This window comes from Colius striatus, chromosome 22 (assembly GCF_028858725.1).
Source record: "Colius striatus isolate bColStr4 chromosome 22, bColStr4.1.hap1, whole genome shotgun sequence".
NCBI lineage: Eukaryota > Metazoa > Chordata > Aves > Coliiformes > Coliidae > Colius > Colius striatus.
The window spans coordinates 8,064,710-8,120,878 of NC_084780.1; the positions used below are offsets into that span (position 1 = coordinate 8,064,710).

At 55.2% G+C, this 56,169-nt stretch overlaps 6 protein-coding genes across 7 annotated transcripts in view; 4 read left to right on the forward strand and 2 right to left on the reverse strand.

Moving 5' to 3' along the window:
- The first annotated feature begins 2,064 nt into the window (after positions 1 to 2,064).
- On the forward strand, positions 2,065 to 12,731 carry TBC1D22B (TBC1 domain family member 22B). 2 transcript variants are annotated; one of them, XM_062013517.1, is made up of 13 exons: positions 2,065 to 2,202; positions 5,339 to 5,395; positions 6,188 to 6,501; positions 7,077 to 7,256; positions 7,721 to 7,791; positions 8,200 to 8,328; positions 8,607 to 8,672; positions 8,902 to 9,016; positions 9,416 to 9,522; positions 9,860 to 9,935; positions 10,225 to 10,352; positions 10,588 to 10,683; positions 11,164 to 12,731. In XM_062013517.1, the coding sequence occupies exons 1-13, from the start codon at positions 2,147 to 2,149 to the stop codon at positions 11,290 to 11,292; spliced, it is 1,524 nt and encodes a 507-aa protein (XP_061869501.1). In that variant the 5' UTR covers positions 2,065 to 2,146; the 3' UTR covers positions 11,293 to 12,731. The 2 variants fall into 2 exon arrangements, with proteins under 2 accessions (XP_061869501.1, XP_061869502.1); XM_062013518.1 differs by lacking the exon at positions 9,860 to 9,935 and having other exon boundaries at positions 10,230 to 10,352.
- Positions 12,732 to 12,819: 88 nt separating this feature from the next.
- On the forward strand, positions 12,820 to 17,446 carry ADORA3 (adenosine A3 receptor). Its single transcript, XM_010201908.2, has 2 exons — positions 12,820 to 15,276; positions 16,136 to 17,446. Exons 1-2 carry the CDS (start codon positions 14,927 to 14,929, stop codon positions 16,734 to 16,736), a joined length of 951 nt encoding a protein of 316 aa, XP_010200210.1. The 5' UTR covers positions 12,820 to 14,926; the 3' UTR covers positions 16,737 to 17,446.
- Positions 17,447 to 22,588: 5,142 nt separating this feature from the next.
- ATP5PB (ATP synthase peripheral stalk-membrane subunit b) lies at positions 22,589 to 25,573 on the reverse strand. The gene is made up of 7 exons (XM_062013515.1): positions 25,418 to 25,573; positions 25,287 to 25,329; positions 24,745 to 24,890; positions 24,129 to 24,292; positions 23,615 to 23,740; positions 23,274 to 23,453; positions 22,589 to 22,746 (listed from the first exon to the last, which is right to left on the reverse strand). The coding sequence occupies exons 1-7, from the start codon at positions 25,443 to 25,445 to the stop codon at positions 22,675 to 22,677; spliced, it is 759 nt and encodes a 252-aa protein (XP_061869499.1). The 5' UTR covers positions 25,446 to 25,573; the 3' UTR covers positions 22,589 to 22,674.
- A 94-nt stretch (positions 25,574 to 25,667) lies between these two features.
- Positions 25,668 to 30,388, forward strand: WDR77 (WD repeat domain 77). The gene is made up of 10 exons (XM_062013768.1): positions 25,668 to 25,812; positions 25,987 to 26,172; positions 26,255 to 26,396; positions 26,467 to 26,516; positions 27,167 to 27,237; positions 27,608 to 27,662; positions 27,928 to 27,999; positions 28,103 to 28,211; positions 28,514 to 28,582; positions 28,793 to 30,388. Exons 1-10 carry the CDS (start codon positions 25,695 to 25,697, stop codon positions 28,950 to 28,952), a joined length of 1,032 nt encoding a protein of 343 aa, XP_061869752.1. The 5' UTR covers positions 25,668 to 25,694; the 3' UTR covers positions 28,953 to 30,388.
- Positions 30,389 to 34,521: 4,133 nt separating this feature from the next.
- C22H6orf132 (chromosome 22 C6orf132 homolog) lies at positions 34,522 to 46,689 on the reverse strand. Its single transcript, XM_062013799.1, has 5 exons — positions 46,542 to 46,689; positions 42,647 to 42,762; positions 38,198 to 38,273; positions 34,962 to 37,863; positions 34,522 to 34,705 (listed from the first exon to the last, which is right to left on the reverse strand). Exons 1-5 carry the CDS (start codon positions 46,687 to 46,689, stop codon positions 34,600 to 34,602), a joined length of 3,348 nt encoding a protein of 1,115 aa, XP_061869783.1. The 3' UTR covers positions 34,522 to 34,599.
- A 7,545-nt stretch (positions 46,690 to 54,234) lies between these two features.
- Positions 54,235 to 56,169, forward strand: part of GUCA1A (guanylate cyclase activator 1A) — a 3,542-nt gene continuing 1,607 nt past the window's right edge. Inside the window, exon 1 of the mRNA XM_010206368.1 lies at positions 54,235 to 54,432. Coding sequence (XP_010204670.1) covers positions 54,235 to 54,432 — 198 coding nt within the window. The remainder of the gene's footprint in view (positions 54,433 to 56,169) is intronic.

Genomic DNA, 56,169 nt, shown 5'->3' on the forward strand with positions numbered 1-56,169 from the left:
AACAAAGATAAAGCCAAATAAATGAAGCATGAGAAGATGAGGTGTGAATTGACACAGAAAAGTGGGAGTGAAAACTCCTCCAGGGAGGATCTGTGCCTCAGGCTGAGAGGGAAGGACAAAGCCAACCCACTCTGCCTCGATGGAGGGATCAGCAGCACCCACAGGCTTTGCTGGATGCCAGAAGTGACTCGAGGACAGACGGACAGACTGTCTGGTGTGCTCAGCCTCCCACTGACTCCGAGGGGACCCCTCTGACCTGGGATGGTTTCCAGAGTTTGCCCTCGTGTTACATCACAAATTGATTTGCAATAACCCTCTGTCGTATCTCGCAGCCCGTGGGTTTAACTCTGGGTGGAAGGAGCAGCATTTCCACTCTGGATGGGTCAGCTCCTTTCCTGGAACTTTGCTAGTCCAGCTCAGCACTTCCTGAGCAGGATGGACTCAGTTCTCCCTGCAGCTGGGTACCCCAAAATGCTCTATTTTTGCTAACTATTGAGTTTCTTTTTCCCTGCATCACCTTCGAGATGGGAAAAGGAACTGACTCTTCTCTTTTCAGCTTTCGTTCTCGTTCAGAATCGAAAGCTGTCAGGGATCCTTGGCTCGCTGCCACGGTCTTGGGCTCGCTCTGCCCTTTGAAATGTGTCCCTGTACCTCGAGAGCAGCTGATGGCGAGGGAAGGAACAGGCTGGGCGAGGGCAAAGCCCGCGGGTGGCAGGGCAGGGCAGGCCTCGAGGCCCGGCGCCGAGCCTGTGCCGCCCTCTGCCGCCAGCCCTGGCCTCCCACAGCACGATGGGCTCTGTTGACATGCTCCTGCTTTTTAACGCTTCTTCCCTTTTGGGGTTTTTTTTGAGTGCCCCCGACCCTCCCATGTCCCGAAGGGTTCTCCACAGCCTCTGAGCGCTCAGTGCGATCCTGCCGAGCCGGGACCCGACCGTGAGGGCGTGGCAACAGCCCTGAGTGTTCACCCTGTCCAGGAGGCTGAGCTGGGGGTGACAATTATCCCTTTTCCGATGCCCCTAAAGCCTGAGACCCCCCGAGGGATGCCCAGCTCCCCTCCTGCCATTGCCCTGCCCATCGCAAACAGGCCGAACTGAGGCACGTCGTGAGGAGCTGACACATCGGTCACAGCCATGCCGGCGGCCTGACTGTCACAGGGGACTCATTCCCCGGGACCACTGCAGGTTTTCCCCAGGGGAGGGATGTCCCCGTGTCCCGGGGGCTGGTGACTTCGGAGCAGTGCCGGCCCCTCTGCCCACACGCAGCCCAGCCAGCCTGGGGGCAGCCGGGCAAAGGGCTCCTCCTGCGGGTACGGGGCGGCAGTGCCGCCGGCTGGCGGCGTCTCGCGTCTCCCGGACTTTGTGCTTTTTGTGCCACCTGTGGGATTTTCCGCAGTTTACGTTCGTTTATTCGGGACGTGTCCACTCGTGCCTCACAGCCCGGCCTGAAATGGCCGCTCCTGCCTCAGCCTGCTTGTCGTTATGAGGGGACGCCCTGGCACCGCGGCTCAGCTCAGGGCTGGAAACGGCCCCACAGTGCCTCGGGTACCTGAGGGGGCCACGGCAACCGCGGGGCGACGCGGGGCTGCCCCAGGAGACAGCGGCCCACGACCCCTCAGCGCGCCCCCGCCCCGCTCCGTGCGCGACTGACCCTTCTTCCCCCCCAGCCCGCCATGGTTCCTTCCCGGTGCTTCTGGGCGCGTCTCTCCCTCCGCAGGCTGACTGGCGTCTCCCCTCGCCCAGGGCTCTCTTTAGCCCTCTCCGCCCTCCTCGCTTCTGGCTCCGCTCTGTCCCGCGGCCCACGCAGGCGCCGCCGCCGCCGCCTCCCTCCGCCCCGTGTTCCCCCCGGGGCGGGATGGTTTATACCGTCCTCCCCCGTCCGATGGTGTGTCCCGCCGCGTCACGCCCTTCTCCCTCTCGCCATTGGCCTGTCCGCAAAGCCTTGCCCGGAGCGGCCAATGGCGGCGCTGTCCCGTTCCGGGCTCAAGATGGCGGCGCAGGGGGCGGCGGGCGGGCGGCCGTGAGGCGGCCTGTGGGGGGGCCGCCGCCTTCCTCCGCGCTCCGCCGCCGCGCCGCGGGGCCGGCCGGCCGGTGGGCTCACTGGCTCGCTGGCTGGCCGGCCGGGCCCGCCCCGCTCCCTCCCCTCCGCCATGGCGGCCGAGAGCAGCCGGCAGTTCTGGAAGCGGAGCGCCAAGCTGCCGGGCAGGTGAGCGCGGGCCCGGCCGGGACCGGCGCAGCGGGGAGCGGGGGCGAGGGCCGCGGTTCCCTCTCCCTGCTTGCGGACTGTCTCTAGAGCAGCCCCTCTGCCTCGAGGAGGGGCTGACAGGGGTCTGTGCCCGGGCTGTGGGGCTGGGGGTAACTCCCGGGGGTACCCGCCGTGGCTGGGGGCTCGGGGATACCCTCCTGCGACAGGCGGCGGGCCGAGGGCACCCCAGGCTGCGGGGCAGGGGAGCTCTGTGGGAGGAAGACGTGTCTGTGTAGGGGATGAGGGTAGTGGCAGGGTTGCTGCCTCATCTGTGGGGCAGGACAGGCCGTGTGGGGCTGTGGAGACCCCCGCGTGCACTCTCTGCCCCGTGGGAAGCAGAGTGGAGCAGCTCAGGGCCTTGAAGGTGCCCCTGGGTTAGTGTCAGAGCTAGGGCTGTATCTTCCTCCTTTCTTGAAGAAGCCTCATCCCATCCCGAAGCATTTAGAGGTGTAGCCTCGGGTGGCAGCAGCTCTGTCCCAAACAGGTGCCCCTGCCAATGCATGTGCCCCCCCTTTGTCATCTCCTGTGCAGGGTGTCGCTCCTGGTCCATCACTGCTCAACACGAGGGGCTGGGAGGGCTCTGTGTGAACCTCCCTTGCTTGAGCTCTGTGTGAACCTCCCCTGCTTTGGCTCTTATTTCCCAGTTCCTGTCAAGGCACCTGCACCTTGGGAGAGACAAGTGAGATGTCTGTTTTGAACAGTGTATAGGAAGGAGAGGCTGGTGGTGGTGAAGGAGAAGCTCCCTACAGGGCCTTGTGTGCAAGGCTTCTATGGGGAGAGGGCATCCACCTCTCTGGGACGGCTTTCACAGGTGCCGTTGCCATCTGGTGCTCCTCACTTTTGCTCTTGTTTGCCTTATCTGAACCCTGCCCTTCCCCTTCCTGGTGTGTGGATGCAGTTTGAAATGCTTAGCTGGCTTTAAATCCTGCTAGGCCAGTCAAATCTCTCTTTCCAATGTGCTTTCACTCGGGTCGCTGTGGCTGTGCCTCCTCCCTCAGGTTGGTGGGAAAATCCAGGTCTGTGGCAAACAAAGGGAAAGCAACGAGGTGTGTTCCTCTTCTGCTCATGGGGGATAAAACACTGTGCTCTCCCTGGCTGATTTTGTCTCCCAGCTCTTATCCTGGAGGTCACAGCTGTGCTCGCAGTGGTGGTCTTAGATAGCATCTTTGTTCTGCTGTGGTTGACTTCAAGCTTTGGCTTGGAAAGCCCAAACTAGGTGAACCGGTCTGGGAGGCTCCTGCCTACACAATGCACTCCAACAGCAGGTTCTTGGCAAAGGTCTCCCCTGCTGCTAACTGTCTGCTTGGCAAATATCCTGTTGTCCAGGAGCCTTGTTACCGCTGTGAACACCCTGAGTGCTGGTCCTTGCCAGGGATGGTTACTGGCAGGTCTTGGGCAGCACAGCCACTGAACACTGAGCTTTAAGAGATGTTCCTGTACAGATTCTTGTCACTCTCCTTTTTCTACCCCAAAAAGGTGGCAGAGGGAGACTTGGTAAAGATTTGGAGACAGCATTAGCTTCCTTTTCTGTGACACTGCATTTGGTCATTGAGTTGTGTTAGCTTTTAGTTGATGCTCATTCCCTGAGATTTAGGGAGACAGAACCAGTGAATGTTGTTCCCAACGTTTCCAGCCCTGTCCTGTGGGTTTTGCAGGTGAGTCAGAGCAGTTGCCTGTGGGCAGTGTGAGGGGATGGCTGTGGAAGCCCTGTGAGCTCAGTGGCAGCCCCTCTGCTGCAGCAGCTGCTGGGAGGCTCTGGGAAGCAGTGCTCATCTGGAGGCCTTGTTTTTCTTACTGCTCATACTCTGCTTGTTATGCCCACCCATGGGGGTGTCTCTTCTTAATAGCTGTCCTGACTCCTAGATGCTAATTAGTCAACAAACTGCTTCCTAGGCATAATGGCTGGTGTAAACACAGTGAGCCTTTTCAGCACTCCCAACCATGAGGGATGGCTGCTGCAGGGGTGAGCCCACTCCCTGCTGGGCTTCACCCCCAGAATCTGTCTGTGCTGGGCTTGTTCCAGGCTGTGTCCTGGGTCTCTGCTCTCTGCCCTGCCAGCTGGGCCTGTTGCTGCTGCCTCCCCAGCACCAACTGGTTGCCAGTGTGTTTCCCAGCTGCACCAGGCTGCTCTGCCCCTCCTGCACAGTTGGGCTCTGCTCCTTTTCCTGCCGGGCACCATCTGCAGCTCCTGCAGCCCAGGCCAGCTCTGCTGACCCAAAAGGGGCCTGTCCTTGTGTGCCAACTCTGAATGGGCCCTTGTCTCTGCTGTGGGATGTGGGACTGTGCTGTGTACCAGGGGATGGAGAGAACTTGTTTTTCAGAGATGTCTTATCAGGCTGGGTTGAACAGTTCCCCAAATGGAGATAATAACCCAGGGTTTCTTGTCTCCTGTCTAGAGCCTGTAACACCAGTGATGAGCACTCATGTAGTAGCTCCTCTTTAAGGAGATACTTCCCATGTGGTGCCTGCAGCCCTCACTGTTCCACTAGTGCCACCCCACAGGGAGGGGAGGTGAGGGACTGAGATGTTGTGACTCATTTCAGGCCAAGTTGGAAGTAGTTGATTAATGTGGGATTGTGGCCTGAGTCAAACCCTGTGCTGTCCCTGGGCTGGAGCGTTGGCTGCAGCCTGAGAGCTCGCTGCTGGTTCAGACCCTCAAGTGTGTTGCAGAGGAGCCTCAGTGTCACTGGGTACAGTCCTTTCCTGTCCCACTGGGCTTGGAAATGGCAATGCCCAAACCTGGAAATCCCCTCGATGGGGAGGACCAGTGTCAGTGTATAAGGCAGTGAAACATGTGGTCACTTGGAGGTAATTGGTGGTGCAGAAAAAAGCACATCTCAAATCCCAGCTCAGGCTGGAGAGAGCCTGAGAGTTTAAACAAGGCTTCTCTTTACTGCTGCAAAGAACAAATCTGCAGCTGAATGTGACACCTGGGATCTAAGATTTGAAGACAGAAGGTTACTGAAGATGCTTTTGGTCTGTATTCAGCTCCTGACAGTGGGCAAGAAGGGTGACCCCAGCCTAGGCTGAGGAGATTATTCATGGGTGCTCTGTGGCATTTTGCATTGTCATCTCTTTCTCTTTCTCCTCCCTGCAGCATTCAACCTGTCTATGGAGCACAGCATCCTCCCCTGGATCCCCGGCTCACCAAAAAGTGAGTGTTCATGCCCTGCAGACAGGCCACAGAGCCTGGCAGGTGTCTCCCTCAGTCCTGCAGTAGGTGGAGGTCTCCATCATCCTCTGGCACTGTGATGTTCCAGTGGAGAAGGGCAGCAACGGTGTGCAGGGCTGTCCTGAGCTCTCTGACAGTTTGCAGGGAAAGTTTATCTGCTGGCTCTCCTTATGGCCAGCGATCCATATTGTAGCAGCCCCATCAAAGCAGACAGGAAGGATCTGATCTGCCTCCTGTCTCTAGCTTGTTCTGTGTAGCGGTGAAGGTTCCCTCTTCTGTGATGCTGCAGGTGCTGGACTTTGATTCCTGTAGCTTAGAGCTGAGTGTGAGGGCTCCTCCTGTGCCTGAGGAAGGAGCCAGGCTGGTGTGTCTGCTGGGAGCCACTGCAGCCGTGTCAGGAGTGGCCAGGAGCACAGCCCAGCCTTGACTCCCCTCCAGCATGCCTCTGCCCAGGTCACAAGATAGATTCTGGGTGTTTCTGCCAGTTTTCTCTATGGCAGGGTGGGAGGCAGAGCTGGAGGAGTCGTACATCTCTCCTTTGCCCTCTGAGCTGGGAAGCCTGGCAGCACTCCAGCTGGCACTGTGGCCTCTGTGCCCTGCCACCCTGCCAGCTCAGGCTCTGCCTCCCAGCAGCGGGCAGCTCAGACTCAAGGTATTCCTTGGGTTTAGGAGGAGGAAAAAGCGACTGGCTGATTGAATTGAGGGCATAGGGAAGGAAAGAAACTGGAATCACCTGGCAGCTTTGCTCTGATACTGTTTCTCTCTGGCTCTCAGCTTCATCAAGGACCGCTCCAAGGCCAACGCGCTGCCTCTGAAGAGCAAGAAGGCCTCCAGCTTTCATGAGTTCGCCCGTAACACCAGTGACGCCTGGGACATCGGTGATGATGAAGATGAGGACTTCTCCTCCTCCTCTTCTTCTTTGCAAACCCTGAACTCTAAAGTGGCCAAGGCCACGGCAGCCCAGGTGCTGGAGAACCACAGCAAGCTGCGAGTGAAACCCGAGCGGGCCCCGGCTGCTCTCAGCAGCATGCCCACCAACTGCAAGGTCATCAAGTCCAGCAGCGAGGCCCAGCTCTCCAGAACATCTGGTAAGAGCCAGCATCAGGAGCAGCCTCCTGGTTGCCCACTGAACTCAACCACTTGCTGTTGCTCACGTGTTATGGGTTAGAGGCTGTGGTGCAGCTGTCAGCTCCGTGTAGTATCCTGCACCCCAAGGAGCCGTTTGTGGAGTCCTGGCCTCAATGCTTCAGTCTCCTCAGTGTCCTGCTTGCAGGCACGTCTGTCCCAGAGGTTCCTGTGTTCTGGGTGCTGAGGGATTCTGGACATGTTAAGTTCTTGCTCAGAATTCCTCACTGCCTGCTTCCTACATGGCCCTGTGTACTGCTCTTAGGAAAGGTCTGTCTGGATTAATTAATCCAACGTCTGGTCTTGGTCTTAGTAAAGTTCCTCTTAAACACAAGGAGAAACTCCTTTGGTGCTGAGGTGAGGGACCCCTGGCCCAGGCTGCCCAGGGAGGGTGGGGAGGCTCCTTCTCCATTTGCTGGGGCTGGGGAAGAGAAGGGTGAAGTCTGCAGTGGCAGGTGTCTGGCAGCCAGAGGAGCAAGGTAGGGCCAGAGAGATGCAGCTTCCTTCCCCAGCCGACCGCAGCGTGTGCTCCCTGCAGAGGAGGCCTGTGTGCGGACGCCCCTTCAGAAGCAGCAGTCCCTTCCCCTGCGGCCCGTCATTCCACTCGTCGCCCGGATCTCCGACCAAAACGCCTCGGGGGCTCCCCCCATGACAGTGAGGGAGAAAACGCGCCTGGAGAAGTTCCGGCAGCTCCTCTCCAGCCACAACACAGACCTGGGTGAGTGTGGCACAACGGGGCTGCCTGTGGGTGGGAAGGGGAGCCGGGTCTCCTCCAAGGTGGCAAAAAGGACCACGTGCAGTTGCACCAAGTGGGTGGCTGTATGGATCAGCTGCTGTGCTGGCACATGGGGATGTCCCCCACCAGGTCCCTGGCTGTTCCCAGTCTTCGTCCGTCTCACAGATGGTGGTTGTGATCACTAGGGGCTCTTGGGCTCTGAGAGCTGAGGTTCTGGCACACTGGAGCCTCTGCAGCTGCCAGTTCTGTGCCCAGGCTGAGCTGAGATGGTCTCTACTCCTGGTGCCCCAGACCTGCGTCCCTGGGCATTGCTGGTGTGGAACCTTCCTGGAGGCTCAGTGTCTCCAGAGCCTGCAGGAGCAGACTGGGCTTTCCTCTCCTTCTAGGTGTAGTGGTGCCTGGACGTGCCTAGGATCTAATCCATTGCCACCACTGTCCGTTTGCAGATGAGCTGAGGAAGTGCAGCTGGCCTGGTGTGCCCAGAGAGGTCCGGCCCGTGACGTGGCGTCTGCTCTCAGTGAGTACAGGGAGCTGTGGCTCAGGAGGAGTGGGGGGGGATGTGCTGGGCTCATGCTCCTACCTGCCTGTGTCCCCTCACCAGGTCTGCTCATGTGTGTGTGTGCACAGCCTTTGGGTGAGCTGTGGGGGGTTTTTGGTCAGGATGTGTAATTGCTACATCCTCTCTGAGCACAAAGCCCAGCCTGGTGCAGGGAATGTGTGATTCACTCTGTTTTGGGGAACTGACTCCTGTAAAGTCAGATTGCTCCAAGATCAGTGAAGGCATCAGGGGCTGGGAAAGCCAGATGCCAGGAGAGCACTTTCCCCAGCTCCTGAGCCTGTGCCTGCTGCTTCCTGACTGGCAGGGTTTCGGGGGAGGGTGTGTGGTGAGGAGGAGACTGTGCCCTGACCCCGCTTTGCCTCTCAGGGTTATCTCCCCGCCAACACGGAGCGGCGGCAGCTGACCCTGCAGCGCAAGCGCCAGGAGTACTTCGGCTTCATCCAGCAGTACTACGACTCCCGCAACGAGGAGCACCACCAGGACACCTACAGACAGGTACCAGCCCCTGCCCTGAGCCCGTGCTCACACACCCTTTCTCCCTCTTGCAGCTGGGGAGGTGCTGGGACTGTCTCCATACCTCAGCTATGGAGACTGGACATAAAACTGTAGACGATTTTCTGAGGGCAGCTGTCATCTGTAAGCCCTCCCTGAGCTTGTCAGCAAGTCTCTCACCTGGGGGGACACTGAGGGCTGAATTCCTCTCTCCTAGCCTGTAGTGAGTTGTTATGCCCCTGGGAAGCACAGCTGGTGTGTGTAACCCCCCTCTCTTCCAGATCCACATCGACATTCCAAGGACCAACCCGCTCATCCCCCTCTTCCAGCAGCCGCTGGTCCAGGAGGTAAGGGGGCTTTGGGAAGGATGGCCTGCCTCATTCTGGGACCTGTGCACTGGGCTGTGTGGGAGATCAGTGGATCACACAGGAGTGTCTCCCAGGACTCGGCTGCTTGTCTCACCCACACTGCTGCAGAAGCGCCTGTCAGCGCATGGTCTCTGCTCCCTGAGCCTAACAGTGATGCCTTTCTGCCTTTCCTTTGTGCATGGCTAACACAAGTACTTGCTTCCCCTAGATCTTTGAAAGAATCCTGTTTATCTGGGCCATTCGACACCCAGCCAGTGGCTACGTGCAGGGAATCAATGACCTGGTCACTCCCTTCTTTGTTGTGTTCCTCTCTGAGTATGTTGGTAAGTGACACTGGCTCTGTCAAGCGTGGAGCTGCGTCTCCACCACGGGGCTTCAGACAGTGGGAAGTGCTGGCGTCAGAAAAGCTTGCCACGCTGCAGGGGGTGATGTGTTCTTCCTCCAGTGGCTGTGCCAGGCTGGAGATGCATCTTGGCCTTTTGCTGTATCTTTGCTGCCCAGCTGAATTTACTTCAGAGTCAGGTCCTTCAGCCCTTTGCCTGGGCTGGAGCAGTAGGTCAGTGCATGGGCGCTGTGCTCTGTGCCAGGCAGGCCACTCGTGTCATGCTGTGAGCTTTGTAACACCTCTTGCCCTGCCTTGGCTTGATAAAGGCCCTGGATCTATCCTATGAGCTGCCCTGTGCCTGCCATCCTCCTGATGCTCTTCCCTCTCTGTTTGGCAGAGGAGGACGTGGAGAACTTTGACGTGACGAACCTGTCGCAGGATGTGTTGCAGAGCATCGAAGCCGATAGCTTCTGGTGCATGAGCAAGCTGCTGGATGGCATACAGGTGAGCCTCTGGGGCTGGGGAGCTTTCTCTCCTCTTGCTGGGGTACCAGTGCAGTATTCTCCCTGTGTTTGGTTGAGGGCTCTGTGTGTCCTAGTGTTAGGGAGATTCTGCTGCTTCACTCGTACATCTGTGGGTAAAGTCCCGGGGCGGTGATGCTGTGGCTCTCCAGTGCTGTCCTGAGCAGGGGCCTCACAGCAGGTGGATGATCCTGCTGCTCAAGAGCTGTGTCTCCTTGGCTCATGATGTCTTCAGCTCCCTTTGGAGCTGTGGATCTGGGTTTGGTTGTTTCTGGCTGATGTTAGAACTGCCACTCCTGACCCCCAGACCCTCCCCACAGGATAACTACACCTTTGCACAGCCAGGGATCCAGAAGAAAGTCAAAGCTCTGGAGGAGCTGGTCAGCAGGATCGATGGTAGGTCACAAGGGGATCTGGGCAGGTCACAACAGCCAGAGGCCTCCTTTCCAGGGGAGGGGTCGACACCTGCCTACAACACATATGGAAGGAGGGCAGGATGGGGTCAGCCAAAGCCTCCTGGACACTGGGTTTTCCTGGCCAGGTAGCACAGGGTGAGATGTGGAGGTGTTTGGGCAAGCAAAGCCTTAGCCTGGAAGTGCCTGAAGGCTGTGCTCTGGGGCAGTGCTGTGTGTGGGAGCTGGGGCACCGTGGCCCCTAGGTCTGTCAGTGAAATGTGCTGTTTCAGAGCAGGTACACAATCACTTTAGGAAGTACGAGGTCGAATACCTGCAGTTTGCCTTTCGCTGGATGAACAATCTGCTTATGAGGGAGCTGCCTCTGCGCTGCACCATCCGCCTCTGGGACACCTACCAGGTACCAGCCCCTGCCCCAGGCCTGCCTGCTCCCACGGGGCACACTCCCTCTGCATGGGGGGACTGAGGTGTTGGGGCACCACCATCCAGCTGGGGAGATGAGGGGAACAAAGCAGTGCGGCCCTGGGATGTGAATAGTCGCTTGGGTGATGGGTGGTGGCCCAGGACATCTGCAGCCAGGGAAGTTGTGCTGCAGCTGAGCTGCAGGAGCTGATGTGGAGTTCTGTTGCCCACAGTCAGAGCCAGAAGGATTCTCACACTTCCACCTGTATGTCTGTGCCGCCTTCTTGATCAAGTGGCGCAAGGAGATCCTGGATGAGGAAGACTTCCAAGTAAGTCCCTGAGGCTGGGGGTGATGCCCTGGGGAGGGAGGGGAGGGGTTGCTCTGGCTGGGAGCCCACTGTGGGCACAGCCTACCATCACCCCAAAGCTGGCTCCAAGCTCATCCAGTCTCAGGATCTTTGCCCAAAAGTAACGGCTGAGCCCCATCACTCAGGACAGAGCTGAGCTGTTGGAGGGGTCAGACATCAAATGCAAACTCTCCCTGGGCTGGAGCTCTGACGACAGAAAGTTCCTTCCTGTTTGCATTCTAGTGTCTAGCTGTACCACTGTGGTAACACCCTTTATCTCAAGGGGTTTGGGTGCATCTGAGGTGCTCTCATAATTTGGGTCTATGCACGAGCACATCTTACTGTCCCTGAGCCTTCCAAAGGCCGTGAGTGTGGAGCAATTACTGAGTGCTGCTGGGTCTGAGCCTGCTCTGGAGCTGTACTGTGCCTTTGCCCCAAACTAAGCACCTTCCCCTCTTTCAGGGCCTTCTCATGTTGTTACAAAACCTGCCCACGATACACTGGGGGAACGAGGAGATCGGCCTCCTGCTGGCAGAAGCCTACAGACTCAAGTACATGTTTGCAGATGCTCCCAACCATTACCGCCGATAGGGACCAGGCCCCTCCCCTGCCCCCGCCCACCCCCGCCCCGGGCCCGATCCGATCACTGTGGCATTCCCGTCGTCCCGAGGCCTCGGACACTCCGGCTGGGAGCTGCTCCTCACTCTACAAAGCTCACATCCAGCTCTTGTCTTAACTCTGAACGTGTGCCTGTGCCACTCCGTGCTCCTGGACGTGCCGCTCCAGCCACCGGCAGCTGGCTCGAGCCAGGGAGAGACTCGAAGGGGCTGGGGGAGGACGTGGGGGGCAGCTTTACAGAGACACTGAGCCGAGGGTGAAGCCCTCCTGTCCTCTCCACTCCCTGCCCTGGGCTTGTCTGCCTGACACCACCTTGGCTTTGCTGCCTCGTGTTAACCTGCCGCCACGTGCGCCGCCCCTTCGCTCCCTTCTCACACCGTTCACTCCAGCTCCTGGATGAAAATGCCTTATGGGAGACCCTCCTGGCTGGAAAATGCTGCTGCCTGAGGGTGCCAGGGCGGGATGTTTCTCTCAGGGCCTGGCTTTGCTCCAAGGGTCCGGAGACCCCAAGCACTCGGTGGGTTTGCAGGAGAGCCCCTCGCACCCGCCCTCTGTGCCGGGCTCCTGCCCACCCCTGTCGCTGGGCAGCGGGGCTGGCACGGCAGGGGCACGGCTGGCAGTGATGCCAGCGGCCTGCCAGGACTCTGGGCGACTGATGTGCTGTGGGTACAGCCCCCTCTGGCACGGGGGGCTGCCAGGGGAGCAGCATCTCCCAAACCTCCCTTGCGAAGCCCCCGCTCCCCCGAGGCGTTCTGTGTATATTGTGTTCTTGTGTATATGGGTCAGATGTACAATAGATGGCTCTGTTTGTAGCAGACAATGATTTTATATTTATAATGTGCACCCTTTGTTCCCCCATCCCCTGGGTGCAGCTCCTGGGGGCTTTGGGCCCTTCCCCAGCTGGAGGCAGTTCCAGAGCCGTGAGTAGTTCCACCCCAGCGTGGTTTTGGAGGTGCCAGGAAGAGGGGTGATGGAAATATCTCTCGAGGCTTCCCCTGCAGAGGATTTTGGTGTGTGAGGGAGCCAGCAGCTCCCAGCAGGAGGCAGGGGAGAGCCGTGAGCAGGAGACGGGCTCCAGGCTGGGTGGCGCTGCAGGGCAGAGCCTGCAGCAGTGGCTGTTCCTGGCAGTGCCTGGGGGCTCTCCCAGGGGGTCTGCCAGGACAGGGCTGGGCTTGCTGCCCTCTGCTTTTAAATCAGATGTTTTAAGGGGCTGATCTTTTCCTCACAGGCAGGGGCTGTCTGTGTTGTGCCCAGGGCTGTGTGTGGGGCAGGGTCCTGTCCCCTGCAGAGCGCTGGGTTCCCACTCCCCATCCTGCTCCCAGCAGGCATCGGCAGCAGGTGCTGGGGCCCAGGCCAAGCATGTCAAAGGCAGAGCCTTGTTGCCAATAAAACTCTAAACAGTGTCTCAAGAACCTGCTTTCCTGACCTGGAGTTGTTTTTGCTCAGGGATGTGGGTTTTTACTTCATTTTTGGTTGTGCCTTTTGTTGTTGTCTCTGACAGACAGGGTTGGAAGCCCTCAGTGCCACATGGCAAGGAAACAAACCCCCAAACAAACACCTGAACTGTGTTGTCTGGCAGCTGTTTGCAGTGGAGCTGGGGCTGGTGAGTCCTTGTTTGGCCTCAGGAGCAGCTTTGGGCAGGTCACTACCCCCTCCTGTGCAATGAGGGGTAGGTTTGTGCTGAGGGACTCGGTGTGGTCAGAGCAGCTGATGACATCTATGTGCCACGTTCTTGAGCCCACCTGTAAGTGGCTTTTTCTCCCAGGTGCCCACACTGTTGGCATGCCCATGTCACCAAGCACTCGTGATCCTCCTCCTGAGGGAATTCCAGTCTAGTCTGGGGAATCTTTGCCCAGGGGTCTGCAGGATTATAAAGTCTCTGTCAGGTGTTGGTGAGGAGCCTCCACACCCTCCCTGGGCAGCCTGGGCCAGGGCTCCCTCCCCTCAGCACCAAAGGACTTCCTCCTCCAGCACTTGGAGCAGGCACAGGGCAGCAGAGGAGGCTGGGCCCTATGAAAGCCCCTGTGCCTCAGCTTTGCAGTTGCTGTCAGTACAAGAGGTGCCTGGCTGCAGCCACAGGAGCAGATGACAGAAAAAGGAAGCTGGAAGCTGAGGCCAAGAGAGGAGATGCACAGCAAGCACAGGAAGTGTGAACTGCTCTTACCCAAGCAGTGCCAGCAGTCACCAGGGCAAAGATGTTTCCCACTCTGGCTCCAAGTGCCAGCTGCCTGCTCCTTCCCAGGGCAGTAACTCTTTTCTCTTACAGCAGCCCAGCAAACATCCCAGCTGTGCCCTTCACATCCCTCTGCTGGGATTTCTCTCCTGCACCCAAAGGTGTCCTGCACCATGTTTGATCAGAAAACCAGCACAGCCACCCTCAGGTGCAGCCTGGGACTGGCTGTAGACAGCTCTGTTTTCAGTCATTCCATGCTGAGGCCCTTGGGCAGGGAGCAAGAAGCACTTAGACCAGTTTAAAGGAAACAGAAGTTGTCCAACTCCTCTGGAATGAAGAAGAATGAAGTCACATTTATTTCTGGCTCTGCCCCCTCTCAGGTTTGATTTCACTTCCCTGGCCTCAGTTTTGGCACACAGCTGGGTGGAAGAGCCTTAGGGTTCAGCTTCTGGGAAACCCAGCAGTGCCTGTGTTTGCTCAGGGCTTTGTGCCACAGCCCCCCCAGGCACTGCATTGCTGTCTGCCCAAGAGCCAGCTTACCCTGCTGCTTGCAGCTGACACCAGCTCACGTTTTGCATCTCTTCTCTGTTCCATCTGACATGGGAGCAGCTCTGTCACTGCAGCCTCAAGTCAAGGAGTGAGACAGCACATGCTGCCAGGCTCAGCTGCAGCAAGATCACAGCTGTAACACCCTCTCCCTGCGACTTCCCATCACCTCACACACCTTTCCTCAGTTTCTCTGTCTTCCGTAGACAAGCCATAGGAGACTGAGGCACTCCCTGAGCCTGTCCTGCTGGCTTTTCATGCTGCTTGGTTTCTAGCAGAAAGGAGAGCTCTCAGTGAGCATGGCACCTGCATTACAAGGGCTCTTGTCAGCCTGAGGAGGTCCAAGTTAAGAGCATCCCTCAGCCAGCTCGGGGCTGTCACTGAACTGGGACACCTGAGTTAAACCAAGTGCTGAAATGAACCCAAACAGCCTTGTAACAGCCCCTGAACTGCTTCATTTCCGATGCCAACTGCACAGTGATTATCTAGACTGATAAGCAGCTGTTTTGTCCAGTCAGATCTGCTTCTAGTTGTCTCAGTGCTAAAACTGAGACTTAGAAGAGGAAGCAGAGAGAAGCAGACTTGGAAGTCTTTGTTCATAGGTTGCTGCTGAGCCAGTGTGGGAAAGCTTTTCTCTTTCCAAAGCTTCACTTCTCCCAGGCTGCTGAGGAGGTGCTGTAAGCATGAGAGGTGTCCTGGCAGGGAAGGTTTCCTGGATGCAGAGAGGTTGGCAGCTCTGTGGAAAGGCAACAGCTGCTGTGTATCCCGAAGGCCAGGCACGTGAGGCGGCAGAAGAGGGTCACTGAAACCTCCGAGCAGCAGCCACCGGGGACGAGTCCCACGCGGCCCCGATGCCCATGGTCCGTCCTGCATCTCCATCACCTCACCATGCCCAACACCAGCGTGTCCCTGAGCGGCCTGGACGGGATTTACATCGGCACTGAGTGCCTGGTTGGCTTGTTTGCCACTTTGGGCAACATCCTGGTCATCTGGGTGGTGAAGCTGAACTCGGCGGCCCAGAACACGACTCTGTACTTCATCGTGTCGCTGGCGCTGGCCGATATCGCCGTGGGGCTCCTCGTCATGCCCCTGGCCATCGTGGTGAGTCTGGGCATCACCATCCACTTCTACTTTTGCCTCTTTATGTGCTGCCTGATGGTGGCTTTCACCACTGCCTCCATCCTCTCGCTCCTGGCCATCGCCATCGACAGGTACCTGCGAGTGAAGCTGCCAACCAGGTGAGCTGGGTCAGCACAGGTCCCTTTGCTCCTGCCGGCTCTTTCTGCCCTGCAGGTGCCACCCCTTCTCTGCTCCTCAACTTGTCTCTTTTCTAACAAATATTTAGTCTCAAATAAGAAAATGCTTGTGCCTAAAAAGCCCACCAGAGCTGAGCTCTCCAGAGCAGGAGCCAGAGCCCAGCACTGACAGCTCGGTGTCAGCGCTTACCAGAAACCACGAGCCTTATCACCACAGCATCAGTCTGTGGTCAGCTGAGTTCTGCAGATGTTTTTAACTGCAGAATGCTGAGAGTACCAGACCTTTCCCTGGGGTTCTGAGGCTGCTCCTGTCACTGGTTGTTGAAAATACAACAGCCATGACAGACTAGTTAAGGGCTGACTTAAATCACTCACATCTGAGTCAAACAGTGTGTGAGCTAGAAATGCAAAGCACAGCCTCAAGCAAGATGTTGTATTCTCATGAGGAAAGGACCTTCTTTGGTCCTTGAAGAAGGAAAGGTTTGGTTCTACATAAACCAAATGTGAAGAGCAAGGGACACTCAATGCAGCTGAGAAACGAGGGGAGTGCTAATAGTAGAAATGCGATATCGAGGCAAGAGGAGACTGAGATCAAAATGAAACAAGAAACAGAATAGCTGAAATCATCCAGTTCTGAAGAGGGGAAGTTGAGCATGTTGCTTGGCATGCTGCAGAGTGACTGATACAAAGGAAGAGTTAAGGTGTGTCTCGGGATTCTGGGCCCGTCTCCTCCACAGGAGTCACCCTGTGCCCATGAAGGTTTGACCATGGGAGTTCTTGGAACCATCCCTAACTGCTCTGAATGTCTGTTTAACACCACGTGGGTTTTTCTTCCCCACAGATATAAAATAATCACTACAGAGAGAAGAGTGTGGTGGGCCCTGGCTCTGTGCTGGGCTGTGTCCCTGCTCGTGGGACTCGTGCCCATGCTGGGGTGGAACAAGGCAGAACCAAGCAGCTCAGACTTCCTCAGGTGCCGGTTTCTCTCGGTGATGAGGATGGATTACATGGTGTATTTCACCTTCTTCACGTGGACTCTTGTCCCTCTGCTCATCATGTGTGCTCTGTACATCGAGATCTTCTACATCATCCGGACGAAGCTGAGCCAAGGTGCCGGCAGTGGGAGAGGGGCAGGAGGCTTTTATGGGCAGGAGTTCAAGACAGCCAAATCTCTAGCCCTTGTTCTCTTTCTGTTTGCAGTATCCTGGTTGCCTCTGTGCATTATGAACTGTGTGTCCTATTTTTACCCCGAGTGTCAGATCCCCCCATTTTTGATGTACTTGGGGATCCTGCTGTCCCACACCAACTCTGCCATGAACCCCATTATCTATGCTTGCAAGATAAAGAAGTTCAAAACCACCTACCTTTTCATTTTAAGGACTTACATCCTGTGCAGAAAACCAGACCCAGTTCTTACAGAGCGAACAGAGCCACAGTCATGAGTAAGGAGTGAAGGTGGAGCTGCCAGTGCCCACCAGACCACTGATAAAGCACTTTGCTTTTAGAAACTTGTGGGAAAAAAATGTGTTTCATCTGCCCCTGCTCTTGCACAAACTGGTCTATGATAGGAGCAAGTTCATTTTACTCAGTCTGCTGCACAATCTGTTGAGATCTTCTGCATTATTTACTCCAGAGACTCCTGTTTGGCTGCTGCTGTACCAAGCCCAGGTCTTCCAGGCAAGCACCTTCATTTAAAAGGACCTTCCAGGTTTATTTAATGGCTTGAGAGTGAGTTGGTAGCTCAGTGCTCCAGCTCAGATCCATGAATGTTCATAAATGAGATACCCAGGGGCCACTGATTAACAGGATCATGCATTCCCTGATGTTGGTAACAGTGCAGCCTGTCCTCACTGACTCTGCCAACTCCTCTTTGTCTCCTGTGGCAGTATGGACTAGAATTTTTAATCTGCTCAGTGTTGTCACATTCTCACAAGGGATAATCAATATTAGGTAGTTTTTCTATTAATTCCATCCCTTCTCTGCCCTGACACACAGAGGCAGCAGCCTGCACAGAGTCTCACTGGTTCAGCCAGTGTCCTCACCAGGGCAGCACAGAGCCTGCAGAGCCTGGCTTTAGGGAACATGGGGCAAGCTGAAAACAGGTCATTCCAGGCCAGGCTCTTTTTTTTTTCTCCATCTTTCAATAATAAAAGTAGCCAAACAAAAGCAGAATTGGGGCTGATGGTTGTTATTTGTCTCAGAAAGTGTTGTCAGCTGCTCCTTCAGCTGAGCTCAGACATCTCACTCTATTTATTATCTGATGTAGCCCCGTCACAGGCAGAAACAGCCCCTTACCCAGCTCAGCTCAATGGACAACAGCAAAGGAGGCCACAGCAGAACGTTGCTGCCACATGGTTGCTCGTTATGGGTTGATAGAACTGATTTGTGTGCAGCACAACGCTGGGTCCCACCTACAGAGCAGGAGACTCCTGGTCAGGAGGATGCACAGCAGACAGTGCCTGGGTGGCTTTTGAGGAAGTGAGAAAAGAGGCAGCAGCACTGCCCCAGATTCCCAGCTGGCTGCCTGACAAAGGGCATGAGAACAGCCAGTCTTGATCCTCTGCAGCCTCGTGGGTGTCTCAGGTATCCACAGCCTCTGCTGCCTCTCTCCACAGGCGCTCGGCCGCCTCCAGCTGCAGCACACAGGAGGCTGCAGGACCCCCAGGCACTCATCCTGCCTAAGAGATTCCCTTAGAGAGGTGTTTGCAATTACACACACACACACACACACAAAAATATCTGTGTATCCACAAAACAGAAACACCTGCAAGGATCTGACACTCTCTGGTGATAAGCCAGGAGGCTTCTGCTGCCCAGAGCTCTGCTGCAGCACTGCACTTATCCCCCAGTTCATGCCAAGGGGATGATTTGTATTTGCAATGCATTCAGAACCCGTTGGGTAACAGCAGAGGAATGGCCAGTTCCTGCCTGTCACCCCGTGCCTGTGCAGCTCGGGTGGGAATCCATCCCAAGCAGACATTGGCATCCAAATAGTTCATTGTCATAACTTCAACGGGCAGAAAATAACTCAAGAGAGCGCTTGGCAATCAAAACACAACAAAAACACCACAGTCAGTGATGGAAAAGGGAAACAGAAGAGCACAGGCAGGACCAGAGGAACATTCCCACTTTTGAATCCTCTTTAGTAGCCCAAAGCAACAGCAAACACACCGATGGAAACGGCCCATAGTGAGACACCTACAGATTATGGAGTAGAGTACAAAAAGCAGCTTGTCCACAAGCAGTTTGGACTAGAAGACCTCACATGTGGCCGTGCTGGCACTTGTCAGAGCACTGCAGGCCTCGAAGTAACGTCCTGGCAGCATCTGATGTTGAGGAGGTGCAAAGCACCTGCATCCCACCAGGCGCTTCATCAGCTCCGCTGGAACACCACCGTGGTGTAGGCAACCTCGTTCTGGGAATGGGAAAGAAGCCACAGACGTTGCAGTGTGCAGGAATCACATCTCAGCACCCATTTGCTGCTGTGACTCTGCCCTTGTTACACCCCACAGGCAGCCAGAGCCCGGCCTGGCACGTGGGAGAGGAGCCAGCGCTGGGTCAGAGCAGTTGTTAGTGCAGCTCAGCATCCTGGGGCCACTGCAGGAGGGGCTTCCAGATAACTGATACCAGGGATGAAAACTCTAGAAGTGCTTGTCCTCTAAAAAGATTTCCCCCTAACCTGCTTCCTGGGGGGTTAGTGAAGCCCCAAATCCTTAAAATATGTGGGGACTGACATTTGAGCCCTGTGATGTCAGGGAGGGAGTATCTTTCCTTCTACTCTGAGTAGCTCCTGGAGTAACTCTCTGGAGTTACTACAAACAGGCTGAAGCCTTGGGAGCACCAAAGAAAGCACTTTTCCTGCTCAAAAGAACTGTTGACTGACATTGACTCTTGCAAGAACAAACCTCTTTTCCCCACCCCCAAATCAATCTTTGTCACCCTGTCAGGAGCCTGAAGTCTCTGCATAAAGGGTTGGAAATAACAGTCATGAACTTTACCTGGTTGTTCTTAGCAGATTCCTCAGTCACTGTGTGGGAGGGAACTTGCTCTTGTGAACTCTGGTGGGATCTCTTGTACTCTGGGAAGCAGAGGGACATGTGTCTCAGCTTGGCAAGATGTTGGGAGGAAATGTGTGTGGGCAGTGTTAGGACAAAAACAAACCCCAACCCGAACCACCCCAAACCAACAAAAGCCACCAAAACTCATCAGTGCTTGAGAATTCTTCCATGAAAACAGCCCCTGAGAGGATTCAGTAGGGGTTGCTGCCAGGAATGACCCCACCATCCACACATTAATTGTTAGACAGAATTTGAGTCTCTTTCCAAGCAACTTCTGTAGAATTCCCTTTGAAAGCCCAGAGCTGTAAGATGCAGCCCAAAGAGCACAGAGACTTATCACCACCCAGGTCAAGATGTGTGGCATGAGATGTACAGCACCCCCTGCCCCCCAGCCTGGCTCATCACACACTTATTCCCCCTGCTGTGCCACTTACTTTTCCTGAAGAGGCAGACGACTGCAAAGATGAGAACAGCTGACAAGACTCCAGAGAGAAAGAGCAGCGAGATGTAGAGGATTTTGTGGCTGTTGGTGCACAGAGAGCAGTGTCAGGAGCCCCACATTTAACAGAGGGGTTGGACAAGCACAGTCAGATTCCCCAAACTGTATGGAATGTCATACACCCTTTATCCCAAGTCCCATCAGGCTGGGAGGTGTGTCTCTGCATAAAGCAGCACTAGCAATGAAATAGCTGCACAGTCTGGGGGACTCTCAGCAACCTTTTAAAACCCCAAGAAGGAAAATGTATTCGGGGTAACTCCTCCTTACAGGAGGAGCCTGAGGCTGGGGGAACTCTGGCTGAAGTCAGGAAGTCAGGGTGAGGCATTTACTCATCAATCCAGCATTTGACTTCTGAGGCTCTGAAGGCAGCTGCAGAGGTGGTGTGTACAGTGGGACGAGCAGACACGGTGGGGGAAACGGGCTTTGGGGTAACTGGGAGGGAACAGAAAAGAATCATATCAAAACCTCATTGGGAAACATCCATTTCTGCAGCAATACCACACACACCAGGGACTGCAGAGAGGCATTGGCCCAGACAGGTAGCTAGTACTGTGATGACAGTTCTCTATCAGAGAGCTGAAAGTGGAAACACCAGAAGAAATTGTTGTTCCTGTCATCCCTGGAGCCACAGCAGCCCCTGGAGCCACGGTTCTGCCCCCCAGAGCAGCCCTTTGGAGGCAGGACAATAACAACTTAGCCAAGAAAAGTCCTTAAAGAAAATACCTGTGTTTGCTTTTGAGGAACTACCTCCCATTCTCTCCAAACACCAATGAAGAGGAAGAGAAGCTAAAAGGAGAGGGGAAAACAAGTGATTTATACACACACACACACACACACAGGAGCAAAGCAAACCCGTCACCCTCTTCCCACAGCCTCTATTTAGCTGCTACATGTGTCAGACATCTTACCCAAAGCGGCACAAAGCCAGGCAGCAGCCCCAGTGCTCCCTGCAATTCTGCTTCCCACTCTCTCCTTCCCTGCACAGTCCCAGCTGGATGCTCTGCTGCCCTCCCTCGAAAGGATGGAGGAAAAGCAAAAGCACCCCCAGCATCCCTTTGGCAGCTGCTGGACTGAGGGAACTTTGTGACCTTGTTCATCATCAGAAGCAGCTTTGAAAAATGCCCCTTTACGTTTTTAAGTGACACTGACTGCTGTAGAGAGGTGGGGGTCAGTCTCTCCTCTCCAGTGAGGAATGACAGGACACAGGGAGATGAGCCCAAGCTGCACCAGGGGAGCTTTAGGTTGGAAAGCACTTATCTGGATGGTTGTTAAGCATTGGAACAGGCTGCCCAGGGTGATGGAGCCCCCATCCCTGGAGAGGTTCAAAAGACACATAGGTGAGGTGCTGAGGGATATGGTTTAAGGTGGTGATGGGCTTGGCAGTGTGAGGTGAGGGGCTGGACTCAAAGGTCTTTTCCAATCAAAATGTTGCTGATTCTACCGGCACCAACATGAAACTGAAACATCCTCCTCTCTGTTCCTGCCATCTTCCCCTCCAGCACCCCCTGGCTGCTCGCAGCTCACAAGAGCCCAAGACCCCCCCCTTTCCCTCCCCTGAGGCTGGAAGCACATCGTGTTTGCAGCCAGAAGCACAAAGGTGAGAAATGCTCCAGCCCCCTCTTACCTCCCAGCCGCCCCTGAGCCCTCCCTGCCTGGCTGCAGCGCGTTCACCGATTCCTTTGCCAAAGCACAGGGCTCAAACGAGTTTCAGCTCCGGCGTCAAATGTGGGGTTACACAGATGTGGAAGTTGAGCAATTTCACTTTAGAAAAAAAAAAGGAAACTGAAGGGCACCTGCATGGGCAGGAAAAGCTGCTCTGCCCTGGGGAAGGAACCGCAGCTCTGCCCTGGGGAAGGAACCGCTGCTCTCCCCGGGCTGGAGGCTCCAGCCTCACTTCACAGGCAAGTTCTTACCTCTGAAGAACACTCTTTGCCTCTAAAAGCTTTATTGTCTGTCATTTCACAATCTGCTCTAGAAGGAAGCCTTTTCCTGCCACAGTACCACGCACAGGAGCCATGAAATCCCAGCCTAGCCCACACTTCAGTGCCTGCAGCACAGCAGCCACCTCCCAGCACAGCGGGGGTGAGCTGACAGAGGTGGGGGCTTTGCTCAGCTGGGACAGCTCAGATACAACATCCTTCAGGGAAAGTCTCCTATAAAAAAGGCTTATGCTGTGTATTGTAACACACAAAGTGCTGTTCTCATTACACAAAACAGGCCAAGCAGCACTTTCTGCCTCTGAAAAACCCACCTTGGACCATGGCACTGAAACTTACCCCAGGGGAGCTCAGCTGAAGCTTCTGATCCGTTCTCTGCCAGCTGTGGCATTTCCACAGGACAGGAAGACTCATCACTATTTGAATCTTAAGTCATGGAAGTGTGTTCCTGAGTTGATTTTTGAGGTGAGGACATTCCCCCAGAGCCCCTCCACGTGCCCCCAGCCTCGGCCAGAGGGAGCACTGCTGCTCAGTTTGGTTTCAGAACACGTTCCCAGTCACAGTTCATATCTAAGCCATCCCCACACAGAGTTCCAACCCCAAACCCAAGCACTACATCAGCATCAGAACTGTCCACTGAAGTTGTGTGTGTTACCTCTGGGAGTGTTCACAGCCAAACAGGGAAGCAGAGTCACACACACTGTGGCTGCAAAGAATCCCCCACCATAAATTAACTGCAGTGGTTCATGTGACACATCCAGCTACTTGTAACACAAAAAGGAAATGAGTGGGGACAGACAGTGGTTGGTTGGTTTGTTTAATGGTGCTTCAGGATCACACAGGTTCCAACAGTAAGGAAGGAGGCAAACGTCAGGGGGTGGGGTGGTTACACGGCAGCCTGGGCACTCTTTGATAACGCCTTCAGGTCCAAGATGCACTTTGCAATACTCTCCTTCTGCTGCAGAAGGAAGGAGAAAACAACTCTCAGAAGCAAGATTTGATGGTGGACACTTAAACAAGCAAAACACACCCTCATGCACTTCAGATGCTCCTTTTGAGACCCACAACATGAGCTACAGGTTAAAAGGAACAGAATCACAGCCCATGAAGTCAGACACTCAAACCCAACCAACCACCTGCAGGCAGGGCTAGCAACATGTTTTCTTCCTTAAGAGAGACGATACCTAGAGCCCACCTGCAGATCTCAAGCTGCCAAGGTCTTACACCGAGGATTTGAGAAGCAAGTTTCATGCCCTGGTAGTGGCACATGTCACCACAAGCTGAGCTCTACACTGCCACAACGTGCTGCACATGGTTCCAGCTCAAACCACCAGCAACACAAGCACGTGGGAGCCACTGGGCTTGGCAGCTCCCAGCAGTAGGAAAGTCACCTACAGATCACCCATCACTTCCTGGTGCTTAAGCCACGACCCCTGGACAGCAAGGATTACAGATTAAAGTGTAAAGCAGGTGATCTGCAAGTACCTGCTGAGGAGTGATGCTCTGAACAACATTCCTCTCCACCCACTGGATCATGTGATCCTGCTCCTTCTGACGCTTTAGGGCCTGCAGGGCCACTTGGTAGTCCAGCCTCTTCTTCACCTCGTTGTACACCGTCAGCAGCCTCTCCCGGTAGTTGGTTTCCAGCAGCATTGCAATGTTGTTCTAGGCACAGAGCAGGGAAGCAAAGGGTTAAGGTTTGGCAAGAACATCAGCCAGCAGCAGACCCCCAGAGGCAGTGGGACTGTGTCTGTCTGCAAAGGGTTTGTTCCTTGCTGGCAATAGCAGAGGCCCCCAGAGCCCTGAGCAGAGCTGGAGCCGCTCACCCGCTTGGCATCGAAGAGGTAGCTGCGGCCTTCCACCCGCCACTGCTCCTTCTTCTCCTCCTCAATGGCCGTCTGCAGGTGTTCAATTGCCTCGTTCTTCACAGCCAAAGCCTTGGCAACCTTCTCCTGGAAGAAGAAACAAAACCAAACAGGGTTGGTTCTGAATCAGAGAGACATGCAGGGGAAGCACATGGGCTGTGACGAGCATCTGAAGGGCTGCGCTGGGGCTTGAGAGGGGGAGAGGGCTGGGGGGAAGGGGGACAAGCCAGAAGAATCAGGGTACACAATCAATCCAAGTCTAAAAGTCACTCTGCTGGCAGGAGGTGGGTTATTTCTGAAGACCTACGTGACTCCACCAACACAAGCTCTAAACCCTGCCTTAGCTCAGCGACACCCTGAAGACACGAGGCTCTGGGACAGCCTGGACACAGATCCCTTTCAGATGCTGCCCCAGGTTAACTCAGAGGAGCCAGGAGCTCCTGGGAGGTGGTGAGCCTTTGGCTTCTGCTGGTACCTCGTTGAGTTTGTCAGCGAAAGCTGCCACGTCGGCCCCGTACTTTTTGATGCAGTAGATGATGACAGACAAGATGCTGGCGGCTGCCACCGTCTCGTGGTTGATGACGTAGATTTCCTTAGAGAGTAGGTAAAGCAGCAGCCCTGTTCCCAACATGTAAGGGCCTGAGGAAAAAAAAACACACCAGCATTACTTGTGCAAAGCATCAAGAGGCTCACTGAAGTGAAAATACCTCAGAGGTGGCGGGTTTGAGGCTGTCCAAGCTCAGGAGAGTTCTGTTGTCGTGACAAAAAGCATCAGCCCCACACCACCGAGGGAAAGAGAGCCAGAAAGAGCAGCAACCTGCACATAGCATGAGACCTGCTGCTTCTGCTCATTCAGAAACAGGCAAAGACCTCTGTTTCAAGGTTTTGAAGGTCAATGGGCACATAAATCTGCCTGTAAGATCAAGTTCATGATGTTCTTTTGGTCCTCCAAAGCACAAGTGCCCAGCTTTAAAGGCAGGAACTGCTGCATTGGCTTTTCTTCACCATCTCCTTCCCTCACACTTTACCCTTCCAGCAGCCAGAACTGCTGGGCAGAAGCATTATTTGTTAAATAAGAAGAGGACAGTCACCTGTAACTCCTGTCTTAGGATACAGGAACTGGAAGAACTCCTCGGGGATCAAACCGTAACGCACTTCTCCTCCCTTCTCAGGCAGCGGTGGCACAGGAGCCCAACGCTCCCGGGTTGTGTGCAGGCCTCTTGTGCTGTGCAACACGCTGTAAATAACCACACAGCTTCCATCAGGCTTCTGATTTTAAAAAGCAAAGGCAAGAAGCTGATCCCCAGTGAGGTAAATCTCAAACACGTCTCCAGTGAAACCAGCGGGCACGGCTCCGACACGCCTCCTGCGAAGGGGGTGGGACTAGATAACCTCTAGCGGCTCCTTGCCTGCTTTAGAAGCCTACGCTATTAGTTACACGTACAAAACCCAACCGCTGCGATACAGTTTGGGTTAAGAACAAGGGCTGCCGAGTTTCTGAGGGGCCCCCAGACCCCCCCAGGCCCGGCCCTCGGAGGAGTCGGCGGCCAGGCCCGGCGCAGCGGCGGGGCTCAGCCGGAGGCGAAGGCCCTCAGCGCCGCCTGCCGAGCCCCCGGGCCCCCGCGGCACTCACCCCACGGCGACGGGCGGCTGCGGGCTCCTCAGCGCGGCCGGGGCTGCGGGAAGAAGCGCGGAGGGCGCGTCAGGACACGGCTCAGGCGGGATAACCCCCCTCCCACCCCCACCGCGAGCACCCCGGCTCACCGGCGCGGAGGACGAGGCGGGACAGCATGGCGGGGCCGGGCCGAGGCGGGGCCGGAGCTCAGGGCCGGGGCTCAGGGCCGGGGCTGGCGGCGCCTCCGCGCTGCGTCCCGGTGACCGGCGGCCGCCTCCGACCCGAGATGGCGGCGGCGAAACTCTCGCGAGACTCGCGCGGGGCGGGGCGGGGCGGGAAGTCTCGCGAGAGGCGGCGGCGCGCGCGGCGCGGGAGCACGTGGGGGGGCTGTGGGGGGGCGCCGCCGGCCGCGCTCGCGCCGCCGCCATGGAGCAGCCGCAGCCGCCGGCGGGAGACGAGCCCGCGGCCGGGCCCGAGTGGAACATCCCGCCCAACGCGCCCGCCTGCATGGAGCGGCACCTGGAAGGCGCACACTACCGAGCAGGTAGCGGGGCCGCGGCGCGGGAGGGCGCGGGGCGCGGGCGGCGGTGACGCCGGGCCGGGCCGCTCGGCCCCTCAGGGAGCGGCGGCGGGGCCTGACCGCGGCTCCTCTCGCCGGGGGTCTCACCGCGGCTCCTCTCGCCGGGGCTCCGGGGGTCTCCCCTCGCCTCTCCCGCAGACGGGGCTCTGCTGCTGGGCGCTTCGGGGCTGAGCGGCCGCTGCTGGGCCGGTTCCCTCTGGGTCTTCGCCGACCCCCGGCGCGCCCCCAGCGAGGGATTCTGCACGGCCGGCGTCCAGACCGAGGCGGGCGTCGCGGACCTGCGCTGGGTAGCGGACAGGGGCATCCTGGTGGCCTCCGACTCCGGTAAGCGACGGGCGGGATTGGCCTCCGGCGCCGAGGTGAGTGTGCCCCGCGCTGAGGCCGCCGTGCCGCCGCTTCCCCGCAGGCGCTGTGGAGCTGTGGGAGCTGGACGAGAACGAAACCCTCATCGTCAACAAGTTCTGTAAATACGAACACGATGACATCGTGGTGGCCGTGGCCGTGCTGGCCAGCAGCAGCCAGGTTGTCAGCGGCGGCAGGGACTGCTGGTGAGTGTCCCCAGCCCAGCTGCCGTGCCCAGGGCCGGGCTGGGGGCTGACTGCTCACTCTTGTCCACAGCGTTAAGGTCTGGGACCTGCCCCAGCAAACGGTGCTGCACTCCTACAGAGGTGAGTGCCACAGCAGCCCCATTCCCCAGCTCCTCCTGGTCCCTCCATGGTTGCAGCAGGCTGAGCTTAACTCCTGCAGCATCCCATCTGCCAGACCACTCTTTGAGCTGTGATCTAATGCCACTCACGGAGATTTCTGGCACAGCCTTATTTCTCAGCCTGTGCCTTTCTCTCTATAAAATGAATGCTGAAAGGCTCAGTTTGCCTTGCATCTCTAAGCATATTTTAAAGTGTTTACTTTGTACTGAAGTATTTTTTCCACCTGCATAGGACTGTGTGATCTCCTGTTTGTTTGTACAGCTCCTTTGAGGTGTGTCTCTGGTGATGTGGCATTGTGATCTCCAGCCACAGCACAGGCCGTGTCCTGACTCATCCTCCTCCCTCTCTTCCTGGCCCCTTCGTAACTCACCTCTTGTCTGGACAGGCTTCCTCCAGCTTGTGCATCTCACAGGGGCTTGGCTGCAGCAGCTCTGCTTGAGTTTGGCAGCTCAGCAGTTTGGTAGGAGGCAGTTGGCTATTGCTGAGCAGTGACCTTGTAACTGCACATGAACTGTTCTTTATCACACTGCTGTGCCTTCAGAGCTCCTTGGGAACATGTGGGAAAGTTTGATGCACTCTTTGAGGCTCTCATCCTTTTGTGCTTTTGGTAGCTCACTCCGGTGCAGTGACATGTGTGGCTTCCTGTCCTGGTAAGGACACTGTGTTCCTGTCCTGTGCTGAGGTAAAGCTTTGCTCTCTGTCTAATTCTACCTGGTAAAAATGACATTTAACTTAAATGCACTTGCTGAGAAACCACCTATTGTGGCATAAGCTACAGCCCTGCATTATTTCAGTGTGCCAGTCTGACAAGTTGACAGTCAGCTAATGAAGCTGACTTCTAGAGGTTTCTGTTAAAGGTGGGAGCTTCTAGGTCTGTGCTGGGGATGACTGAAAGAGTTTACTCACAATTAATGGCAGCATCACTTTAACACGAAGGAAGAGGTGTGGGTTTGAATGTGGGGCAGTAGCACTGCTGCAGTGAACCTTGGCTTTGTGCCTGGCCCCTGCTACAAAGACATTCACCAACCTTCTCATTCACTTTGGGTTTCTAGGACAGCAGAACTTTGCTCTGGGACACCAGATGCCCCAAACCAGCTACTCGAATCGGTAGGTTTCTGTGTGCTTCCAGCTGCTTGTGGGGGTGGCTTTGGAAGTAAATCATTGTCTGCCTGACTGCACTGTGTCCCACTTCAAATCCAGTGATGGGACTGACCCTTGGGGCAGAAAAGCCTGTTAAAAGCCAAGGAAGTCTTTAGCAGTCTCACAGGAGTACAAGAACCTGTTTTAAATGTGCTTTGCTGCAGCAGCAGTGCTGGATGAGGTGGTGTAGGAATATCCCACTGACTCTTTTCCCCCTCCTCCCAACGTGCAGTTTGCAGTGCCTGTAATCACCTTCCTACCTCAGTCATGTGGCATCCACAGAAAAGTGACATCTTTGCTTTGGGTAAGAAGTGATCTTCTTCTCTGACTTTCAACAGACAAATCCATGTCTTTCTTTTCACCTGAGACTCTTGCTGATAACATCCTTCTCCTCTCCCCTCTCCAAGGTGATGAAAATGGAACAGTTGCACTGGTAGACACCAAGAATCCCGACTCTGCCCTCAGCTCCTCGGTGCACGCCCGCAGCGTCACGGGCTTCGCCTTCTCTGCACATAGGTACAGGCTGAGGCACTCTCATACACCTGGGACTGGGTTCACTCCAAGGCCTTGGGCAGTTTGTAGAGTAAAACCCACAAGAACACTAGTTTTGGTCCTTCTATCTGACCCTAACACTGCTCTCACCTGGTGTGCTGCCAGCCTGCCAGATGGTCAGGATGGAAACATCATCGTAAGATGTGCTGTCTGTTCCTTCACTGCACCTGGGTCGGGCTCACAAAGAAACCTGCTTGTCACAGATTTATCCCTAAGAAGCTTTTCTTGTATTTGATTATAACTGTGGTCTCTTCTCTGTCTTCCAGTTCACCCTTACTGGCTTCAATCAGTGAGGACTGTTCAGTAGCTGTGCTTGACTCAGACCTCACAGAGGTGTAAGTACCAGACAAAACGTGTTCACTGCTGTGGCTGTTTGTCTTGCTGACTTTTCATTGAGTTACCTACCTATATGCTGAGTGGAAGATGAAAATGATCCTTAAATAGAGTAGCATCATCCCAACAAAGCAGTGCTTTTGAATTGCACAAGCCCCCAAACTCTTGAGTGACATTGCTTCATGGCTAACGGAGTGTTTTGTGTTTTCCAGGTTCAGAAACCGCTCTCATCGAGACTTTGTAAAAGGCTTATCATGGTCTCCTTCAGACAATGCTTTGCTCACTACAGTTGGATGGGATCACCAGGTTTTACACCACACTGTCCCCATACCAACTGGTGAAGCTTCTGGAGTCAACTGTGTAAAAGAATAGTTTTATAAACTCATGGTCCAAATTCCTTCCTGGCGTTACTTTGATTCTGCCGCAGTCAGAGGTGTGTGGGAGCTGGAGCAGGTATGGTTTGTTGTCTGCCTTGAAGCTTGTGACTAAGTTCCTGTAGTAATTTTGAGTTAGGCATGTTAGTTACAAACCAAGCTTTACCCTCTCCTCTGGAGGTGGCTTCACCTCAGTGTTGTACTTAGGAAAAAATTTGACTTGGGGCACAGAGGAGAGTGGGAGAGACACGGAATTGGGTATCATTAAAAACCACCCCAAAACAACAAACACCCACCCAAAAAGCTTAATTCCTCCTTCAGTTCTCCAAACCATCTGAGGCCAGCTCAGAGGGGCTGAGACTGCAGCATGCTGGAAGCCAGCAGAGGTTAGTCAGTGCTGTGCTGTTTGACACCTTGTTTCATCTCCTCTGTGCCAAAGACAACTCAGCCAAAGACAAGACCTGTGAACAGAAGTTCATGTAAGAGGAAAACTGGACTGAAGGCTTCAGTTTTCATTTGCTTGCTCCTCTAAACACCCTCTGCTTAGTGAGAAATGAGACTCCCTACGTGCTGAGTGGCTTTTTGTGCCAGTGACTGAGGGGAGCAGATATTCCCACGCTCCCCAAAACAGACCCCACATCACCCTGTGGTGTACCACAGACTTTGCCAACTAAACTGTTTCCCTGGAACATATTTAACTGAAAAACCTCCTTGCCCTGCATGCATTGCCACTGCTTCAGGTATGGCTTGGTCTGGTCTAATAGTGCCTGGATGGAATAACACAGGTCCTGACTAATGACACAGAATGCTGTGGAAGTGGATGCTGCTCCTGTTGGATCAGCACAACAGCAACCCTAAACTAGACACCACATCCAGTGTGCTTGTTAACACAGGTTTTAGCTGATCCAAATCACGCTGCTTTTTGTAGGCAGACCAGGTGACCCTGCTTCTGCAGGGGGTTGGACTAGATGGTCTCTGAAGGTCCCTTCCAACCCCACCATTCTCTGATTCTCAGCTCTCCCAAGCTCACAGCTTTTCTTAGGCTCTTTTCAAACCTCGTTTGCCATGAGTTCCCCTGTCAGGCAGCTGTTACAGAGCAGACTTTCTGATCAGTACTTGTGTATGACAAGGAAGTGGTGAATGATTGTAAAAACTGACAAGTTTCTGCAGAAGTACCCCCCAAACAACCAAAATAGTTACCTGCTCCAGCCCTGTGATGACGTCCTGGAGGCTGAGACAGGTCTTGTGCTGCTTCTGACAAAGTCTTGGAAAAAAGTGGAAGACAGTTTTAAAAGAAGTCAGTTTTCATTTGTAACAGGGTGTTAAGTTCCACTGGGCCACTTCTGTGGTAGTGGAGAGCCAGCTGAGGTGATTGACACCATCCACATGAAGTTGTGATTTCAGTCCCTGGAATTAAAACTGTTCTTACGTCAACGTGCCCTGTGTTGCTGTTCACTGCTGGGCTACTCTCATTCTTCAGCACTGGTGCAAGGCAGGCTCGAGGCCTGCTTGTTCTCAGGAAGCTTTTCTTTGCAAAGCTCTGAAGCAGGGTTTCCACTGTGCTTAGATTAAAAGAGAAGTTTCAAACCTCAAGTATTAAACCCCATCAGGTTCCTCATGTTGCCACCCTCTGAGCAGAACACCGCCGGCTGTGGCCAGGAGCACGATGGTGAGAGGTGAAGCCCAGACAGACAGCAGCTCGAGCTATTTTCACAATGGCCCAAAGACTTCTAGTGTGACAGCACGCAAAAAAGAGCTGCTTCGGCATCGGGCAGATGTTGGGGTGAAGCTTTGTGTTGTGCCACAGGAGGGCAGTGGCTGTCAGCTCAGCGGATGCCAAAGCAGCAGCTCCCTGAAGGCTGCGCTGGCGTTAAGGAGGAGCTGCCTGTTTCTTTTGCTGAACCACGCGGGCTTTTAGCTATGTAGGAGCAGCACAGAGGAGGGCTGGTTTCTTGAGGTCACTCGTGGTGTTCGGCCTTGGCTCCTGGCTGCCTGTCCCACTGCCAGCAAGGCTGTGGCAGAGACTGGCAGTGCCCCAGCAGTGCTTGCTGGGTGTGTAGCAATCCACAGAGGAATGGGGGTGAGTGCTCTGGGGTTTGTGGTGTACTCACACTGGCTCCAGAGCAGATGCTCTTCAGGTTTGAGGCCACTTCTATAAATACATTGTGGCGAGAATAAAAGCCTCAGAACAGCCGTTGCCTGCTTCCCCCTAGAGAAGCTGGTTCTGTGGCCTGAGACAGATTAAAGAGGTGAGAACACAAATAAGTCTTTAATTTTGAGGAGCAGAGTGAATAAGCCCTGAAGACAGCCCTGTCCTTTGTGCTGCTGCTTGCGTTGCTTACACCACATTTTCGGTGTTAAGCACAAGATTCTAGTCAGGGCCTGCAAATGAGCCTGCAAGCCTCATGACTAATGAAGAGCTCCAACCCAGCAACTATTTATAGAAGCAGCAGCAGCTGAACTGCACAAGTCCCTTTGCCAGCCTGCCTGACCAGCTGAGGGGAGTTTGTGCAGTGATGGGGCAGTCAGGGCCAGGTGCCTGTTCACTCCTTGAGCAGGCTGAAGTTGCCACAGGGGTTATGGCAACGACTGGTAGCAGAAATGGGACCAAGCCCTGGGTAAGCTGACAGCCGGCCTTGCTGAGGCTCCTGAAGAAAGTCAGACCACACATCATAGAACAATTAATCCAGATGGATTTAATGCAAGAAGTTTGGTGTTCAATGGCACTCATAAATAAGAGACTTTGTTCAACACTTTACAAGTAAGGCAGGTGGTGTGACATTAGCAGGTACTTCTGAGGAACAGGCAGCTGCAGGGGATAACTTGTATTAAGACCTGAATATTCGAGACCTGAACAGCCCAAGAGCATCAGAGAGCTGAAGGGAGAACACTGTCAGACTTCAAGACTGCTTTCAGCACCAAGACCGGGCTGTAAAGTCAGTTGCTTTGCTCCACCACATCTTCTTTTATTGCTAAATTCATCTATGGAATAGAGCTGGGGAGGAGCAGAAACTGGAGCGGGTGTGAGTTAATCTGTGTGTTGTGCTGAGAGCTGTGTGGCCAAGGGAGGGAGCTCTTCCCCATCCCTGCAGCCAGAGGTTCTCACTCCCCGTTAGGGATTTAACTCCCCAAGTGCTTTGGCTGGCAGCAGCCCCAGCAGCAGTTTGTGTGTCACAGGCAGCTCCCACCAGCCCTGGCAGAAATATCTTCTTCTTTCTGCAATGCTGGAATTTTGCTTAATGCCTTTGCAAGCTGCAGGGCAAGCCCAGAGTGTTTAAAGAACAGAAGAGCTCCACTGCTAAATAAACCCATCACACTAACCAGTTTCACAACTGTGAGCAGAGTCCCACCTGATTCAGTCCCAGCTTAGCCCACGGTGTGTTCCCGGGCTCGGTGTCCTTAGGCTGATGTGACATTGTTTGTTCAGACTGACATTGTCCTGCTGCTAACATCCAATAGAAACTCACACACATCTACCAGAAACCAGACACCCCATAGCAGGTAACACCCTACTGCAACTACAGCCCTCCATCTGTGGGCAAAGTCAGTGCTGAAGGCTCCTGACAAGCCTTTACACTTAAAGCTGCTTTTGAGACCCAACTTGCAGTTACAGCTTGAAGGTTTTTGGGGAAAAAACAGAAAGTATCAGGAAGAAAAAAGCCCAAGGAGGCTGCAATGGAATCAGAGAGGCTTCTTTGTTTTAACTTAAAACTGGTGAAACTTCATCCAGTAGTAAAACCTGACCCTGAAGCCACTCAAACACAGTCACAGCTTCACAACAAGAATCCTGAAGCTGTTCCTCACATGGACACATGGTAAGGCACAGGGGCTACTCTACACGACTGGCACACTTAAAGACCCAGACACTTACTCCAGGGACACTTTTCTCCATAATTCTTCTTTAAAAAAGGACCACCCAAGTATTTAAGATGTGTTATTTCAACAGTGGCTGGGCTGAGCCTATCTAGAAACCTTCCAAGTGACGGGGACTGGCGTGGAAAGCCACTGAATCAGCTCTTAGACCCAGCACTGCCTTGGCATTTTCACTTTATTCACAGCAAAGTCCAGTCTAGAATACTTTGAGGCTGCTGCAATATTTGAAGCAGCTGTTAAATGGTCCTTAGGTGAAACAGGGAATAACACAAACCACAGAATGGCAACAACATGGTGTCAATAGCAAGACAACTTGAAAATTCCACCACAAAGGAAAGTTGATCACTGAATGTTGAGCTGGACTGCAGAGCAGAATGTGCTCCTGTGCACACACACAGGGGAGTGCCCCAGGAGGAGCTGGAGGGGGAACGATGCTTTTGTATAGTGCTGAAAATAGAAAGTGCTTTCAATAAAGGAAGACTAATGTCTCAAAGTGCTTTGAGTTTGTCAGTGACTAGAAAACAATCTCTACAAGTTTTTACACTTATCTTACAGCGATTTCAGCAGGTTCACCTCTGAGGAAGGTCACATACTCCTAACTTCAGGAGGCTTGGCTGTTCAAAGCCTTGGTCAGAGACTATTGCTCGCTCTGTAGTACAAAGGACCCTCTGTAAGGCTGCTCGTTTCTCCTGCCCCAGCACAGAGCCATCAGCAGCTCCTTCAGCAAGGCCCCTGCAGGAGGCAGGAACGGGCTTGCACCAGCACCCAGACAAGCACTCGTGGAAACAGCAAGAGCCAGCTCCCTTAGGCACGTCCCTGAGGACATCCCAGGCCCTGGCACATCGAATACTCCACAATCACACCGACATTTAGCTTCTTAATCCCCCAAATCAGACAAACTCAAGCCAAGTCTCAGTGCTACAGTTTATAAGGACTCTGTGGCTTAGCATTTAGGGCTGAGCTTTACTAGGTATGAAGTGGCCAGAGAGCCCTCGAGGGAGGCACCACCAGCACAGCGCCTTGGCGACACCCACCAGCTGTTGAAGGAGTGCTCCAAAGTGCAATGGAATAACTACCAACAGAAACATTTACAAAGGACCAAAAGGCACAGGAAAGCCAAGGCCTGTGCTCCACAAGCTGCTGCCCACCCTGCAGTGGCTCCCTGGGGAAGGGGCTCAGGCCTTGGCAGCACAGGCACCCAAAGCCAGCAGCTGGCTTTAAGGCATCAGAATAAGTGATTTAAGGCTGTTGAAGTAGTTGGAGATAGAAGAAGTCAGGAACTAGACACTTCAACTCTATTTCTGTCCCGTTGGCCTCACATTCTTATTTGAATCCCTCTACATGTAGCTATACACTGGCTTGTTTCCCTTGCACACATCTCCCAGCTGGTTTCTCCCCACTCCCAAGCAGGTTGGATTTAAACCAAGTAAAAAACCCAAACCAAAACCTCTCTCTCCAGCAGTGACGCTCTTTGCAGAGAACCAGGGATGCTTTCTGGCTCCCTTAGAGCTATCAGGCTGCAGTTCTGAAAATAACACAGGAGGGTAACTAAGAGAAAGAAACCCACGTTTGCTCACGTAACACAGACAGCAGCCCGTCCCCTGTGGTAACTACGCTCCGAGAAGAGTCCAGGTCCCAGCTTTGCTCCTTGTCTCCCCCGCCAGTGGTTTCAAGCAGTGCGTTTGCTGACTGGGTTGGGCCCGTCCCTGGTGCCCACGGAGAAAGAGGCGACGGAGCCAGTCAGCTTCTCACCCCTTCTCCGAGGACAGAGCCTACCGGTGCCCGCTCTGGTAGGCGTAGGAGATGGGCTGCCGTGTGCCGGGCCTGACCGTGAAGGTGGTGGTAGGTCCTCCATAGTGTGAGCTGCCGTGAGCAGGCCTGGAGGGAAAACAGAGGGAAAGTCACTGAAAGCCAAGGAAACCCTTTGTTTTCAGTCAATATCGCAACTATTTCCTCCGCTCGGCTCAGGGAGGATGCTGGGTGCCAGGGTTCCAGCTGGCACCAGAGAGGAGCCCTGGCACGGCCACAGCTCTGCACCGAGGCAGAGGGGAGACGCCAGGCCCGGGGCTCAGCCCTCCCTCAAATCCAGGGGACGCAGAGGAAAGGGAAGGGGTCAGCTCAGGGGGACACGAACCTGCCGGCTGCCACAACGCTGGCGGGCGAGAAATCCCCGTTCTGCCCCTTGTACTTGGCGTCGGCGCTGCCGTAGGACGAGGCCTTGCCGGCAGCATCCATGGACGTGCGCCGGCCCTGTGCCCCCGCGGGGCCGCTCCTGGCGGCAGGGCCCAGCCGGCGGGCTCCCTCTGCGCCTGGCGAGCCAAACGCCCCGGGGCCGTAGGAGGAGAGGCCGCCGGCGCCCCGAGGGGCTGCAGCTGCCCGCGGGTAGGAGCTGTCGGGCTCCGAGACGTACAGGCGCTTCTTGATCAGTGGGCGAGGGTTGGGGCCGCGGCCCAGGGGAGCGGCGGAGCTGCCGTAAGCCGGGTGCTGGGCTGCGGAGCCGCCGTTCCTGCCGCTGTGACCCGCCGGCAGTGGGGCCGAGGGCTCGCGGCTGCCCCCGGGGCTGTGCCCGTAGCCCGACCACCTGAGATACCGCGGCGCTGCCGAGCCCCGGCCGCAGCCCGGGAAGCTGGGGCACTTGCGGTTCTCCTCCCCACTCGGGACGGGTTCCTTGGCCTCGTCCACCTCGTTGCTGAACTCGGGGGGCGGGGGGATAATCCCATAGTCCAGCACCGTGTCCCCGTTGTCCTCCTCCCCGGGCCGGTCGTGGCAGGGCGAGCCAGGCTGGGTGCGCTGCCCGGACTCGAGGAGGCCGCGCAGCAGGATGGAGGCAGAGGCCCGGCGCTGCCCAGGGAGGCTGCCGGCTGCCGCCTCCCCCGCGGCCCGAGAGCCCTGACCCTGCTCCGAGGAGCTGGAGAAGGACGGAGGTTTGCTCCATCCCGACCCCGCTGCAGACGCCCGGGGCACCACAGTGAAGGAGTGGGGCTTGGACTCGTGGCGGTAGATGCTGGTGGAGGCCGTGTCGGACGAGGCCGCGCCGAGTTTCAGGGGTGGCTTTGCCCGCGGTGCAGCTCCCGCCTCGGCACCGTGCCGGCCCCGCTGGGCACGCTGCCGGGCTGCCAGGAGCAGAGCCATGGGGGAGCCCCTCTCCACCCGCTCCCCCGTCACGGGGTGGATCAGCACCTCCTCCTGCCCCTGTCTGGAGGCAGCCGGCGGGCTCCTGGCTGAGCTCGTGGCACAGGGTGGTTCATCCGAGCCCGAGGCACAGGGCGGTTCGGCTGAGCCCGAGGCACAGGGCGGTTCATCCAAGCCCAAGGCACAGGGCGGTTCATCCAAGCTGGCCGCGGCCCGGTGCACCTTGTACTGGAAGATGGCCGCATTGGGCTGTTGCACTGGGCTCTCTGCAGGAGAAACAGGAGGCAAGGGGGGAGTTGGAGCAGGGGACTCCTCTGCTGATCCCTGTGCAGGGTCTGAGGGGCTCACACTGCTGTCGAGGGACCCAGGAGCTGGGGGTGAGTCCTCCATGGCCCTGCCAGCAGCAGGAGCAGGATGGTCCTTGTGCCCCGTCTCAGACTTCTCTGCAGCCGCTGGTGCTGGGAGCGGGCTTGGGGCTGGTTTTGGCGGCCCCGAGTTCCCCAGGTCAGGGGGACTCCTCCTCAGGCCAGGGGGGCTGCTGCCATTCTCAGTGTTCTGCTTCTGGCTGGCAAGCCCCAGGGCAGGCTTTGCTTCTTTCTTCAGGGCGAGCACAGCCTCCAGCTCGTTCCTGATCTCCATCACGCTGCGGGTCTGGATGGCAGGGTTGCTCTCTGGAGCGGGCAGCACCGTGCTGCTTGAGCCTCCCTTGGTGCTGGGGGGGCTAACAGGCACCTCCTTCTTCTCGCTTTCCCCTCCTGCAGGTACCTGTGCCTCGCTCCCAGCAGATCCAGTGGGTTTGGGCCCGCTGAGACCGGGCTCACGGCTGCTGGTGTGGCTGATGGCGCTGGCTGCGGGCTGGGGAGCAGCCGGCTTCTCGGGCAGCCTCCCCTCCCGGCGTGGGGAGCACAGCAGAGCCGAGAGCTCGTGCCGCAGCCTGCTCAGATTGCCGGCATCCCTCCAGTCGTCTTCGCACGTTGGGTAGTCTGGAGGGGGGAGGTCCAGGTCATTTGCAGAGAGAGGGCTGGATTTTGGAGGAGAGTCTCTCTCGGCTGTTTCCACCTGGGGAACCTTCTCCAGCTCAGAGCCTGGCAGCGGGGAGCGGTGACCAGCAGGATTGGCCCCTTGGCCGAGCCCTCGGCCTGGCTTGGGGCTCAGCGGCGGGGGCGTTGGCACAGCTGGCTTCACGACAGCCTGTCTCAGCAGGGAACTTCTCTGCTCGGCTTCTCCTCCTCCGTGGGCCTTGGCTGCGGGTCTCACGGTGAAGCAGGGCGGGAGGGGAGGCCGGGCGTGAGGCTGCCTGGCGAAGGGCTCCTGCCCCGCGGGCTGGCTCTCCTGCGCCGGGATGGACGAGGAACGCGCCGGGGCTGGTGGGGGCACCTTGAAGGACCTGGGGAAAGTGAGGTGGGGCTCGGGACAGTGCTTGGGCTGCTGAGTCTCCTTGGGGCCGGGGGCAGGCGGCAGCCCAGGCTCGGCGGGGCACAGCGGCCCCTCAGCATCCGCCTGCCGCGTGTTCAGCACCGTCTCAGACTTCCACTTGGAGAGGCCGGAGCCGAAGGGTGCTGGGGCCCGGCTGAGCGGCGGCGCCGGGGGAATGAAGTCTGGAGGAGCCGGTGTGCTGGGGGAGGACAGGGCAGAGGCTGGGGGTGGCGGAGCCGCCATGGCAGGGGGCGGCGGCACCACCTCAGCGGGTGCGGGTGGGGGTGGCGGCAGCATGTCGGGTGGTGGAGGGACCTGTGGGGCTGCAGGCGGGGGGCTGGGTGCTGGTGCCGTTGGAGGGGGTGGCGGGGGGACCGATGGTGGTGGAGGGATGTCTTCATCCAGGTCGTCCCCCTCAAGAGCCTGCGGGCGCAGGTCCCCCACCGAGCTGTACAGTCGGTAGTTGCCATTGAGCTGGGAGCCAGAGCCTGTGGGAAGAGGGAGAGTTTGGCAGTAGAGGATGAGCATCTCTGGCCAGCGTCACCTCTGGCCAGCTGTCCTCCTTGGAAGCCGCTTGATTTTGCCCAGCAGCTTGCTTAAAGCTTTCTGGACTCTAACAGCCACTCTGCCTCACCCCTTAGGAACGAATTCATTTACAATGACTTTAAAAAATCATCATTTGTAGACTCTGTTTTAGCCTGAAAATCTGACAGTCAGCCTGTCTGCTCCAGAGCTCGGTACCCACACGCTCCTTCCTCCCCAGGGGCACAGTACTGCTGAACACTTCACACTGTTCAGGGCTCAGCAGAGAAGATCCCTTACCAAGAGCTGCTTTTTCCTCAAAGCCTTCTGGCACTGATGGTGTTGGCACAGCCACTCCATGGGATTCTTGGGCATTCTGCAATGGTTGAGGAACAGAGCTGTTAGTTTTACACTGAGGGTATGGCAGCAGAGCGCTGCCTGGAGCGCTGGTAATTCACCTACAGGAGCCTGATGGGACCCAGGGCTGTTTCCAGGATGTGGAGATCCCTGTTGACAGGGTTTAAGGGGATGAGCAAAGTGATCAAGGCTGCACAAGCCATGGACACAATCCCCCTGTGCTAGTCGGGTGCAGAGGGGCTGAAGAGAGTCACATCCAAGCTTAGGGCTCCCCAGCCCACAACCAGTGACATTAATTTCTCACCATTCCCTTACCACAGCAATTTAAAAGCCCTCCCAGGTTTCGTGGGTGTTGCTCTGCACAAGCAGTGCCAGCTCATGCCACAGTCACAGCCACACCACACTGGAGTCACAGATAGACTTCCAATTTTTTTTGGAAACTGGCACCAGAGTATCCAACCACTCTGGGGGAAAGTGCTACTTTTGTGGTTCGTGTTTCACTCCCAATTACTCCGTTTGCATTCATGCTGGGAGCTCAGCAGTGCACTTAGCTGGTACAGGACTGTGCAATTTAGCAGCCTACACATTTGCAGTATGCTCAGAGCTAAGGGCACTTTGGATAATCACAGCCACCCACCATGAGGCATTCATAGCAAGATGACTCACTCACAGTGCTGACCAAGGCTCCTCCTGCCTCATACACCTGCCAGAAGCAGGAAGCCTTCCCTCCAGTGACTCACCCCTCAGATTGCTCTGCAGAGGGCCAGGAGCTGCTCATGACACCAACACACCCATGTCCAAAACAAAACCTGATGCTGAATCAGGTTGTCAGCAGGGAGGCAGTGGACTGGGCTTCCACATACCAGCATTGGGAGAGACCCATAGCAAGGAGATAACAGCAGGAGCTTGCAGACCCCACAGGCTATGGACAGGGACATGCCACCTGCTTCCCATGCTCCAGGGCCCGCCCTTGTTGCACTGCTCGCCCCAGGCAGCTATTTGCATTAGCTGTTAACAGCCTTGTGCAAAGGGAATGTTATCCTACCATCAGCCTGCACTGTTCAGTGCTTTTCTGCACATAAAGCCTAGATAATGATTGAGCCTTTGCCTTTCACTGCCACTAGCACAATTTTCACAAGAGATTGCCTTAAGATTCCAAAGTCTCCTTGATCAAAGGTCAGGCTGGCTTTAGGTAGCCAGCCCCATCCAGGGCTCAGACAGCACAGTGACTTTCCCACACTGCCCTGGGCGAGCTGCTGAGGCAGAGAGGACCAGCAGCAGCAGCCTGTGCTCCTTCAGAGCAGCACTGCAACCCCCCAGCTTTGGGCAAGAGAATGAGAAAGTGCACATGCCTGGCTCACAAAGTCCATTGCCCTGCAGGTGACCAAAGAGCCTCTATAACAACATGAGATGAGCCAGTTATTGGTAGCCAGGAGAGAGTGAGTGGAAACTCACATTCCTGGGATTGCACAACTTGGTGCTGATGGAGAAGCCCAGGTCTGCTAAAGCATTAGGACAGACCTGTTAGTGGTAAAAGGTCAGACTCAGGGGGACTTACAGCCCCATCTGAGACCCCTTCACTGGCCCTTAAGATACTGTACAAGGCAGAGGAAAGATCCTTAACTTAGCTGAAAGCCAGAGGGAAGACAAGAGCTAACAGAGGTACTTCAAGAGCCGAAAATGAAATTGCCCAGAGCAATGAGATACTCAAATCCACAAAGATAAAAAACCCATCAGTTTGCTATGGAAATTCATTGCTGCCAGTCTCCAGAGCACACTGGGCACAGCAGCTCATTTACAGGGAAACACAGACAGCTCAGTGCTGCATTAAAAGCAACGTCTGCATGGCAGGTCTGGGTGGGAGGAGAAAGGGAAGAGCTGCCACAAGAGATCTATGCAAAGCTGGAGGAAACAGCCACATTTCCTAAACAAGGAGTATTTTTGGACATGTCCTTTTAACAGGTTCTAGAAACTGGACAAGCCTGTTTCGCCCCAAAAATATCTGTGGCAGTGGCTAATGCTCAGCATCTCTCTCAAAACCCACCCATCACGTCATGAGCTGGCTACTAGAATGGAAAGCATCTCTGGGATGCTGCCAGTCGCCAGAGATGACTGGAGAGATCTTTTCCCTGTGCCGTGTTTGCTCGGGGTGTGCCCAGCCCAGCCAACCTCCAGCTGACTCAGAGCAGCCCACAGGCACTGGGGTGGTTCCACAGGAACCTGCCTTTCCAGTCTGTGGTACCTGCACCAGGTGACTGTGTGTGAGCTTTCACTGTAACCACCAGGAATCGCTTTTCAGTGCTGGGACAGTTAGCTACCCCCTGTCCCCAGTGAAGCACAGCCTGCCTGTCCTCACCCTCATGTCAGGAGCCCACGTTTCCCACCCATTAAGTGAACAATGTTTGAGGCTGCCTGTTACAAAAAACACACCAAAATACAACTGCTTAGCATCCTGGGGGCTCAGAGAGGCCAAGGAGTATGAAGAGCTAACCCCAAACTCCTGCTTCTGAAGCAGAACCAGGCAAGTTTGAAGGTTAACTAAAGGAATCTGTTCCCCTCAAATGCCAAAGCTTTGCCTGGACCTGCAGTGCTGGAGGAGCTGGGTGGGCAAGGGGACATGGGAGCACCTGAGAGGAAGGCAGTGGAGCCCCCTCCCCTGCAACCCCTGCTGCAACTCAGCTCGGGAGGGACCAAGGGCTGGGTGATTCGAGGGGAAGGGAACTGAGCATGGGGAGAGCTGCCAGGCAGCTGCTGGGCAGGGTGTGTGCATCCTCCTGACTCACAGCTACCCAGGCAGCTGCTTCTCAGCCTCCCCCAGCTCAGGAGAGCGAGTGGGTGGAAGAAAAGGGTTAAGGTGGGAGCTGCAGAACAGCCCAGTGCAGGTATGTGTGTTGCAGAAGTGCCTGTGCCAAATCGAATCATAATCAAACCTAATCAAAAGAATGCAAATATCCAGCACAGACTGGTCCTTACAAAGCATTGCTTATTCCTACTAACTTCTTCAGTTAAACCTGTTGCTCCTGGAAAGGAAGCACATGAGAGGCACCTTCCCAAGGACAACGGAGGAGGAAGAAGCCCCAGGGCCAGCTGCATCTCTGTGGGCAGCAGGGCAGCACCATGGCTAGGCTGGCAGCCTTTAGTACTTATCCCAGGGATATTTGTACTGTTTATTCCTCTATCACATACACTTCCACTAGTAAAACACTTGAAAGCTCTGAAAAGATGTAAAAGGCCAGTTGCCATCTAAAAACCTGGTGATACAGGGTGCCAGCTGTAGCCAGGGCTACTGCAGAGGAGGAGGTTCTCAGGCACTAGTCCTACAGTTACTTGGAGCCCAGGTAAGGTTTTTCACCTGCTGTGATCTTTTGGAAGGCATCACAGAGGGCACAACCCCTTTGTACAACCTGTAACCCCATAACTTTCTAATTATGCTCTCAGATACATAAGCTCCCTCTCCCAGTTGTCCTCCAGATGACACCTGCACAACCCCATTAGCTCCTAATTGCACCCAGGAGACAGTAGACCAGCCCTTTTGCTGCTGTAGGTGATGGCTGCTCTAAAGGAAGAGGATCTATGAGGAAAACCATCCTTTGCCCTCAGAGAGGGTATCCTTGCCCAGACCAAAGGCTTTGAAGTGTTTCAGTGGCTTTCAGTAAGCTGCACACACCACTGCAGATTCAGCTGTTGCCATCTCCCAAATATCTCCAAGCAACCACACGCTTCACTGCTCTCTTTAGGGGATAAAGCCTTTGGAAAGATGTGCTACATGGAGGGGGAAGCTTGCTCAGCACATGCAGCAGCAGAGCAGCAAAGCCAGCAATGAGCATGTGTGCTTCTGGAGTCTCAGCTGGGTTAAAGCCACCTCTGGGTCCAGCTGTGGCAGCACTTGCTGGTTCAACCCCTGCACCCAGCTGCTGCTGGAGCACTGGCAGCTCTCAGGGAACTGCTTCCCCTCAGACAGAGATGGGACAAATCAGCCTGTACACGGGCAACATCTGCAGCACCACCTCATTCCCCTGCTGGGAACAGGACAAGGCTTTGCTGCTGCTCTCTTCAGCAACCTGCCTGATCAACAGAGAGATCCTGCCAGTAGTGGTTAGAGGAAATGCAGTGCAAGCCAGATCCATCATCTACACACTCAGCACTATTTTGTAATTGAATATACAAGTGAGATGATGCTTCCATCCCTCACCTGGGGATCTTGCCTACGTCCAACACAGGCCCTGAACTCAGATCACCTCCCCATCTCTCACATCCAGCATTATTACAGAGCTCTTTTGCTTTTCATTTCTTTCCTTCCCTCAAGTAGTTGCTGAGAGCAGCAGCCAGCCCAGCCCAGCTGGTTCTGGGCACTGGTTGCACAGGAGCCCCAGCAGTGAGCTGGACACTCACCAGGGGCAGGAAGGTCAGCAGTGGCCGCACTCGCGGGCGAGGCTTCAGCGTTGCTGTGCCAGAGTCAGTCACTGTCCCAAAGCGATTGTCACCATAGTACACTTCAATCACATCACCTGGGGGCAAGAGAAGACTGTTAGCAGCAGCACTGTGTTTGAGGCAAGAGGGAAAAACAACACTGCACACCACTGAACTTTAAAGAGTGCCCCGAGGTGTTTGCTGTGTCAGCTCCCAGGACCGGGCAAAGCCCATCAGCTGAGGAGCATCTGGGTGCTTTGGAGCTGAGCTGAAGACAGGGAGAGAAAGGTCCCAGGTGGGCAGGATCCCCAGGCAGGTGCTGGCAATCCTGGCACACGGCTGCAAGGCACAGAGAGCTTTCCCAGAGCTCCAGATGCTGATTTCTTCCCACGAACTGCTGCTGTGAACGGAGATGCTACGGCAGAAAGCGGCTGCAGAGCCCCGGCATTACAGCACCAGAACTCCTGGTTCCCAGCTCTGCTTTTTTACCTTGAACCACACCTTTCAGGCCAGTTTATTTCTGACAGTGAATAAAGCTCATAAAACTCGTTTAATTACGTTCTTTGTGTCTGATTAACAGCATGAATTAACAAGCAGAGGCACCGAAGCGTGTAAACCCCACCTTGGCTGGAAGCAGATACACAAATAATCTGTAGCCAAGGAGACCAACATTAAAGAAAATACGAGGGTTTGAGGAAGCAGGGGGAAAACAAGTGAAAGGGCTGTGATCAGAGAGAAAGCTCTGCAGGGGTGCTCCCACCTAGCAGATTTCAACAGCGGCTTCAGTGAGAAAGCAGCAGCAAACAACCTCCCCCTCCGCCCCAAAACACAAACACCAAGGAGTAAATAGCTTTTCTTCCCTCCCATCATCTGAAAACTTTGGAAGCAGTCCTCAAACCTGACCTCATGCTAAAGTGTGAAGCCCAGAAACAGTTTCTGTCAGGTACTATACAGCAATTATAAAGCAAGGAGCAGCAAGCTGGAGGCTGGATAACCCCACACACAGGGGAAGGGGCTGGGCTGCATTGCCCAAGAGCAGTGCTCACTGCAGGGCTGCCTGCCTGAGGAGATGGCTGCACCACACAGTCCCTGACTGTAGGGAGCCAGCCACTGCCATGGCCCCAGCCAGTTTTCCCACTCCCTCCTGCACATCCCTACTCCTATGTGGACCCTCGCTGGCCCAAGGCACAGCCTGTGCCTTCCATACACTGCTGGACCCTGTGACTGGGGTTCCCAAACCATCCTGGACTGCTGTGGCAACCAGCTGTGGTTGTCACCAAGTCTCTGCCCTCTTTGGATGGGCAGAGATCAGGCAAGAAGCTCCCAAAGAAACAGCTTCAGAGCTGAGTTCAGGGAAAGGAAATAAAGAGAGAAGAGCAAGTGTGTGTGAGTGTAAATGTGTGTGTGTCTAGCCCCACTCCAACAGAAGAAAAGCACCTGCATGAACACCTGGAATGAAGAACTTGATCATCCCAGGGGCTGGGCAGGAGCTGCCCCAGCCTCTGCTGAAGTTATGGTTTGGAAGCAGATGAATTCCACATGACCTTGAAACATGCCACAGAGTCCAGCAAGCGTGCAAGCTTTTCCTTCCTCCCACCCACTGCACCACAGGCTACCCTGGGATATACCCAGAGGTGTCCATCACTGTCCTTACGCTCAGTCACCATTTCCTCCCCCTTGCTCCAGACTTCTCCCACTACAAGAGATTCTTTACAAAAAAGGCTTTTTCTTCAGCTTTCAGAATACTGCTCAGCCTGCATTTTGGTTAGTGAGGTCCTGCCAACAATTTAACACCTCCTTGCCTGCCACAGGGCCAGTGCCAAGGAGAAGCTGCTGGTGTCCTGAGGGTGGCAGAGATGCACAATCCCCGGGTGACCCCACAGTCAGGGAGCAAGCAGCAAGAATTAAGGCCAAGGCACCATGAGTTTGGATTCAGACAGCTTTGTGGAGCAATGACAGAGCAGTTCAGAGACTTGAAACGAGGAGAGTTTTATATTAAACAAGTCACCAGGTAAACTCAGCGAGAAACTCGACTGAAGATCACAAGGGCTTTGATCCTGGATTACTAAGCATCACTAACCCGAATGCATTTAATTAAAGGAAAATGAAGTGCTTGTAGTTGTGTTTTCTTTGCTAGATAAACAGGACTTGCCTGCTAAGAGCAAGTCACCAGCAAGACCTGTGCTGTGCCAGCTTCCTTTCCTGGAAGGAGGGCTCAGGAAACACCTTCGGAAGCAGCTGCCCCAACTATACTTTGGCCACTTTTTGAGATTCAGCCTGTCCTGGAGACATTTGTGTCCTCTCAGTCATGGGAAAGAAAAGCAGCAACATGTAATGGAACTTCTTCCTCCTTCGGGGTTGCATCACCTGGGTAGGTGCAGCAGGTTTGGCGCTGGGGTACCCGCAGCTCCGGCTGAGGAGGCGGCGTCAGTGCCCGTATTGAGGAATCTGAGTCAGGGACATGCAAACCTACACCCATTCCACGTTGCCTAACTCGTGTTTACTCTGTATGAGAAATGAAGGTGGGGATTGGCAGCAGCAGCAGACCCCTCTGACAGCAGCGATGGCATGAAGCTGAGCAGCAAGTATTCAGGAAACAGGGACAGGGATGGGGTAAGATGGTGGCACTGGGGAAACCAAAGCACAACAAAAGCTGCCCCTGGAGTGCTCAGCTGGGAACATGCCTTGGGACGGGCTCACACCTCAGCACCTTACCCCAAACACGGCTTCCCTGTGCCACACTACCCTACACACGTTAACGATGTAAACGCCAAGAGGACGCTAAGGAGAGATTAAACAGCTTTTGTTTGTGCTCAGGTTTCAAAGCCTTTTACTTTGCAAACTGATCCACGCAGCAGTTCCCCAGACCTGAAAGGGAAACACGGACTGCAATTGCAGCCACGGAAACCAGGCTTCAAACGAGCAGACGCTGCAGCTTTCGGGGTTTGGTTTTTCCTTAAATCCAAGCCACATCAGAGGGAAGTTTGAATCCTCCTCAGAGTTACAACAGTTACAAACGGGCGATTTTCCTTTTAAGAGTTGCATGAACTCTGTCACATTTCCATCCTATCTGAGTTTCAGCAGCTTGGGCTGCAGGGTGTAACCACCTTGCAACAGCCTGGTCGGACACTGCTCTGCATCGCTCAGCTCAGGGAGCAGCGCTTCCATTTTTAAGCTTGGAAGTATCTGCTGGCGGCTGTAAGGTTCCAAACTTCATCCACAAACTGCTATCTTTTATCTGCCTGGCTCCACTACTATTAATTTGTCTCCCTCCTACAGAAGCCTCCAGGGCACAGTATTGCAATTAAAACCACAAAGAAATATAAATAAATAGGGAGGAATAAGCGATCCCCAGCTCTGCCTCGCGCCCGGTCCCGCAAACAACTAAAACTTTGGCGGGGACGGATCAAACGCGGCGTGGGAAGATGCTCCCGGATAGGACAGAACAGGCTGCAAGCTCTTTATCTGACTGCTTCGGTCCAGCTGAACTCGCCGGAGCGGCTCCTTGGGAACCGGCGTGAAGCAGGGGGTGCGGAGCAAAGGGGGGGTGCGGAGCAAAGGGGGGGTGCCGGAGCAAAGGGGGGGTGCCGGAGCAAAGCGGGGTGCCGAGCAAAGGGGGGTGTCGGAGCAAAGGGGGGTGTCGGAGCAAAGGGGGGTGTCGGAGCAAAGGGGGTGCCGAGCAAAGGGCCGCTCCAGCTGCGAGCCCGCAGGTCCCAACTCGCCTCTTCCCAGCCCAGCCCCGCCAAACGCCTCCCGGGCTCTCCCGACCGGGCGGTGAACAAACCACCGCCGCTCCCCGGCCTCGACCGACCCCTTCGCCCCCCGTGAGCGGCCCCCGCCCGCCCGCAGGCTCCCGCAGCCCCGAGGCGACACTGACCGGTGCCCCCCGCGCTGTCCGAGGTCACCTCCTGCGCGAAGATCCAGGGCGGGTTGGCGGCGAAGAGGGACGCGGCGGCGGCGGGGCTGGCCTGGCGCTTCCCGAACAGGCGGCTGAAGGTGCCCTGCACCGAGTGATGCTTCTTCATGGTGCCCGGCGCTGCTGCAGCCCCGCCGCGGGAGCGGGGCCGGGGCCGGGGCCGCGGCGGCTGCGGGGCGGGGGCTGCGGGGCGGGGGCCGGGCCGGGCTCCACCTCCGGCCCCGCCTCGGCCCCGGTGCCTCCCGCGCTGCCGGGGCCGCACAGCCGCCGCGGGACGTGCGGGAGAGCCAGAGCCGCGCTGTAAACGCAGCTCGGCGGCCGATTCCGCTTTAAGAAGCCCAGCCCGAACTGCGGAGCTCTTCGAGGCGGTCGCACGCTGACCCTGAGTCGGAGAGCTTTGGTCTCTCTGTCTCCCGTGTTTATCTGTCTGTTCCTCTGCTGCCCTGGTCCTGGCTCTGCCCCGGGACTCTGTGCAGCCGCTTGTGCAGCGCCGTGGGACCTGTCTGAGACCTGTCTGAGACCCGCAGGTGTCTTTGCAAGGCAGGGAAATGTCAGCCAGAGTCAGGGGCTGGAGCAAATGTGCGCTGAGCTTTTAGGAAGTGTCTTCCTAAGCATTACATTCTCGCTCTGGACATCCCCTCTGGCTGCAGTGGGACTGAGCACCACCACCGCCATCCCCCTCCCCAGCCTGTGTGTCCGTAGAGTTTGGGAGCGGTTTTCTTTCGATACAAAAGCTCAGATACTTGACTCCAAACCATTTCTTACTTCAGGCACTAAAGTGTCCAGCACTGCCAACGCTTTTCTGTGTCATGCGAGTAAAAATGGAGAGTTAATGAGTAACGATGGTTATTAATAAACACTGAGATTTCTGGAGAACTTTAAACCCCAAATAGCTCTCAAAACATTAACCCTGAGCACAGCTGCAGGGGAAGGTCATCCTGCCTTACACCTACGGCTATTTTTGATATCATTTGTTTATTTTCAGTGATAAGCATCACTTATTTAATCAAGTTGAAGTTATCCTTTTCACAACATTTGCCACAAGGTAGAAATTAGGGCAAAGCATTAAATCGCCCCAGAACAATGGAAACAGCCCCGTGAGGACACCCCAAGAGGAAAAGCTGACCACGGCAGAAACTGCCAGGCAGGACCTAAGCAAAGCGAATCGGTATCAATGGCAAATGGGGAGAGTGAAGGTGTCGTAGCACGTGGATTCAGTACTGAGGCTGTAGTGTAGGGCTTATAATTAAAGACAGAGAATTCAGCTGAGTCTGCAGCTCCATCCAGCTCATCAGACGCTTCCTCCGCTCCGGGAGCAGCGGGTGATGCCGAAGGGACAGCACCAAGCTGCAATTAGCGGGACTCGCACCCTTCCTGACAGTTATCTTAAGTGCTATGAGTGTGACAGGGCAGGGAAGGGCTCCCGCAGACACGTACAGGAGCTCTCTTGGCAGGCAGCTCACTGCAGGCACCTGCAGCCGTGTGGGGACGGGGCCGCAGGGGAAGGGACGGTCCTGCCCGCAGACGGAAGCAGGGATGGGATGGAAACTGGGCAACAGCTTCCTCCTGGGAGCAGTGCTGGAGCCAGCTCGCTGTGGAGCCCACCTCGGCCCCAGATGCTGAAACCCAGCTCACCTCTCGACAGGGGAATTCAGGTGAGATGAAGGACTTGCTACCACAAAGACAAAGGACACAGTGTCAGACAGGCAGGACATAAGCACTCCCTGATAGTCAGGCTTTGACTGAACAAACTGAACAGGATACACAAAGAAAAGGAGAAGGAGCTATTTTAACAAGACACCAATAAAATGCCCTGGAATGAGAAGGGCTGGGCTCATGCACAAAAACGTTGTTGCACCAAAAAGACTTTGAAGGGGCTGCAGGGCTGTGGAGAAGCTCTGCAGGAACGGGAATGTGGGACTCAGCTCCCCGACAGTCACTCCTGAGATGCTGCTCTGTGCCAGGGGCAGAGGGGACATCAGAGTGTCACTGTGAGCTCCAGGGGTGCTGAGCCAGACTCATGTCACCCAACCAGCCACGGTTTTGCCTCAGCTTGGGTGGTGAGCACAGGAAACAGATTCCTCACACCACGAAGGGATGTGTGTTTTGAGGTTAATTTATTATCCCAGTGAACACAAGCTGCTAAACAAGCCTTCAAGACCTCCTCACAGACCTCCTGTGCATGCTCCAGTGTGTTTGTTCCAGATGAAGAATACTTGTTCTTTACCTCCCATCTCCCTGTGAAGCATGAACCTCCCCATCAGACCAGAAAAGGCTCAGGACTAACAAGAAGAGCATGTCAGGTATGCTGCTGGGCAGTCTGGCTTCTGCAAATGCCAAAGGCTCAGAGGAGATGCCCAGTTTGGTGGCATGGCTGTGTTAGGGAGGACAACTGCCACTCACCCTGATCACCTGAGCAAAGGAGGCCACACAGGTGAAGGGGCAGGTGGGCTGGGCACCGAGCATGGGAAAGCACTTGGAAGATCACCAGCAGATTTTATGGCATAGAAATAGCCATGTGAGCATTGCTGTGAGGTAACACAGCACAGTGTGAGGCTGCCTTTGATCCTAATCTGGGTAAACACCCAGAACAATCTGCCTCTGCAGCAGGTGAGGAGCTGCTCCCTGCAGATGCTGAGCTCTCCTTGCCACCCTCGCCTGTGTGCCAAGGGCTTGTGCAGGGACCCCAGCCAGGCCTGGGGGAGGGAGGGAGGGACGGGAGGAGAAACCCTCACACGTGGCTGCAGGAGAGCAACCAGCAGCGTGGAGAGAAGCAGCAGGTGTGTGTAGTGGGGAGCAGTTCTGTGCTGGCAGGGCAGAAGCCATGAGTCCTCCCCTGTCCCACTGCACCAGGAGAAATGGCACCTTCTCCATGTCCCAGCACCTGCACTGCTCTGCACCCTCTGCCCCAGCAGCTGGGCTCAGCCTGGGCACTGCCATGGCAGCCACCACCCCGGTGACGCCCCGGAGGTCACAATGGCCCTGGTGAGGGGCACTGCTCTGCCCAGAGCAGCCTCCAGCCTCCACCCCAGCAGGCTCCTGGTGCTGCAGCCCCAGCCAGGAGGATGGCCTCACAGGTGGGACCCCTGGGCTCGAGGCTTGGCAGGACAGACTCCCACTCACCGTGTCCCTTCCCTGTGGGCAGGAGGGCCCTTGCCTTGAGGGTGCCTGGGATAAAGCATGTGGTGGTATCCTGGTGATGCATCAGCCCTCCTCTGCTGCACAGCCCCAGCCAGCTGTGCTGGGCTTCCCCCTGCAGCCTCTGAGAGCTCAGACCAAGCCACACGTGGTGGTGCTGGGACGGCTCTGCAGGGACACAGGAGGAGCTGCAGGAGAGAGGAGCCTCTGCTGCAGAGCAAAGGGGATGGCAGCAGTGCAGGGGCAGCATGGGCAGCGCTGGCAGGGCTCTGCAGCCACCCAGGGACTCTGCATCTGGGGTGCACCTCTGAACCCTTCGTGCTTTCTTGATTACTGAAGTCAGTGTTCTCTCTGTGACCCCACCACAAGAATCCTCTTTGAGAGGCAACAGCCAATTTGGGAGGGATTAGGGATCTCTAAATGTCTGACTGGATGCAATAGGATTATGTGGGACTCTTAATTCAGGCACAGAGCTCTGGCAGTGCCATAAATAGTGCTGTGGATGTTAAGCTGGTGCTTCCCCTCAAAGATGGTCATCACGTAAGCAGCTGCACTCACCTGGGCACGAAGGATGTTTCTGCTGAGCTTCAGATGCTCCAGAGGGTGAGCAGGAGCCTGCAAGACAAGCCCAATCACAAAAGCAAAGCCCAAAGCTCAGCAGTCCCTGGCATGTTATCCTGCCCATCACTGGGAGTGACTGCCAGCCCTCTGTTGCTGAGCACATGCAAGGCTGCCAGGGCTCAAAAGCTTCTACATGACTTAGCAGTTGGGCTTCCAAAGCAACTATGGCCTCACCTCCACACCCCAAATGTGCTGCTTTGATAACATGAATGCCTCCCTGATGGGCCACTGCAGCCATGGGCATGCTTGTCTCTTATCTTCCAGAGCGAGAAAGGCCATGAGCCATGATCATGCATGTGTGTGAGTGTAACCACCTCTCAGCAAATCTGTGTTCTAGCAGAGAGACACAAACCACACTGAAATAACTGTAGTGGTACCAAATCTGCTCCTCAGGAGTCAAAATGCCAGTATTTTATCCCCTGTGGAAAAGAAGGGACTGATGTTTCCTTGTGGCAGTGGCTGCTGAAAGATCACTTGTCTGAGCTCCAGCAATGGAGCCTTTCAAGCCTCTGGCAGGTGGCTGTACTGGGGAAACAAGTGACAATAAGAGGTGGTGAGCCTGGGGGCATTTGGTGATTTCCCTCTAAGGCTTTAAGGAGATTTCTAAACAATTTGCAGGTGTTCCCCTCCTAATAGGTTTAGGAGTGAGTGTTCAGGGGCAGCTACAGGGAACAGAAATAGAGCAGCAAGGAAGCCACAGCGTCATGGAAACTGGGAAACCTCTTTACAAGGTTAAAAATAAAGCCACACAGCACAGTGTTTATTTAGGATGCCCAGGAGTAAAGCAGCTAATTGCTGGGGGAAGAGCCCGTTTCCATTAGCACGGAGGTGTCATCAATGACAATAACTGAGTCATGGCTAAATAACAGCAGCAGAAATACTCTCCCAATCCAGTGCAGCCTTGGGACAGCCAGAGATGCCAAACTAGCCCCATGTGTGTGTCCTGCATACAGGTCATGGCACTGACTTTGCTCCAAGACTTCAGAAATGTGATCCAATGGATGATGAGGAAGAGCTTGCTTCAAAAGATCTAACAACCCTTCACATTTTGGGGCAGGGGGCAGCTTGGAGATTCAGCAGGAGCAGTTAGCACAGCAGCATGAGATGCAGGGTGGTGGGAAGTACCTGCAGGGACATCAGAAACGGGGCAGCACTTTGTAGTGACTCTGAACTGTTACAAATACCCAGCTGAAATGCAAGTCAGGAGACAAGTCCTTTGAGTCTCCTTGTGTGCATTCCCTCTGTATGCTTTGGTTTCTTTTCACTGTCACTTCCACATTTCCAGGACATCAATTGCTTTTAAACTCCTTTTCTCGTTAAGAAGCACCACTGTAGATCTTTAGCTACAGAAATCCCCGAGTCCAAGGCACTTGCCCTGCTCATGGGCTGTCCCTGCAGCGGGGGTGAGCAGGCTGCCCCTCCCCAGGCTCTCCTGCTTGCTTTAACTTGCTGCTTCTCGTCACCAGTGCACAGCCCTTGCATCAGGCCCTTAAGCACCCATGGGGGTGGCAGAGCGTGGGGGCAACTGCAGAGCGCTTGTCTGGCTCTTTTGCTCCACAGGTGACTGAAACAGCAGAAGACCCTGGCAAAGACTGTGAGGGAGCAAAGGAAACGGAGGAGGCTGAAGCGATGCAGGGGTCTGGCGTGCCCCCTGTCCCGAGGAGCCGCCAGCTCAGGGACCCGCCCCTGGCCGCGCACTTCGCTCCGTGTCTCGCCCGCTTCAGGGCCCGGCAGCCCAACCCCGTCAGGTTCATCTTCTACAACCCCCGTTGCTCCAACTCCTACAGCCCCTTCTACACCGCGCAGAAGCCGACGTGTGGGTGCCGCTTCCAGCCTGACACCGACCACACCAGGAAGGTGCTGGACGTCCCGAGCGTGAACCCAGGGAAATGGAGACCCGCCCTGGGCACAAAGCTGCAGCCCAGAGCTGCGAAACCCAAGCAGTGGAACCAGTGACTTCAGCTTCCCATCGGGTGGCAGCGAGGATGTGAGCGGGGGGATGTGTGGTGAGATTGTCCCTGCTCCCACAAAAACATGCACTGTTGATCTTGCTCCAAAAACCTGCTCCAACTGGTCCTGTATTTTATTGCCAGCTGCTTACAGGGAGGCCCTGGGTGTCAGCAGCACAGGGCACTGCATGAATGGCCACTCAGCCGGGCTCAGCTGCACCAGCCTGGCCTCAGCACAGGCTGCAAAACCTGGCAATGCTATGCCAGCTTCTTCAGCTGAGCTTTAACTCTGCTCCTTCTTTGGAAGGATATCTCCTTTCACTGGGCTTTCCTAGGCACAGCCAAAGCATTGTTGTCAGTAAATGGCGAAGCACGTTTTGTTCGTGGCGCTCAGGAGCTGGGTGGGAGCTGGAGCTGAATCCAGTGGCACATCCCTGCAGGAAGCAGCATGGAACGGTTCAGCTTTTACATTGCCTGTTCTGAGGAACTCAGTGCACCCTTAGCAAGTACCTCTCCCAACAGCCAGGGAGCACATATCCACATTTAACATGCAGCCTTTCTGCTGTTAATGAATGCCTCAACAACCCCTCTCTGTGCTTCAGCTGTGTCTGCCTTGGCCGGTGGGTCACAGCCCTGGGCACCCACTGGATGCTCAGCTTATGCCCAGGTGCTGTGCACAGCGGGGAACTGTGCCTGCTGTGCTGGCCAGTGCAGGATTAGCACATCCAATTAGCATTCCTCAGCCTAATTCCCTTTTCATAACTGTTTTACTCTTGTGTAATGCCACCTGCTTCAGCAGAGTTCCTGGTTTGCGTCAGTGCAGAAGCGAGACCGAGCTCTGCAGCAGGTACAAAAGTTGGGCTCATCAGATGTAAAAAGTGTTCCAGGACAGACTCTGTGGGTTGAGATCACATCTGTTTCATTACTAGTGGAGGATCTGGCCCATGCCCCTTTCTGAGGCTGTGCATCTCCCAGTCCCTCTCTGAATGTCGTGTGTCAGAGTAAAACCAACGTTGGTTTTGGTCACATGTACATGGAGATCTTTCCATGGTAATTCATCACAAATGAAAACTGATGCTGCATTTCACCTCCACTGAGGTCAGCTGAGTTCTGGTAATGCAATAGCCAGGACAGGCCTGGGATGAGCCAGCAGGACCAGAGAGACTGGACATGGGGACACAGCCGGTGAGTGGAGAGGGAGCTTGCTCGGGAAAAGATTGTTATAGCAGCTAGCATCTGCATTCACAGCACTTCAAGCAATTGTGCTCCTGTGCTTGTCTCAGCACACCAAGTTTCCCTCATTTGGTTCTCACAGGAGCTGAAATGGTACTTGCCCTGCTCTGATTTTCAGTTCAAACCCACAGCCCTGTCTGGAGCTCCAGCCAGAGCAAGAGACCAAAAGGACAGTAACAGCACAGAGACTTCTGAGTGGTTTTGTCTCTTTCTTCTTGCTCTGATTTAGGTGCAAAAAATTCTTGCTCATGTGACCTCACACAAAACCATAAATGAAGTGGATTAGGAGATTACACCATCACAGAGAAAATTCCACCCTCGTAATCTCCTGCTGGGCTTGTAATCTGCAAGACTTTCCCATTTTACCTCCTTTCTATTTTAACCCTGAACTCTTAATGCCCAGTGGGAGCCCATCATCTCCCTCAGCCTCATTGGCCAGGGAGGGATTTGCTGGGTACTTAAATGTCACCCTCTTGTCCAAAGACAGGCTTGTGCTTTTGAGTTGTCCTGGAGAGGGGCGTCTCTGGCATCCACCCCCCCAGCACTGAATCAGCACAGCACAAGGCACTTTGGGGTTTTTGCTGCTACTGTCATCCCTGACAGTTCTGGGGACATTTGGGCTTTACAGGCAAGAAGCAGAATTTAAGAGCAAGCCCTTGAATTTCAGCACAAGTCCATTTTTGGCTGCAGAGGGACCAGCACTCGGCGTGGAGATGGGGAACATGGACGGGAAGGCCGTGGAGGAGCTGAGCACCACCGAGTGCCACCAGTGGTATAAGAAGTTCATGACAGAGTGTCCTTCTGGCCAGCTCACCCTCTACGAGTTCAAACAGTTCTTTGGCTTGAAAAACCTGAGTCCCTCAGCAAACAAATACGTTGAGCAAATGTTTGAGACGTTCGACTTCAACAAGGTAAATCTTTCCCTTGGCGCTCCGTGGGGTCACACGTGTCGGGGTGTGGGCAGCAGGGACGGGCATCTGGGCAGTGCCTGGTCCTCTGGAGCCTCAGCAATTGCAAGAGCAGGAATGTGAGGTGAGAAGTGTCAGCAGAGCCAGCTCACCTCGTGTTCTGCAGCAAAATCGGCTTCTCCCAGAATTTAGACTTCTCCTTTTTGTTTTAAGTCATTAAAGCAGTGAGGTTGTAGCTGTCAGTCCCTTCAGAATGAAGTGCCCTTTCATCCTTAAATATCAGATGTTGTGACAGTAAGGAAGGAGCCAGCAGTGTGAGAACAAGGGCTGCATTCATGCAGAGACAGCGAGCTCCCAGGCCACGCAGTGTGACATGAGCTGTGATGACAGAACAGATGGGGCTTGGTTTTTCTATTGTTTTAAATTATAAATGGATTAGAGTTTCATTGATCTTATTACAGACCATGAGCTGCTGAGGCCCTTTGCTGCCTGGGGAGAGGCAGCACCTTGGGCTGTCACTGTGCTGGAGCCCAGGAGTCCAGGAGCTCTCCCTTCCCAGCCCAGGAGCTCTCCCTTCCCAGCCCAGGGGCTCTGCCTTCCCAGCCCAGGAGCTCTCCCTTCCCAGCCCAGGAGCTCTCCCTTCCCAGCCCAGGGGCTCTGCCTTCCCAGCCCAGGAGCTCTCCCTTCCCAGCCCAGGGGCTCTCCCTTCACAGCCCAGGGGCTCTCCCTTCCCAGCCCAGGGGCTCTGCCTTCCCAGGAGCTCTCCCTTCCCAGCCCAGGGGCTCTGCCAGAGAAGCAGATGGATGCTGTATCTCTAAGAGAAAGCAACATCCTCCTTTACTTGCAAATGATTTGAAATTGCAGCTTGTGTGAGATGAGGAATACAATTTATGGGAAGCTGAAGGGTTTAGTGGGCTTAATCCCACTGAAAAGAACACAATTCACAGCCTGTGTCCTTTGGGTATTTGATTTGTGACTTGGCCTTTACCTTGCTCACTGCACCGTGGTTGGATGCCTGCCTGAAAAGGGAATTGATGCCCAGGAAATCCTGCTGGGAATGGGGCTCAGGAGCTATTTATACCTAATCTGGCTGCTGCAGCAGTGGGATAAAGCAGATGATCTCTTCTTGAACCGACCCAGTGGTGTGGTAGCTTTGCTCATTGACAAAACTCTGGCTTACTGCCTCTCAAAGACTCTCCATGGCTTATAGGATGTGCCATTTTCCTTCCAAGTGCCTTGTATCTCGATGGCTCATGCCACTGAAGTGCTGTGGTGAGCCACATGTGCTTTATCAGGCTTCCTAGAAGCTGTGAATGTCACGGGGCAGTGTCTGGAGGCAGGCTGGGGGCACCTGAGCTCAGCCCAGCACAGACCTGGTGCCATAGCCCTGGCTGGAGAGCTGTCTGCTGGCCCACCTGAACGTCTGTAACTGCCTTGGGCAAAGTCAAAGATAAAGCTGTTTGTACTTTTGACGTGACCAAATGTGCAGCAGATAGAGAAATGGCACAGGGAAAGGGCAGCTCATTCCCAGCCCCTGCTGTCAGCAGCGTGCTGGGGGAATTGCTGAGCTCCTTCCTCTCCTGGAGGTTGGTGTGCAAGACCCCTTTGCAGCAGAAAAGGGCTACAGGTGTGTGCAGACAGGCTAATGTTGGGTAATCCATCAGGGTTCATCTGCATAAGCCTCTTTGACCTCTGGATTACATCTGCTTTGCATAAAGATACTCCTTCAGGTCAGGCTGC

Bases quoted from the DNA above. Each gene is read 5' to 3' on its own strand.
- TBC1D22B (XM_062013517.1), top strand. From the start codon at position 2,147: ATGGCGGCCGAGAGCAGCCGGCAGTTCTGGAAGCGGAGCGCCAAGCTG. The intron at 5,396-6,187 runs GTGAGTGTTCAT...TCTGGCTCTCAG, and splicing joins GATCCCCGGCTCACCAAAAA to CTTCATCAAGGACCGCTCCA. The intron at 9,523-9,859 runs GTGAGCCTCTGG...CCCTCCCCACAG, and splicing joins AGCTGCTGGATGGCATACAG to GATAACTACACCTTTGCACA.
- ADORA3 (XM_010201908.2), top strand. From the start codon at position 14,927: ATGCCCAACACCAGCGTGTCCCTGAGCGGCCTGGACGGGATTTACATC. The intron at 15,277-16,135 runs GTGAGCTGGGTC...TCTTCCCCACAG, and splicing joins CGAGTGAAGCTGCCAACCAG to ATATAAAATAATCACTACAG.
- ATP5PB (XM_062013515.1), bottom strand. From the start codon at position 25,445: ATGCTGTCCCGCCTCGTCCTCCGCGCCG. The intron at 24,891-25,286 runs GTGAGTGCCGCG...GGTTATTTACAG, and splicing joins CAGCCGCCCGTCGCCGTGGG to CGTGTTGCACAGCACAAGAG. The intron at 23,454-23,614 runs GTGAGCGGCTCC...CTCTGTGCCTAG, and splicing joins ACCTCTTCGATGCCAAGCGG to AACAACATTGCAATGCTGCT.
- WDR77 (XM_062013768.1), top strand. From the start codon at position 25,695: ATGGAGCAGCCGCAGCCGCCGGCGGGAGACGAGCCCGCGGCCGGGCCC. The intron at 28,212-28,513 runs GTACAGGCTGAG...TCTGTCTTCCAG, and splicing joins TTCGCCTTCTCTGCACATAG to TTCACCCTTACTGGCTTCAA. The intron at 28,583-28,792 runs GTAAGTACCAGA...TGTGTTTTCCAG, and splicing joins GACTCAGACCTCACAGAGGT to GTTCAGAAACCGCTCTCATC.
- C22H6orf132 (XM_062013799.1), bottom strand. From the start codon at position 46,689: ATGAAGAAGCATCACTCGGTGCAGGGCACCTTCAGCCGCCTGTTCGGG. The intron at 42,763-46,541 runs GTCAGTGTCGCC...TCTTGCCCCCAG, and splicing joins GGACAGCGCGGGGGGCACCG to GTGATGTGATTGAAGTGTAC. The intron at 38,274-42,646 runs GTGAGTGTCCAG...CAACCATTGCAG, and splicing joins TGCTGACCTTCCTGCCCCTG to AATGCCCAAGAATCCCATGG.